Source organism: Castanea sativa, chromosome 7 (assembly GCF_040712315.1).
Source record: "Castanea sativa cultivar Marrone di Chiusa Pesio chromosome 7, ASM4071231v1".
Lineage (NCBI taxonomy): Eukaryota > Viridiplantae > Streptophyta > Magnoliopsida > Fagales > Fagaceae > Castanea > Castanea sativa.
Window position 1 is genome coordinate 30,255,532 of NC_134019.1, and position 69,787 is coordinate 30,325,318.

General features: G+C 37.9%; 5 protein-coding genes across 7 annotated transcripts; 1 reads left to right on the forward strand and 4 right to left on the reverse strand.

Annotated features, from left to right (window-relative positions):
- Window positions 1-25,720: 25,720 nt before the first annotated feature.
- Window positions 25,721-28,014, reverse strand: LOC142644294 (uncharacterized). The gene is made up of 4 exons (XM_075818937.1): window positions 27,907-28,014; window positions 27,423-27,655; window positions 26,352-27,140; window positions 25,721-26,012 (listed from the first exon to the last, which is right to left on the reverse strand). Exons 1-4 carry the CDS (start codon window positions 28,012-28,014, stop codon window positions 25,721-25,723), a joined length of 1,422 nt encoding a protein of 473 aa, XP_075675052.1.
- Window positions 28,015-29,742: 1,728 nt separating this feature from the next.
- Window positions 29,743-30,291, reverse strand: LOC142644295 (uncharacterized). The gene has a single exon (XM_075818938.1). The coding sequence runs from the start codon at window positions 30,289-30,291 to the stop codon at window positions 29,743-29,745; it is 549 nt and encodes a 182-aa protein (XP_075675053.1).
- A 2,449-nt stretch (window positions 30,292-32,740) lies between these two features.
- Window positions 32,741-40,261, reverse strand: LOC142642919 (putative E3 ubiquitin ligase SUD1). Of its 2 annotated transcripts, none has more exons than XM_075817366.1 (9): window positions 39,830-40,261; window positions 38,307-38,999; window positions 36,240-37,007; window positions 35,925-36,136; window positions 35,453-35,812; window positions 34,922-35,082; window positions 34,664-34,827; window positions 34,420-34,566; window positions 32,741-33,481 (listed from the first exon to the last, which is right to left on the reverse strand). In XM_075817366.1, exons 1-9 carry the CDS (start codon window positions 40,145-40,147, stop codon window positions 32,975-32,977), a joined length of 3,330 nt encoding a protein of 1,109 aa, XP_075673481.1. In that variant the 5' UTR covers window positions 40,148-40,261; the 3' UTR covers window positions 32,741-32,974. The 2 variants fall into 2 exon arrangements, with proteins under 2 accessions (XP_075673481.1, XP_075673482.1); XM_075817367.1 differs by having other exon boundaries at window positions 34,922-35,079; window positions 39,830-40,260.
- An 8,343-nt stretch (window positions 40,262-48,604) lies between these two features.
- LOC142643275 (filament-like plant protein 7) lies at window positions 48,605-54,386 on the forward strand. 2 transcript variants are annotated; one of them, XM_075817821.1, is made up of 6 exons: window positions 48,605-48,832; window positions 50,048-50,157; window positions 50,395-50,527; window positions 50,638-53,044; window positions 53,135-53,192; window positions 53,564-54,386. In XM_075817821.1, exons 2-6 carry the CDS (start codon window positions 50,059-50,061, stop codon window positions 54,065-54,067), a joined length of 3,201 nt encoding a protein of 1,066 aa, XP_075673936.1. In that variant the 5' UTR covers window positions 48,605-48,832; window positions 50,048-50,058; the 3' UTR covers window positions 54,068-54,386. The 2 variants fall into 2 exon arrangements, with proteins under 2 accessions (XP_075673936.1, XP_075673937.1); XM_075817822.1 differs by having other exon boundaries at window positions 48,720-48,832; window positions 49,992-50,157.
- Window positions 54,387-54,884: 498 nt separating this feature from the next.
- LOC142643569 (wax ester synthase/diacylglycerol acyltransferase 5-like) lies at window positions 54,885-60,738 on the reverse strand. The gene is made up of 6 exons (XM_075818253.1): window positions 59,696-60,738; window positions 56,202-56,274; window positions 56,029-56,096; window positions 55,660-55,878; window positions 55,434-55,571; window positions 54,885-55,312 (listed from the first exon to the last, which is right to left on the reverse strand). Exons 1-6 carry the CDS (start codon window positions 60,485-60,487, stop codon window positions 55,157-55,159), a joined length of 1,446 nt encoding a protein of 481 aa, XP_075674368.1. The 5' UTR covers window positions 60,488-60,738; the 3' UTR covers window positions 54,885-55,156.
- Between the last annotated feature and the right edge of the window lie 9,049 nt (window positions 60,739-69,787).

Here is a 69,787-nt window from a genome sequence, read left to right on the forward strand (position 1 = left end):
CAAATCATGGCCCAAAAGAAAAGAAAAGAATTGAAACCTAAATTCATTTTTGTCTAGATTCATGTTGGAAAATCTGGTTTTGTATCTCATACAAAACACATAGCGGAAGTAACAAATAAAAATCTATTTAATTCATAATTGATAACATACACTACGTAAATTTTAGAATTTAAGATCAAGAAAGCGTACCTTGGTGTGGACCGTGTGGTAAAATTCAAAATAAAAGATTAGAAGTACTTGAGAACACCTTTAATCTTCACTCCAATTCCACTTTACGCCCAAGAAGTGTGGTCTCTCAATCAGTTTCCAAGGGAGAATAATTGAGTGGTTTCACTCACACATACACACCATTTCACAATGATGTCTCTCTTTTTCTCATTCTCTTATAAAAAATTCTATATGATCAAGTCCATAATTCTCTCAGGATTAAGAGTTCATACAAATAGAAGTCGTGAGATTTATTACTCATTTGACAATCGTTAGGAGAATAATAAATCTTACAGCGGTCCAGTTCAATATGTCTTAACTCTTAAAACATATCAACATATCAACTAGAAGTCTCTACTTCCATGATCAAGATAAATCATCTTAGTTGATACATTATAATCTTCGCAGATGAAATGCCCAATTTCATTATCGACTACGAATTATAAATTCTGAGTTTATAAAGAACTTGTGACTTATATCTTCTGTGACTAAATCACATAAATCACATACTATGTATCTCATGGACTATATAATAATGTCCAAATATTCATGTTATCATTATTTTAGATAAAAATAAAACAACTTTATTAATCATAAAATTAAGTCATACATAATGTCATAGATAGCGTCATATAATAGGACTTAAGGGTACACATCCTAACAATTCAAGCCCTATGATGTGCAAATTCAAGCCCAAATGCCAAATCAATCCAAATCATAGGCTATTAATCATAAATAAATAAGTTACTTATTAATTATAAATCTATAAATCAATAAATCATAACTAATATTATAAATCAATAAATAAACTGTTAATTATAAACCTATAAATCAATAAATCATAGCTAAGATTATAAATCAATAAATCACCTAGCTAAGATAACCATTTAATCATAAATCAATAAATCGTAGCTAAAATCACCTGCTAAACATAAAAATAAAATAAATAGTATCATAAGTCCAAGAAATTAAAAAGCTAAAAAATAAATTCCACAAGTTTAGGATAATTACAAACCAACAAGTTAATTCAAGAAGTCTAAGAAATTAAAAAGCTACTAAATTAATACATCAAGTCTAACAGCTGTGACACAACTCCCATCCTCTTCATTAGGCTCCCAGTGTACAATCTTCTGGCATAGTTGGAGAACCTATAACAACAATGAAGTAAAAAATGGAATAAACTTTATCAAATTATAACTAGCAAATATAAAAATACAATTTTGATTTCATGTTATAAATACAAATTATATAATTGCTAAGAGAACCAATTTTCTGCTTGTTTAGTGTTAGTGACTTCTTCTTCACTTTCCTAAAATTAGTAAAATTTAAGAAGATATAATCAACTTCAGTTTCAAATCAATGTTTATGGGAACTAAAAACGTGGTTCAACACACTTCTAGCTCAGGTATATACTTCTTCTCCTGACTCAAAAGAAATTATTCCAAGGAAAAATTCTGTTTATATTAATCAACATGAAAGAATAATTAAAACATCAGTGCAATTCGCTTGCATTATATCATGTAATAGAGATGAACATATAAACATATAAAAAAATATAAAAATACAAACTTTATTTACAAAAGCCTCAAACCCTTGTATTTTTAAACACATAGTAAATTTTAACATAGGCATTATGGCATTTCTGAATAAATGGATGCTTACCATGTAAATGCATGTTAAATAAAACTTTCACATACAAAAGGAACTAGCTTGTATAAGATGTTCGTTTTTAGACCCCTTAACACAAGTTGTTTAACCTAGTTATTTAGACAAGTGATTACTTAGATAAATTATTCAGATCTAGGTTAACACAATAATATCATATCATGCAAATAATGTGAAAAAAAATAAAGAACACCACGATATGATGACCTAGGAAAACCTAACCGGTAAAAAACCTGGGGAGGATTTAACCTAGCTATCCTCAAGGTAAAAACAGATCCACTATGAAAGAATTGAAGTTTGTACTCTTTCCTTGATCAGCAGCAACCACAAGTTCTCCTACTTGTGACTTTGAGACTCCCCTCAAAAGTTTAAGATCTTCTTGAAAGTTTTTTATGCTACAACTGAAGCAACCATCAAGTTCTTGATGTGAATCTTAATCTTGATAGCTCTATGTGTGTGTATGAAGGTAAACACCTTTCAGATCTCACAAAAGATTTCAGACACAACTCAACAATGACTTTAGAGAGCTTTTGGGTACAAAACCCTAGATCTACATAAGAGGCATAAGATGCACTATAATCTCTCTCTAAAAAGCCTTATAAAAACGTGCTTAGGGTTTCCTTTATATATTAGGAGAAGTACATTTGAAACCCTAATCCTTAATGGGCTTGAATTGCTGTTGGGCCAAACTTAAAATTCTGCAAAAAATTCTTGATCCACGATTCTTAATCAATCGAGTCTATTCTTCGATCGATTGAGCCTTGCAAAAATAGAACATTAATTTTCTGCAATTAGTTGATTCCAAATTTATATTAAACCAAACTTTGAGCAAGTCTAAACCTAGACTAAATGTTTTGATCATGGTTTGCCAACATATACAAATTGAAGTTCTAATACATTAGTTCCTAAAGTTTTAGAATCTAACAAAAGATTATAAGGAATAATCCAAAGCATTAAAAATAATTACCCATGTTTATAATTTCATATATAAGACCCAGTTAATTCAATCAAATATGAAACAACTTCACAAGCTTTAGAACAAGGGAACAAAAAAAAAAATTGAAAAAAGAAGTCAGTTTTGGATGAAAAAGAACACAGACAGGAACAGAACATGGGCCTTGCTTTGTTATTTGTTTGATATTACCTAGCACTCGGCCTTCTGCAATTGACACCGCAATACATTTGGAACATCTTTGTCCAAGGCACATAGAAAATGCTGGTTCTGTGTTACTCTTCCTCGAAAAAAATGATTAATTTTTGTTCAAGTAAACAAAAATTGATTTTTATAATCTAACTTACCCATTTGCCTATAGTACAATGGGAAGAATAGTCTAAACACTGAAATTGAAGATAGTTGTTTTCTGTTCCTTTGTAATATGCCTTTGCAAAACCATTACAAAAAGAAGAATTAAGCACTTTGAATTAACAGAAAAAAACAAATGATTAAAGTAGAATTCATATACCTGGATTATTGTTTGGGTCACATACAAATTCTAGTTAAGAAATAGCTATTTTGGAGGTTCTTTAAGAAAAAATGAACGCTGGGTATTTTCCTTTAAAGCCATCAATATTCTCACCAGTGAACACAAATACCTTCAAATCTTTAGTCATTTCCATATACTCTCTAGAATGTAATGGAAAGAAGAAATCTTTCGTTGATGGGGAGTGAGGAATTCGGTGAAATGCTCGGGAACCGTATGTACTATCATCTATATATAAATAAAGCAAATTATTAATATTGTTATGCAAGATTAACCAAGATTTGGTAAAACAAAAATATTATACAAAAGAATTATAAAGATTCAAGAAACTATCTATATATAAAGATTGTTAAAACAAAAAGATTATACACAAAAATTATAAAAATTCAAGAAAAGCTAATACGTACAACTTTTTCTGGTGGACCGATAGCTTTACCGATCAAAACTCAAAAGTGTAACTACTCCCGACATGTTTAAGATGAATAAGACAATCCAAGTGCAATAATTCTGACGAATCCAAGAGAAAAACTTGGATAATGCAGAGGGTGAGGGTGGTGGTGTAGGGGTGGAGCCAAGAATTTATGTTTGTGGACTAAGTTGTGGCATTAATATATTTATCACGATAACTTCTCTCACCCTCACACATACACACACATATAAACATGCTTTTTTATTATCTATATACATATATATGTACACTTTTTTATTTGATAAGTTATATATATATACACACCCAACAAAAAAAAAACTTTAATATTTTCAATCAAAATTATGTTTAATGACGATCTTTCATAAAATAAATTTCATTTTTACCATTTTTCATAGTGAAATTTTTTAAAAATTCATTTTCAATACAAATTATCAAATTTTATACTAAAGTAAGTAAAAAAAATCTTTCAATTGAACAAATGAAATTTTCAAAAATATGAATGATTCAAAACTTAGAGGAATAAGTTAAGTTCCGAACGTATCTAAAGCTTATCTTAATTGCTCTAACCTATCATGTGGCAACTAATTAAAGAGACATTTCATGTAGTTTTAGTGATAAGATTTTTTTTAATGAGTCAATAACTTGTTAATCGTCACATAACAGATTGAAAAATATAGATTCAAACTTGTTTGATGCCAAACTTTATCAAATATTTAACAGATATAAGAGTACATTTTACAATAAAAAATAGAATTGCGAAAAATAAAGTTATATCTTTATAACTATTAGGCCAATACTTTTTTTTAAGAGCATCATTGGACTAATTTAAATATTTGGGGGCCAACTCATATTTTTGTAAACTAAATTGTAAAAATATTAAAATAATTATATATATTTAAAAAAATTTCAAAATTTTAGGGGCCATGTCCCTACCCTATTACATAGCTCCGCCTCTGTGGCGGTGGTGGTGATAGTGAGGTTGATGGTGATGATGAGATTGATGGTGATGGTCAGATGGTGAGGTTGATGGTGGTGTCTAGGGGTTGAGTTCTAGGATGAGTGTTCCGAAAATTTTAGCAATACTAGTCCACATGTTGTTTGAGGGTTTGATTGGTTTGTTTTCTTTTGGCGCTAAAACTATGTAACTGTAAAATGAATTTATATGTAGAGAATCCAGCTGGGATAAGTGCAACTTAGTTTCAGAGTACTATTTTTTTTTTTTTTTTTGAGAATGATAGAAGTATATATTATTAACTGAGGAAACAAACAGTATTACAGGGAGTTTTTTTTATCATTGGCTCGTGTCCACCTACAATCTAGTTCTAAGTCTATTACATAACTCCCTACCCCACGTAGTGGTCTCAAATACCATACTGACACTAGCTGTTAGGGGAAGACAGCCAAGCTACTTATGGTATGACTTCTATGGTGTTCTGGGATGATGCAAGACGCTGATAGTCCTCTAGAATTCCAGTGGTGTGATCCATGATGGACCTTGGCTACATCTACATTCCAGATTGCCCATGCCGTCGTGGCCCATCTCTCCAACTCTATCTTTGTTAGCTTACCCTTCAACGTTTGAAATAAATGGAAGAAGTCCTACACCTAGTTGCTACATTTATGCACCCTTCCTTTCGATATTGCCCACACATTCTTGCCATTGGACATTCCCATAGCAAGTGCGAGGTTGATTCAGGCTGTTGACAGCAGATGTCGCATCACGGATCCACCTTCACCCTTCGGTTGTGCAGATTCTCCTTAATGGGAAGAATGTTTGAACACGTTCTCCAAATAAAGTTCCTGACTTTCGGTGGTACCTTTAGAGCCCAAATTGTCTTCCACACCTTTCCATCGATCCAAGCATTTGAGTGTTCAGCCCCATCTTGATGCAACAAGCGAAGAGCAACTTGGTACGCATCTTTAACTGAGAACCTCCTTGCCCTGTTTTCCTTCCACTCTAATTCGTCCCTTCTGTGTAAAGCGTCCAAGGGTATGGCCAGAATCTCACTTCGGGTACTGGGTGCAAATAATTCATGCACCTTCTGTCTGTTCCCTGGCCCGTATCTTCATCAATGAGCTCACTGACAAGCATATTGGGCTGTTCTTCCCCAGTAAATACCGGCTTGTGTGCTAGGCAATTATCCACTGCCACTCTAATTTTCTTACCGTCCCCCACCTTCCATTTTGACCTACCCTTATAGGGTCCGTTTGGATACAGCTAAAAACTGAAAACTGAAAACTGAAAACACTATAGCAAAATAATTTTTAAATGTGTGAATAGTGTCGTGTGTCCCATTTTTAATTAAAAAAAAAAGCTGAAAAGTGCGTGTACAGTTCATGAACAATACCGCACAGTAATGAACAGTGTCTCGTCCCTCTTTAAAATTTGCGCACAGGGAAAAAAAGAAGAAGAAGAAGCTGGAAACGCTGAACGTGAAACGTGTTCAGCTATCCAAACCGCACCATAATTTCTCTTGCAGCCAGTAGGCTACGCCAAACATATGAAGGATTGTGTCCCAACTCTGCCTCCAAAAACAAGCAATTTGGGAAGTACCTTGCTTTGTAGACCCGGTAGAAGAGAGAGTGGGTGTGATGTATCAACCACCATGCCTGTTTTGCTAGCAATGCCATGTTGAAAGCTTGGATGTCTCTAAACCCCATTTTTCCCTTTACTCTTGGTGAGCATAATTTTTTCCAATTGATCTAATGTATCTTTTTCTCCTCCTTTGTTTGCCCCCACCAATATTTGGCCATAGTGGAGTTTATAGTTTCACATAAAGACTTCGAAATTTTAAAGATGCTCATGGAGTATGTTGGTATTGCTTGCGATACTGTCTTGATTAGGACTTCCCTTCCCGCCTTTGAAATAAACTTTTATTTCCATCCCATCATCTTCCTTGTGATTTTTTCTTGCAAGTCCTTGAAAGTATTCACTTTAGACTTTCCACTTGCCATCGATAATCCAAGATATTTTTCACAATCCTCCACTATTCTAGCCGCCATCAAATTCCTTTTGTTGTGCTTTACATCTACTCTTGTATTTTTGCTAAAGAACAATGACGTTTTTGCCTGTTTATAGCTTGCCCCGAAGCTGGCTGATATTGGTCCAAGATGGCTAATAACCTATGGCATTCCTCCATTGTTGCTTTGTAAAAGATGAGACTATCATCTACAAACAGAAGGTGGGATAGGCAGATTCCACCATTGCTGGATAGAACACCCTACAATGTTTTGCTTCTTCTGCCTTTCTAAGCATAGCAAACAAGCCTTCAGCACAAAACAAGAATAGATAGGGAGACAATGATCACCTTGTTTTATACCCCTTGTGGGGGTGACAAAACCCTGTGGCTCTCCATTAATGAGGACCAAGTAGGTAGCTGTGCATACTGTTTCCATTGCCAACTTCACCTATTTTTCATCCAACCCCAGTTTTAGCATCACCTTCCGAAGGAAAGCCCATTCTACTCAATCATAGGCTTTGCTGATATCCAGCTTTACTGCCATCTGCCCCCCTTTTCCTCCTCCTTTTATTTCGCATCCTGTGTAACACTTCAAAAGCTACAGTAGTGTTATCAATAATAAGCCGATTAGGAACAAAAGCACTTTGGGCATCAGATATCACATTTGGTAGAATAGTTTTTAGTCGGTTTGCAATAACCTTTGATACAATCTAGGGACCACATTTTCCAAACTAATAGGGTGGTAATCAGACATATTTTGTGCTTCTTGTTTTTTTGGAATCAAAACAATATGGGTAAAATTCATTTTCTGTAAACAGTAACCTGAATGGAGTACTGATAATACAGCTTCTATCACATCTGGGCCAACAATATCCCAATATTTTTGGAAAAAGAAAGGAGACATACCATCCGGTCCATGTGATTTTGAGGGGTGCATCTGAAATAAAGCGCATCTAACCTCCTCAGGTGTGTAAGGTTGAAGCAGCATGTGGTTCATATCTGGGGTGACCACTCTATCTACTGCATTAAGAACCCTGTCCATGTTTAAAGGATTTGTTGTAGTGAACAAGTCTTGGAAATACCTCTCTGCCACTGTGGCTATTCCCTCATCTGATTGCCTCCACACCCCATCTTCATCACTCTTAATTTTTACCTATTAAGTCCATACATGTCACCACTATAACTCCAAGAAACCGCCGTAATAAAAAAAAAATCTTCTGCTTAAAGCGCAGCGTTTTCCCTTTTCATTTTATTTGCTTACTTCAACAAGTTTCTCCTCCAGTACTTCGTTTTCCCAGGAATTTGCATTCTCGAGCAAATAGAGTGGAAAAAGCAAGAGCAAAACACGAAAATGTTACAACTAGTAACAATGAAAGAGAGAGAGCAAAAGAAATCCAAATCCACAGCGATAACAACAACAAAGTAAGTGCTTCATCACCAACAACAGCAACTAGCAGTGCTTCTCTTCATCGCCAATTGATTTTGGTTTTGATTTTGTTATATAATCTGTTTGCTTGTTGAGAAAGCAAAACGATTGAATTCTAAGAAAACAAATTCAATTTCAAAACAAATGTTTGAAATTGATGTAAGAAAAAAAATGTAATGAGCCCCCACTCTACTTTGCCTATTCAATTGTTTGTCTTAGGAGATAAGTGAATTTCATTTTCTAGATAGCAAAACCAAAATCAATTCACAATTTCAATTTTTTGGGGAATTTGTGGCTTAGATCATATACGGTGTGACAAGCTACAGCAATAGCATATGGGCCACTTAGTGCAGTGGTGTGTTCGATTCCTATAACTTCGAATGGGAGACAAAATCATGCATGTTATACTTGGAAGTATGGTTGAGCGTTTCATTGGTTGGGCATTGCCGTTGCTTAACAATGTTGTGGTGCTGATAGGACTATAGAACTGACATTGGAAAGCTTACGTAAGTTTCTTAATGTTGGAGATGTTGGTGGGATCAAGTGATATGCTTTACCTATTCTCAAAGCATGCCAAGTACTTCTTGAGGATGAGAGGACCTCCTTGGGTTTGTTACACTGGCTTTTGGGTGTGTTGACTTTGATTTCTTTGAAATTTAGTAGATGCTTTCAACCCCATTTTCTTGGCATTGTTGATCTTCTTCTTGGGTGGGCATTGGTACGGGACCTTTCAGAGTCAGATAGACGTGTTATTATGGACAGTTTCTTGCAGTTTCAGAAACATTAGGTGGGTAATTTGTAGTTCTTGTTGGGGCTCTTGTCAAAGTTCTTGGGTGATGTTAAGAATATATATATATATATATATATATAGAGAGAGAGAGAGAGAGAGAGAGAGAGAGAGAGACTGAATAGTCTGTGTATTGATGTGTATAACATTGTACAATATAAAAACTTATATAGGCTAAGTATGTGTGAAGTACAAGTAATATGAGTATACTATAAGCATAGTATACTAGGTTAAGCCTGATGGGCTAGGCTAAACTAGGCTATATACTAACATCCCCCCTCAAACTTGAGGTGGCAAAGAAGAAGCCAATTGGAGTTTGGATATTAGATCTCGAAGACGACTAGGCGGGTGAGTTTTGGTGAAGATATTAGCAAGTTGGTCAGTAGAGGAGATGGAGAATAACTGGAGATTGCCTTTCTTGAGATGCTGGTGAGTGATGTGATAATCGATCTTATTATGCTTGGTGCGTTCATGGAAGACATCATTATGAGCAATGTAGATAGCACTATGATTACCACAATAGAGGGGAGTGACAGTGGGCTATAGAGCATCCATATCAGCCAAAAGTCATCAAAGACAAACAAGCTCGCAGGTGGTGTCAGCAAGAGCACGATTTTCAGCCTCGGTACTAAAATAGGAAACCACATTTGCTTCTTGCTATGCCATGAGACAAGAGAAGTACTCAACAAGAAACAAAAACCTGTGATGGAGCATCGATCAGTCAGATCACTTGCCTAATCCACATCTGAATAAGCATGAAGCTCGAGAGAATACCGAGAGGAGTAGTGAAGACCATGATAAAGTGTGACCTTAACGTATCAGAGAATCCGAAGAACAACAACATAATGGACAGAACGAGAGGTGTCCATGAACTTACTAACCATACTCACGGCATGTGAAGTATCCAGACGAGTGACAGTGAGATAGATCAGACTATCAACCAGCTGACGATAACGAGTAGCGTCTGATATAGGTTCACCATCCAAAGGTGTGAGCTTGGCATTGTATTCCAAGGGAGTGGAAACAGTTTTGTTGTCTCTGATACCATGTTAAGAATATAAAGAGAGAGAGAGAGAGAGAGAGAGAGAGAGAGAGAGAGGATAGTCTGTGTTTTGATGTGTATAACACTGTATAATAGAGAGCCTTATGTAGGCTAAGTATGTATGAAGTACAAGTAATATGAGTATACTACAAGCATAGTATACTGGGCTAAGCCCGATGGGCTAGGCTAAACTAGGTTATATACTAACAAGGATGTATTGCTTCAGGATAGGAGTCCTGGAACACCGCAACAATTTCGAAGGTTGCTTGCGTTGCTTTCTTGTTTCTCAGTAGTTTTGTAGTCTGTTGATTCTGGTTTGCTGGAAATTAATCTCCTTCAAAAAATAACTGAACCATTAAGCAGAATGCTTCCAAGGTTATTGGGATGTTTGGCTATGGTAGGATGCAAATTTGGATGCGGTTGGAATGGATTGGGGATTCATGGAAGTGTTTGGCTCTCTTGGTAGAAATATTATGTGAATGATTTTCCACCTTTTATCCTCTTGCAGTTGACATCTAATTTCAAAGCCAAGACATGAATCATCCTAACCAATCAATGGGCCCAGGCAAGATCACCTCCTTTCAAGTTCACGGGGTTCTAAAAACTAATCTTTCAGTTATTATCTCTTCAAAAGCTTGGCCTCCTCGCACCATCTGTGCAAAAGGTACTGTAATTTGATGCTCCAGTATCTCAAATGTGGTTGCATCAAAATCACTTGGTTACTACAAGTTCTGCTGCCACTTATATTTTCTTACTTCAACATGGGAACCATGAAGTTGTTCAACAAGTAGTGGCCTTATTGAGTGAAGAGCTGGTGATGTTAAGGGGCACTCTGGGAAAAACTTTGGGTCATGGAGATGGGGTCAATACTATTTTAGAAACTATGTGGCCCTAGCTTCTATTATGGAACCTTGCTAATTTTATTTAGTGTGTTGCTTATTTTAGTTACAAAATCATATTGTGTGAACTACCTCTAGAACACCTTGTCTCCAACATTAGACCTCTACGAGATTCACTTAGTCTTAATCCTCTTTAGGTCTGTGGCACTTCTTTGGTTTACATTTATACATATATAACTGTATCTGTTGTCCTTATGTCAAATACATAGTTTATGTTGATCTGTATATGGGTTGAAATTTATATAATGAAAAACAAGAAGGGACAGGAAAAAGGTTTGAAAATTTTCTATTTGCTACCATGACCATGTGCCTTTGGCATGACTATTCTTAAAGAGGGAAGTCCACCTTTGTTGGTCCAAATGGTAAGACTCATCACACTTTGTATACTAACATAGAAAGGTGTAGATCTATGGTATATTTTATGGTTATTTATCAGATCTAAGCTCCTTTTGTATAGACCCTAGTAGATTTGTTTTTGGGTAAAATAATTAAAAAGGATGGTCCTAGTATCCAAGGGGTTTTTTTCTCTCTAAGTTTAAGTTTATACTTAAGTGAGACGTTAAGATATTTTGAAGAAGCATTCTAGTAGAGCAAAACATGGAAACTCTAAAAATGCTGGCAAAGTAACAAAGCCATAATGGATTTTAAGATGACATATTTGACATAGCTGTGCAAATAGTTTTTAATATTAATAACTGGAAAATTGTTCCATAGAGTTAGACAGTTTAAAAAATACTTTACCATAATCAAGTTTATAGAAGTTTAGATACAAGACATGGAAACTCTAAAAATGCTGGCAAAGTAACAAAGCCATAATGGATTTTAAGATGACATATTTGACATAGCTGTACAAATAGTTTTTAATATTAATAACTGGAAAATTGTTCCATAGAGTTAGACAGTTTAAAAAATACTTTACCATAATCAAATTTTTAGAAGTTTAGATACAAGATATGTGTTGTCACAAATGCAATCAGGGAGGAGTAGCCATTAAAAGCTTGGAGAATTGCTAGAATGAGGCTGAACCCAATTAGGGCCACATTAGATGAATAATCTAGCTTCTTTGTCAACTCCACTTCTCTATAAATAACTAAATCAACAAACATTTAACAATGTAATGCAATAAAAAAAAAGTTTATTTCTGATCATAAATAACTCCGCAAGCTTAAAACAAAAGCAATTACAAAGTAAGGGACCATAATATGCCTTTTCCCTCTAAGATGAAAGGTGCCCAGCCACTTAGAACAATCAAATCAGTGCTCTTGAATCTCATATGTGCCCCTCCAAAATCATTAACAGTCTCTTTCTGTCTTGCCAGGTTCATGATTTTCTACTCTTTCGAAGCATTGAAATGGAAAGGATGTGATCCATTACTTCATCGTTTTCAATTTTCCCTCCCCTAACATTATCCCCGATTGCTTGTACATTGTTTTGTTTCCAAAATCTCCTTCCCCGCTGTTAGAAATATTGAATGAATAATATTCTATTTCACAAGTGACAGAGTAATCATGAATGCCTTTATATAGGAGGCAAAATGTGTAGTATAAGTAAGTGTGTAGTACAAGTATGAGTGCTCTAAAAGTAAACAAGGTGGGCCTAAAGCCCACAACCCATTACACATTAACAGTCCTCCTCAAACTCAAGGTGGGTGAGAGACCAACTTGAGGTTGTCAACCAAAGCACGAAGACATCCCTTAGTATGTGACTTGGTGAAGATATTTGTAAGCTGATCTTTAAAGGAGACTGAGAACAGCTTGAAAGCACCATGGACAAGATGATAATGGATAAAATGACAATTGATCTCAATGTATTTAGTCCATTCAAGGAAGACATCATTGTGAGCAATATGAATGGCACTCTGGTTGTCATAATAAAGAGGAGTAGTAAAGGATGTAGACACACCTAAGTCCTTAAGAAGTCATCGTAGTCAAATGAGCTCAGATGTGGTATCAGTAAGGGCATGATATTCTGCTTTAGTACTAAAGCGGGCCACAAGGGTTTGTTTCTTGCTTCGCCAAGAAATCACAGAAGAACTAAGGAGAAAGCAATAACCAGTGGTGGACCTGCGATCAATGGAATCTTTTGTTCAATTAGCATCAGAGAGTGCATGGAGAAGAAGATGAGACTAAGTAGAGTAGAAAAGACCATGGAAGAGAGTGCCCTTCAGGTATCGAAAAATACGCAGAATAGCAGCATAGTGAGTCGATTGTAGAGTAGATAGATACTAGCTCACCTGGTGAACAACATAGGAAATGTTTCGACGAGTGACAATGAGATAAACTAGGCTTCCAACCAATCATTTATAAAGAGATTCATAGTGAGTTGATTGTGGAGCAGGCAGATACTGGCTCACCTGGTGAATAGCACAGGAAATGTCCAGACGAGTGACAATGAGATAAACTAAGCTTCCAACCAGTCGTTTATAAAGAGAGGGATTAGACAACAGTTTTCCCCCAAAAGAGTCAGATACACATTAAGTTCAACTGGAGTGTCAACAGTCTTGCTATCAGTGAGTCGATTGTGGAGCAAACAGATACTGGCTCACTTGGTGAATAGCATAGGAAATATCTGGATGAGTGACAGTGAGATAAACTAGGCTTCCAACTAGTTGTTTATAAAGAGAGAGATTAGACAACAGTTTCCCCCCCAAGGGAGTTAGATACACATTAAGTTCAACTGGACTGTCAACAGTCTTGCTATCAGTGAGTCCAGCTCGAGACAAAAGTTCAGAAACATACTTGGCTTGAGTAATATAAAGACCATCTGTGAAATGAGTGATTTCAAGACCCAAGAAGTAGTTGAGATGTCCAAGATCTTTCATCTCAAACTGCTAAATGAGAAAATCCTTGAGTTCTTGAATGCCACCGAGGTCATCACCAGTTACGATCATATTATCCACATATAGGAGAAGTAAAATGGTGCCTTTGTCAGTGCGACGAAGAAATAAGGTAGAATCATGAGGACTGGTAGTGTAACCCAAGTGAAAGATGGTGGAATTGAACTTGGCAAACCAAGCTCTTGGAGCTTGTTTAAGGCCATAAAGTGCACGTTGAAGGCGACAAACCTTGTTTGAGTCAACAGAGAAACCAGAAGGAGTCTGCATATAAACTTCTTTACTTAAATCCACATTAAGGAAGGCATTTTTGACATCCCTTTGAAAAATGTCCCATTTACTAGCAGCGGCAGCAGCTAAGAGAGCACGAACAAATGAGATACGAGTAGCTAGAGCAAAGGTCTCTTCATAATCAATCTCGTACTCATGTGAAAATCTTTTTCCCTTCTAAATTTTCTTGATAGTGTTAGCACAGAAATTTCAACCTTTGGGTTGAGTAATTAAAAAAAATAGAACTAAAATAGTTTTGAAGATTATCAAATATGGACTCTGGTTCTAAAAATAAATGCTAAAATTTATTTCTTTCCTTTACCATGATATGATAGCAAAAAAAAAAAAAAAAAAATTGCAATTGTGGTTCGTAAGAATAGCAGATTTGGTATTTGAAATTGTCAAGTAAGTTTTAGATTGGTGTGTTTCAAGCTTATATGTGGTTTAAATTTTTTTTTTTACTTAGGTTAGTTTGTTCCTGTCTTTTTTAATTCTTTAAGGGGTCATAACTTGGGCTTAATCACAAACATTAAGAAAGATCTCTTTGAATTCAACTTTGAATATGTTCCTTCATACCATTGCACGAATTACCCGACTTTTTATTTCATAAATTTGTAACCATTTTTTGGTTTTAAACTTTTTTGTTGTCAAATGTTCTATAGTCTCATGGTTTGATTCGTTGTGGTTCCTAGGAATGGCAGATTGGTGTTCAAGATTGTCAGCTTATAGATTTTATATGAAAAAAAATGAATTTAAGATATGAAATCTTGATTACATTACCGCAAGCCAAAATTGGTAGGTTTCAGATTTGAAATGTTTCAAGTTTATATGTGGTGTTAAGTTATTTACTTTAGGTTAGTTTATTTCTGTGAATCTCCTTATTTTTGTAGGTTCTTACTTTGAGCAAATTAGTAAATGCTTTAAATCTATTTACTTTTGCAAATTATTAAAGAGATTAGTAAGCGGCGGATAATTAAGCCAAAACCACATTGCTCCACACCTCAAAGTGTACTTACCCAACACAGTTCAAGCATAATTTTTATGTTTACATTTAAATTTATTTACCACTTCACTAGGATGAACTTTTCACTTTACATTATTGTGGGGGGTAAGAGTTATTAAATAAACTAATGGGCTTTGGGCTTGATCAATTAGTACCAGTTTGTTTTTGCCATTGGGCCCTTAAGCCCACGAGTCAGCCTATACTGCAGGGGTCCGAGGAGTCGTCTGGGAATGAGGGCCTCCTCGGACGGGTCCGCCAAAGAACCTGGGATATGTCAAGAAGGTTAACAGCTGAATCCTGGAAAGGACTGGTGGGTAAGAGGGTGATCCAAGCACCCTCCAAAATGCAAGGATATAAGATAAATATCTAAGAAAAAGGCTACGACCTCCACATTAAAAACTCTGTATCTACCTTACTAGCCGCATTAATGGGAAAATAACCCCTGAACAGTAGAATTCAACTCTCTGGCTATGGTTCAAAGACTTTAAGTAGGTGGCGGATGGGACAAGTATCTAAGGGAAAGATTTGTATGACACGTGGAGGAGCCAGTGTAGAAAAAGCATATAAGGAGGCAAGAGAGAGAGAGAAAAAGGGATCGGCATTCTTCTTCTGCTAAACAAAAATAGGAACTAAGGATTGTAAACTTTAACCTAGAAAGGGAATATTTATACAAACCATCCTCGGCTTACGTCCGAGGAGATCTGTTTGTTATATTCATTCATCATTTATACGAATTGTAACATTACAATCTGTTAGTCAAACTTCCAACATCCCGAACATAGATTTCAAACCCATACTCTACAAATTTTATTGTATAAGGCTCATTGGGCTTGAGCCCAATATTCGTTTTTGGGTTCGGGTACAATTGTGCACTTACAATTATATTTACATTTGAAATTTAAAGGTACTTCTAAAGTCTATGCAAGGTACGGAAAGGACTACATACTTTTTCTTAGTATCATGCATCTTGGAAATGTTTATTTTGTTAGTGAAAAAATGGGCTTACATGAGTAGTTGGGTAGTTTCAAGGTAAAGTTTAATATGACATATCAAGTCTTATGTCATTATGGAATCATTAGTCTTTCACTGTTGCATAAACCAAAGGTTTTGTCATCCACTATCATGCACATTAAATTAAGCAAGTTTTATTTAGATTGGGAGATGATCAGACATTCTTGAGGTTGGTTTGTATTTTTATAATTCAAATTGTCTTATCAAACTTAGTGCTAAATTTGATTTCTAAATCCCTTTGATTTTTTTTTTCCTGTTTAAACTTAGGTTCATGGGTTCAATTTCTTTAGCTGAAGAAGTGTTAAGACGAAGAATGTGAAACAGACAACAATCTTGCTTCTCCACCAATTTGCTTCCAAGGAAGGATGATCACACCATTCTCTTTAGTTGGATTTTTTTTTCAATTGTTAGAAATATTTCTCTCCATCATAGTAAGTGTTACAATTTTAGTTGTTTAGAATAGGCTTAAAAGAAAATCTATTTGTAAGACAACACATATTTTTATGTATAGCATATTGAGTGTTATATACATTTTTAATTTGAAATTCATACCAAGTGTTATTTTTCAAAATTTATAAATTCAATTGCATTAGCTACATACTTATTTAATTAAATTTATTTAAGTAAGACTTTTGAAACAAAATGTTTCTCCCAATATTTACCTAAAATTATTTGAATATATTTGCTTTCTCAGATTCTAATTATTTTTATGTACAAAAATTTATTTGTGGACTCTTACAAACTTTTCATTATTTTTATTTTTATTTTGTTGAAAATAGATGTACTGTTTTTTTTTCCCGAGAACCTTATGGAATTCTCATGCATTTGCACGGGTTTTAAAGTTAGTACATATATAAAAGCAGAGAACTCATGCGGGAGAGCATGAGATCCTGCCATGTGGCGCTCTATTAGACCAATTATTGCATTTGACTTTCCAAATCACCTTCACTTGAAAAATAAATTCCAACATCCTTTTAGAAATTGAAAAGATGCACATTACTTATTGCTTTAGCAAAATCCAATTCACCTCTTTCTCTTTCTTAACTCTTCAGTTCCCCTTTATATTTGATGCACACTAATGTATTTCTTGATAGGCCAAGAATGTATTGACCCATTGGATAAATTAACCAATTAATTAGCCAAGAAAATTAATTAAGTCAATTTTACATGCAATACACGTGGTAGCACAAAAAAAATCACTAAATAATTAAATGCAGCGGAAATTAAATTTGACATAGATGATTTGTTTACGAATGGGGAAAACCACCGAGGCAAAACCCCACCAGGTGAATTTAAGGTCACTACTCCCGAGAATCCATTATTATCAAAACAAGCGGTTACAAGTAAAGGAATCCCAATACCTTATATCAACCTACAATTGAACCCTTACCCCAATACACAATTGGACTTGCAATGTAGTGACAATATCTCCTTTCAATGCACTGCTCCCAGTAAGTGACTGACCAATCGATGCGCGGATCCTAGTACGTGGCTTACTCCTTTGCACAAATCCAAGTACGTGATTAACACACCAACTTGAATTAGATGTTGGCTGCAAAGTTCTTCAATTCATCCACACGATAAAGATCAAGAAGCTCCTTGGTTACAAAACCCTACGGTGTACAAACATAGCAGCTTCTTCAAGGGAAAGATGAACTAGGGTAAATTGTCTCCAGTTACAATTTGAGTAAATAATCACTTTGCATTAAGTTGCATCACCTTAGACGGCCCTTAAAATAATCTTTATATATGTCTAGGGTTGTGAGAAAAGAAACCATCCACAAATAACTTGGATATGCATGAAAAACAGATCTGAAAATTTGATTTTCATAAATCTCAATAAATAGGCTATTTGTCGAGATGCTGTCGAGCTTCGGGTAAAAAGCTTAAACCTTGATAGATTCAATCTGTCAAGCTTTAAAGTACAGCAATTTTTCACTTGTTTCTTGAACAAATTTACATGGCTTTAACTCTTAACTTGAACACAAAGTTGCTTGAAGATTTAAATCATCCTAGATCTACACAATTACAAGTAAAGTGTGTTTTGTCAAAGGATTAGCCAATTCTAAATGACATATGTACATATGTCCTAACATTTCTTTTTAAATCCATATATATATATATATATATATATATATATATATATATATATATATATGCAAAGACCTTATGCATGAGAGCATAAGGTTCTGCTATGTGGCGCTCTATTTGAGCTCTATTAGACCAATTATTGCATTTGGCCTTTCAAACCACCTTCACTTGAAAAATAAATTCCAACGTTCTTTTAGAAATTGAAAAGATGCACATTACTTATTGCTTTAGCAAAATCCAATTCACCTCTACCCTTTCTAGCTCCATTGACGCCAATTTGCTTCAACTGTTATATCTTCTTCTTAGAGCTATGCTTTAGATCCCAAATTGAATCATAAGGTAATTCTTCCACTAAAAGGTGGGTATATAATCTCTAAAAAAAAAAACCCTTTCTCTATCAGTCTCTTAAATTTTTGCTTTATCACTTTAATCTCTTTAATTTTACTTTATAAATTTGGTTTAGACGCAATTGCCTTTTAGTTATATGCACCCAAATTGTTTGATAAAATAGCTAAGTATTTGGCTATAGGCAACAGTTAATGCAAAAGCAGCAAACTGTTTTTCATATGCTCATATTATAAATTGCAGCAATACACAATAAATATGGTCTGTGCTAGAAGTAACGTTGTAAATAGCTTCAAATAAACACTATTTTGGTTTTGTTTTCTTTTCTATAATGTTTATGGTTTGCTTAACTTGATAATTTTGTCACTAAACCAAAACAAAATAAAATGAAATACAAAAGAATTTTGTAGCTATGAAATTTATCTTAAATGATGTCCATTTTGCAACATTTTGATTGTGTATGTGTGAGTGATATTAGAACAATTCAAAACATTTAAGAATATATATATATATATATGTATATATATATATATATATATATATATATATATATATATTATACAAGTCAATTCTTTCCATTTTTTATTTTTATTAGTATGACTATTATTTATTCCAACAGTGCTTATAGAGCATGAATTTTATTGAAAGGTATATAACAAAACCTGCCAATTGTTTGAAATACAAACTCTTTTGGTTTTTGATCTACACTTTGCCACTTCTTTTTATCATAAATCAAACATTAACTTTCTAAATACTGTATTTGTACATTTGCTTTCCTATAAATTATTTTCAAATTTAAGTAATTGGTTGAGTGACTATACTTAGTAATTAGTTTATTGTCATACGTGTAATGAAGATGAATTGTGGGTTAAGAACAAGTTTTTGGACTATGTTTTAGGATAATTACATCTAATTATATTTATTTAAAATAAGTGGAATTATATTTATGAAGATCAGAATTGCTGATACCTAAAACATCCTAAATTAACATTTTAAGGCTAATATAAGGAGGCTCGACTCCATATTTCAATGAATTCTATGAGAGAGTGTCGATGCCCTAATGAAGGACGAAGTCCTTACATCTTTCAATCGAATGTCCAAAACCTCCACAAAATTGGGTCGTTACTTTTGATAGTTGGAGAAAAACCCCGTTTTGCATAGCTAAAGAGATTTATTTTATTTTATTTTATTTTATTGAGAAGGCGCCAAAGAGATTGATAATGGGCTAAGTGCTTTGCTTAGACATGACTCACTATGTGACCTTAACACGGCTATATATAGTTAAAATATTATTGAGGATGTTTGATGAGATCAATGCCTTAGTTAGAAAATTCATATGAAAAGTGATAGATTCAAAGAGTCTGATGCGTATAACATATGCTTGCAGTTAATTGGGTTCATGATCAATTGATGGTAGGGAACAAAATATGCCTACTTGGTCTGAAGTTTCAGCTATAATTGTAGGTGATTTTAGTAATGAAAATATCCATCATTTTCTTGAACATAAAATTAATCACTCCATGGGCTTCCCTCAAAAAGAAATTTTTTTTAAACTGAGGAATTATCCTCCTCTAATCAATCAATCTAAACATCCTCAAATGTAGAGCATAGTCGAAACTTTACCACATATAGTAGTTCCATTCCAAGTTACAATTCAGTTTTCTTTTTAAGTAAATTACTTTCATTAAAAACACAAAAGGGAGGACAACCCTTGTACATGGGAAGTATACAAAGGAAGAGCCAAAATAAAAGTAGTTGCAACACAAGGACTTCCCAAAGGTCACCTGTTCTACTACTACTCCTATCCAAGCATGCCTAATTGCAAAGTTCTGATGGAATCCAATGCATTAGTGGTGGAATGGTTGTAGCCCAAAAAAACAAAAGAAAAAGGAAAAGAAAATACAACAAATTTAAAAAGCAGGAGGAACAAAACTAACTTAAGAAATGGTTCAAAGAGTAATATCTATGGCACTTTTAGGTTTTAACTTTTAACATAGAGTTACTTAAACTGTATTGTCCGTTCTCCATGATAATACAACAGTACAGTTATTGCTTATAATCTAGTAGCTCTAGTTTTCCTATTTTTATGTTCTTATCATAGCTATTATCCCTTCTGACCTTTTTGGTGCTACATGCTAAACTTTTCAGTTTCACCACTAGTCCCGTATCTTGGTAATGCAAAGGAATTAGAAGTCCCCTCTCTTGCACTTCTTTTTTGATTAAAGAGAAGAACTTTTCCCTTCATTTTTCTCATGTTTCTTTGCCAAAGGCGATCACTGATTCTAGTGAACCACTTCTATACAAAACCACTCAACCAAGAAACCGTCACAATCTAACTTACTCCATCTCTGGGGTCTTTTTCTTCTTTTCCTTCAAAAAAGAACCATGTGGCCCCTTCTAGTTCCAAAGAACCCCTTCTAGTTCCAAAGGACGACACATTTTCCTATTTCAACAAAAATGACTGTGCGCACCCCCAATACGGTTGTTGGGCCTAAGAGGTATTTGGACTCACAATCTATTTGTATCGTGGGCTTTTGGATTTCCTACAATGGGAGATACTACACTCGGCAGCCCATGTGCCCAAGTCCCCTATGCTCTCAAGATCACTCTCCGGCTTTTTCCCAAGGCGATCACTTCCTATCCTTAGTCTCTACTCTCCAGAATTGCCAACCTCCTCAATTGAATCTTCCTTGCCTATTTATAGCCAAAGTTAGTGGAATGACCATGATCATTTTCTTGGTGGGTGGAAGGAGAGATCCAATACTGTCTCCCCTAAGTGTATGCTTAATTGTGAGTGGGGGAAGGTGACAGTGGCATTGGAATTAGTTCCACCGTTAGACTTGATGCCCAGCAAGGGCATTCCCTGGGCAACGGCAGGAAGGTCCAGTACTATTTCACTTAAGTGGATGTTTGGTGATGGGTGGGAGAAGGTGACAGTGGCATTGGAACTCGCTCCGCCAATAGATTTTCTGCTCGACAGCGGCATCCCCTAGGTGATGCCATGCAATCCAAGTTCAACCTGCTCGAGGGACATGTTTATCGGAGGTGATGAGACTTCACCTTCGCCAACCATGTCATGAGTGTTTTTATCCTTAGGCTTTGGGTTTTGGACGAGCATCAGAACTTTCCTGAAATGAGCCTGTGCGTCTGATCAGTGAAAGGTTCTTACACATGTTATTACCTCCATGGGCCTCTGAGTAAGTGGGCTTGAAGGAGGGTGACGCCTATACAATAGCCCCCCTTTGATTCATGCTCTGCTTCCAGTGATGAATCAAGGATCCTGGTCAAGTCATGATGATGACTTCCCGTAAACGGACACCCTCTACACGCAGCCAGGGCAATCATCATAGTAGACTTCTTGAAAGTGGTGCCGTGTCAGGTTGTCACATCAGTAATTAAAATTCGATAGTTGGTGAATCGTTCGACGGTTCGCGAACCGTCTGACGGTTCGTAAACTGTGCCTACGTGTGTGGGGAGGTTACCCAAAAGGAATTTGGGAGGGTTTTCCCGCCCCTCACCTCATTAAATGCTACAAGCCCTATAAATAGCCCATTCTGGGATCCCATTTCACTCTTTGCATTCCTTTCACTCTCAATCTCCTCTTTGCCAAGCATTCCTCTCCTGCACAAAAACTCTTCTCAGTTCTTCACTCCCTAGAACCCAAAGTAAGTCTTCTTTACCTCTCTTTCTTTTTGGATTCTTCTCTGTTTCATACTTTAGGAATGGGGTATTCTCACCTTCTCACCCTTAAGGCTGCCTTGGCTAGTTTTAGAGAGACCTTTGGTATCCCAGGGGATGTCGACATTACGTACTGCAATGTGGGTGATATCGCCAGCGTTTTTTCCTTTGATGTCTATACTTGAGGGTGGGGTTAGATTTCCTGTAGACCCTCTCATCATAAGCACCCTAGGATTCTATGGTCTATGCCCCCACTAGCTTCCCCCTAATTTCTATAGAGTTGTTAGTTGTGTCAGCCGATTGAATCAGATGTTCGGGCTGCAACTAAACCACCACGACATCAATTTCATGTACAAATTGTGCGATAACTTTACAAGTGACTATTATTTAAAGACTAGAGATATGCGAGTCCGGTTTATCTCTTGTTTGCCCGACTCCAATAAAAACTCAGCTGGAGAGTTTGTTCGGGTGTGTGGCAACTGGCTCGCCGGTCAGCTACTTTGCCCGCTTTCGCCACGCGAAGTTGGTCAGTACCGAGAATCTTCACTTGTTCTAGTTTAGTGTCTTATTATTTTTTTGTGTATTTATTGATCGGTATGTTCTCGGGCTTGTTGCAGAATCGAAAAGGTTTTTACCGAACTTCTGAGTTATACACACGCGAAATCTCAATTTTGTTCTCAGGTCAAAGATTTTCGTGCATGATGACGGGCAACTTAGGGCATCTCATTTGATCCTCAGTGTTAACTCAGCGTATAATACTTGGCAAAATTTCAGCCAAGCGCTTTTGGTAGACAGTCCGCTCCAGTCGTACATAGACATCCGACACAAAAAATTTCTTCCCCCCACACTTACTACTGGCGAGGCTCGAGACCTTGGACCCCGCTATACCACCGCAGATGACATCGTGCCTGTAAGGGACGAGTCGGCCGAGCATGTGTCCTAGAATCAAAAGAGACATGAAGCCATCAAACAGCCAGAGAACGCTGCCTCAATAGTCGAAGAAGAAACTGCTGAACCAGTAGGTACCTCGGGCGCTAAATTCGACTACGTGGAAAAGATGGTGAAGCGTAGGGAGATGACTTTTGCTCGGTTCATACCCGGGGCCGAACCTGTGGCTCCACCTCAGTCCCCCCAAGGAACGGGTCAGGCTCTTCCCGTGGGCGAAACAAAGAAGAGGAAACGGGCTGCCGAGAAGAACGCTCCCGTTCCAGGTGACGCCCTACCGAAGACCCTGCCCCGCGCAAGGGGCAGGCCTAGGATCCAAGAGACGCCGGTTGTTACTCCACCAGTGGCCCAGGTCGGGACTAACGTGGCGTCTTCTTCTCAACCCGAGGTGGGCTGGTAGCACGCTTTTCTGTTGGGTGATAAGCCTTTACCAGCAACCGCAAGTGTTCAGTTATGGGACAAGGGCGAAGGGGGGCGAGTAGCTCAAAGTTTGGTGCAAGGCCTTTTGCTGCCCAAGGACGTTCATTATTTTTCGGACGATGATGACAAGACGCTTGTCAGACGGCTAAAATGGCATACCATTGCTGTAATTCCCTGTTTCCTTTATTGCATACATTGTAACAGGTTGCTTTCTTCCCAGTTTCACCATTCTGCTACTATTCTATTTTCAGGCCACGCAGTTGACTGGCCTAATGGACAGGAGGTTGAAAGATGCAACTGAGGCCAGTGAGCGAGAGAAGGCGCTGAAGGCCATTGCTAAGGTTACTGCTAGGGAGAAGGGGGAGGCTATCGCAGCATCAGAGAGGAAAGCAATAGACGCCGAGAAAGCCCGGCGAGCCGCCGAGAGCAAGCTGACCATCCTGGAGACGAAACTAGGCGAGACAGAGCTTAAGCTAGCGACGGCGGATAGCTTGAATCTAGCCCAAGCTGACCAAATTGCCGACTTGAAAGAGTCCCTCGAAGCCTGTGAGGATAAGTGGTACAACGCAGGCTTCTCGGAGGTTGAAAGCTCTCTGGAGCCGATCATCCAACAAGCACGGCAACATGGATTCGGGGAAGGATGGTTAGGCGCTCTTCAAGCGATGGGAGTAGCTACGAACTCCCCGTTGTGGAATCCAACACAGGTCCCCTACCTGGCCCCTCGCCCTCCTGTTCAGAGTCGAGCTAATGCCACGGATGAGGAAACTCTGAGTATGAGGGATCTCGTACGGGACATCGACGCCCATGTGGAAACGGTTAACCTGAAGGTTACAAGCAACGTCCGTGCTGGAGCTAAAGCCATTCAAGATCAGACCCCACCAATAATTCAGACAGCTAGAAGCGGAACTGAGCAGCCTGTTACTCCCCTCACACCAACCGACCTTGCTGTTTGAAAATTTGGCTCTCTGTTCTTTTTTTTTTTTTTTTTAGATTTTTGTTTGATGAGCCTAAATCACCGAGCTGTGGCGACGAAATAGTTTCCCTATCTTTTGGATAGTTTTAATTAATATTGTTTGGATATCACTTGTGTCTCCTTGCTGTTTGTTTGATAACTGCCGACTTTGCATATGATTAAGGTTAGGCTGCTCATCATACCTTGCTTTCTCACTTCCAGGGGCTGGGAGTAGAGTTTCCGCCCTTAGGAAGTACTGGCTTAGGTTTTCAGTAGCTCGGTGTTGCAAGTCAAACCGAGGGTGAGTCTTTGTCTTAAGGAAATTGTAGTTTAAGGTTTTCACCAGCTCGGTGATGAAATCGAACCCTGAGCAGGTTTCCGTCATTAGAAGATAGTAGCTTAAGGTTTCCACCTGCTCGGTGATAAGGATCGAACCAAGAACAAGTTTCTGTCCTTAGAAGATAATAGCTTAAGGTTTCCACCTGCTTGGTGATAGGAATCGAACCGAGGATAAGTTTTCGTCCTTAGAAGATAATAGCTTAAGGTTTCCACCTACTCGATAATAGGGATCAAACCAAGGACAAGTTTCCGTCCTTAGAAGTTAATAGCTTAAGGTTTCCACCTGCTCGGTGATAGGGATCGAACCGAGGACAGGTTTTCGTCCTTAAAAGATAATAGCTTAAGGTTTCCACCTGCTTGGTGATAGGAATCGAACCGAGGATAGGTTTCCGTCCTTAGAAGATAATAGCTTAAGATTTCCACCTGCTCGATGATAGGGATTGAACCGAGGACAGGTTTCTGTCCTTAGCGTGAATGAGTTGACTTTATGCTCGCGATTCTCTCTATATTTCTAGCCCAGTGATAATAACTTGATAGTAGTGGGGTTAAATGCACCTGCATGAATAAATACCGTCATATTAATATGTAATAATGCAGAATTACATCAAGTTTACATCTTTGGAAAGTAACCGGTCATTGATAAAACTTTTTTAAGTTGTGAACATTCCATGGCCGGTGAAGTGGTTTCTCCTCCAAATCCTCTAAGTAGTATGCCCCTGCACTTGCAATAGCAGTCACTCGATAGGGCTCTTCCCAAGACGGAGCTAGTTTCCCTGCATTAGTGTCTCGTGTATTCCCTACGACCTTACGAAGCACTAGATCTCCTGCGGCAAACTCCCTCTTCCTCACATTTCTATTGTACCTCTGAGCGAGTTTTTGCTAATATTCTACCAGTCGAATGGTGGCCGCTTCTCGGTGTTCCTCCAGCAAGTTTAGCTACTTTGACATTAGCTTCTCGTTCTCGTCCGGAGCAAATCCTGCTACTCGGGCGCTGCATAGGTTTACTTCGGCGAGGATGACAGCCTTTGCCCCGTAAGTTAGAGAGAATGGTGTTTCTCCCGTGGATCTCCTAGGAGTTGTCCGGTATGCCCATAGGACGCTTGGCAACTCCTCGGCCCATCTACCCTTAGCGCCCTCCAACCTCTTCTTCAATCCACTCACGATGGCCTTATTGGTAGCTTCTGCTTGGCCGTTGCTCTGCGGATATGCCGATGTGGAATACCGGTTCCTGATGCCGAGGTTGTTGCAGAACTCTCAGAAAGCTTTATTGCCGAACTGTAGACCATTGTCCGACACAAGAGACTCCAGCACGCCAAATCTTGTTATAATGTTTCTCCATACGAATCTTTTGACATCAACATCTCGGATGTTTGCCAGCTCTTCTGCTTCTGCCCACTTCATGAAGTAGTCTACCGCCACCAACACAAATCTCCGGTTACCCGTTGCCCGGGGGAATGGCCCGACTATGTCTATCCCCCACCGGGCAAATGGCCAGGGGCTGTTCACTGGGTTCAAGTTCCCCGCAGGTTAATAGATCATCGGTGTGTGTATCTGACACTGCTCACACCTCCGTGCATGCTCTGTTGCATTTTTCCTCATCTGCGGCCACCAAAACCCTTGCGTCATTGCTCGGTGAGCCAATGAGCGTCCCCCCACGTGACTACCGCACACACCCTCGTGTAGCTCAGCTAGTAGCTCTTCAGCTTGATTAGGATGAAAACACTGCAGGTATAGTCCTTCAAATGATCTTAGATATAACTTCTGATTGGCAAATAACCAATATTGAGTAGCAGTTCGTCGTACTCTGGCTGCCTCTTTTTCATCTTCTGAGGCTTGGTCTTCTGCAAGGAAATCAATGATAGGGTCCATCCAGCACTTCTCGGCTATGGTGACCTGTGCAACCGGTGCCCTAGCGGTAATACTTGGTTTGGCCACTAACTCCACCCTGATCAACCAAGGTACCATGTCAGCTATCAATGATGCTAGCGTTGCTAAGGAATCGACGTGCTGGTTCTGTCCCCGAGCTACCCGTTCAATCTTGAAATTTGAAAAATTACCCATGGTCTGCTTTACCAGCCGCAGATATTCAATCGTCCGAGGGTCTTTGGTCTCGAAGTTCCCTTGCACCTGATTTACTACTAGGAGAGAATCTGAGTAAACTTCCACCTCTTTGGCTCCCAAATCCATGACAACTCTTAGTCCAGCAAGCAGAGCCTCATACTCGGCCTCATTATTAAAAGCCCTAAAGCCTAATCTGAACGAGTGCTCTAGCTTTAGCCCTTTTGGGGTGATGACCACAATTCCAGCCCCCGCTCCTGCCGTGTTGGATGCGCCATCCACGAATACTTTCCATGGCCTGACCTCCACAAGGCAAACAATATCCGTACTTTTTGGCGAGAACTCGACAATAAAGTCTGCAAGTACTTATCCCTTCACCGAGTTCCTCGGCCTGTATCTGATGTCGAATGAGCCTAGCCGAGTCCCCCACTTAGCTATCCTCCCCGTAAAGTCAGATCTTCTTAACAATGACTGAAGAGGATACTCGGTCAGAACATGGACGATGTGAGCTTGAAAGTAATGGGGCAATTTTCGGGTGGAATGCATGAGTTCCAGCACCAGTTTCTCCAATGGTAAATACCTGGTCTTGGCGTCAATAAATGTCTTGCTTATGTAGTAAATTGGCAGCTGCACACCACTATCCTTCAGTAGCACAGCGCTGGCTGCATGCTCAAATACCGAGAGGTACATATACAGGTCTTCTCCTACCTCCGGGGCTGTCAACGTCAGTGCCTGTCCCAGATAGTCCTTAAGGTCTTGGAAGGCCTTATCACACTCCTTGTCCCATTGAAACCCCTTCCATTTCTTCAAAAGCTGATAAAATTGTTAGCACCTATCAGCGAACTTGGAAATAAATCAGTTGAGAGCAGCCAACATGCCAGTCAACTTTTGAACCTCCTTCGGATTGTCAGTGGTTTGAGACGTTTCACGGCTTCAATCTGATTGGGGTTAACTTCGATCCCCCGTTTGGTAATTAAATAACCCAAGAATTTGCCAGACCATACTCCGAAAGCGCACTTATCAGCATTGAAGCGCAGTTGGTGTCGTCAGAGTATCTCAAACACCTCTTTAAGGTTGTCAATATGTTGCCCTTCCTGCTTGCTTTTTATTATCATGTCATCAATGTACACCTCGACCGTACGCCCAATCTTATCCCTAAGCATCCTCGTCATCATTCGTTGATAAGTGGCTCCTGCGTTCTTCAACCCGAATGGCATCACGGTATAATGATAGTTGGCATCAGGTGTTATGAATGCAGTCTTCTCCTGATCCTCGGCGGCTAAGGTAATCTGGTGATAACCTTGGAAAGCATTAAGAAAGCTCATTCTCGGGTGCCCGTACGTAGTGTCCACCAATTGATCGATTTTTGGCATCGAAAACGGATCCTTCGGGCATGCTCGATTTAGATTAGTAAATTCAACACAAACCCTCCACTTACCATTCTTTTTCTTCACCACCACTGTGTTTGCAAGCCATTCCGGAAAGAACGCTTCTTTTATGGCCCCTGCTTCTTTCAGATTCCCAACCTCCTATCTGACCGCTTCAACATGCTCTTTAGCGGACCTTCTTGATTTCTGTTTCTTAGGAGGGCATAAAGGATCCATATTTAGCTTGTGGACTATAAACTCGGGGTTGACCCCGGGCACCTCATATGGACTCCATGCGAATATATCCACGTTTTGTACAAGGGAAAGCAGTAACTCCACCCTTTCCCTGTTGCTCAAGCTTGCCCCTATCAGTTCCTTTCACCTTCCAGCATGATTTTCACTTTAACTAGATCCTCGGCAACGTTGGTCCCCTCCACTTGGGGCTGCTGTAATTGCTATAGGGGAGCCTCCTTGGTTGACTCCATTTGCTCGATTTGTTTGTTGGCTATAGCTATTAAGCACTGTCTGGCCGTTTGCTGATCAACCCTTATCACTGCAATTCCTTCTTCAGTTCGAAATTTGACCTTTACATACAATATGGACGGCACGACTCCCATGTCATGAATCCACAGCCTTTCGAGGATCGCTGTGTATGGCGAAAATGAGGTGACCACTATAAACGTTACAATTACTTCCTTACCTCCCATGCTGACTGGGAGTGAAATCTGCCATTCTGGAATCACCATATGCCCATCAAATCCCATCAACGCGTATCATACATGGATAAGTCCTCCTTTTTCATTCTGAGCCCCCTGTACAAGTCAAGGTACATTACATCTGCGCCACTCCCTTGATCTATCATTATTCTTTTTACCATGAAACCTCTTACCCGGGCCGTGACCACCAAAGCATCGTGGTGCGGTTGAGTGGTGACCTCCATATCATCATCATGAAACACTATAGGTAGTTTAGTGTGTCTCAACCTCTTCCCCGGGGGACGTTCTTTTATGCAACTCTTTGCTGATACCACAGCCAATACCCCCCTCGTCGTGGGTGCTTGAAGGTTCTTCGGCACTGCATGGATGACCTCTATTACCCCCAAAGGGGGTGGCGGGGGGGGCGGGGGGGTTTCTGCGCAGCCGATCTGCTTACCCGATCTCCTGATTCCTCGTTTCCACCAGAAACTCTTTCAAATGTCCTGCCTTCACCAACTGTTCCAGGTGATCTTTCAATACTCTACACTGCTCGGTGGTGTCCTTTGTCTTTGTAATAGGTGCAATACAAATTCTGATTTCTCCTTGATAGGTCGCCCTCCATCCTGTTCGGCCGCTTAAAATACGGCTCAGTTTTTATCTGATCAATGATCTTGTGCATGGGCTCCTTGAAGGCCGTATTAACTCCTCCAATCACCGATCCGAACTCTTGAACCCTCAGATCCTTCTTGGGTTTGGGATGGAAGCCAATATTCCAGGGATAATTGATGATCGGGGCTTTCCCCTTGGTCTGCAACCGATCGTCTTCTAAGTGCTTGTACTACTCGATACGCTTCATCAACTGCCTCATATCCTCGGGAGGCCTTCTCGTCAATGATTCTCTCAGCCCGGACTCTTCAGGTAATCCCATCCGGAAGGTGCTCGATGCGATCTTTTCATTGCCCCCGCAGATCTCGTTATACAGTTCCCAGTACCGATTGGCATAGTTGCAAATGGTTTCCCCAGCCCCAATTTTCATTGATAGTAATGCGTCTACGGGCTGCGGAACCCAGCTGCAAGTCATGAATCGTACTCCAAACTCCTGGATCAGTTCCGAAAAACTATAGATCGAACCTTTCTTTAATTCGTTGAACCACCTCAAAACAGTGGGGCCGAGGCTCGAAGGGAAGACCTTACACATCAATGTATCGTTATGGGCGTGTAAAGATATCATTTGAATATAGTGGCTTACATGTTCCACCAAGTCTGTCTTTCCGGTGTAGGAATTGAATGGCGGCTGTGTGAATCTGCTCGGCATAGGCGCGCTTTCAATGTCTCTCGAGAATGGAGACTGGGCAGCTTGGCGTAACGCTCGGCTCATTGCATCCATGGACACATTTCGAGGTCGCCCTTCATCCGAGGAAGTCGATTCACAGTCCGCATATTCTCATGAACAATCGCGGTGTTGACCGGGACTCAGATTGATGGGATCCTGCCGCACAGTGATTCCCTACACTTGCCGACCTTTCTCTTCGTTCCTCATGGTCCCTTCTCCTGCGTCTGCCCCGCACTTGCAACTCCAAATCCCTCACCGTCTTGCGTAGGCGCTAGAGTTCTTGATCCCTCTACTCAAGCGCCTAATCTCTCCTGTCGAGGCGACTGCATCCCGAAGCGTCAGACATTGTCCGGAGGGTTTGGTATGATCCTTCTCCGGGTCCAGATTCCTCTGCTTCCTCCTGTCGTCTGTCCTCTTGCCTTTTTTGCCTCCTTTCTCGCCATGTAGGCCCCCGCGATGACCCTCCAGAGCCACTCTCTACATGACTTCTCAGCCTATTTCTAGACATTCTCCCGTGCAAGCTGATAGTACCACAGCAACGTAGGAGATTCCCACAGACGGCGTTAATTGTGCGCAACCCAATACGGTTGTTGGGCCTAAGAGGTATTTGGGCTCACAATCTATTTGTATCGCGGGCTTTTGGATTTCCTACAATGGGAGATACCATGCTCGGCAGCCCATGTACCCAAGTCCCCTATGCTCTCAAAATCACTCTCCCCCTTTTTCCCAAGGTGATCACTTCATTTCCTTAGTCTCTACTCCCTAGAATTGCCAACCCCTTCAACTGAATCTTCCTTTCCTATTTATAGCCAAAGTTAGTGGAATGGCCATGATCATTTTCCTGGTGGGTGGAAGGAGAGGTCCAATACTGTCTCCCCTAAGTGGATGCTTAATTGTGAGTGGGGGAAGGTGATAGTGGCATTGGAACTGGCTCCACTGTTAGACTTGGTGCCCGGCAGGGGCATTCCTTAGGCAACAGCAGGAAAGTCCAATACCATTTCACTTAAGTGGATGTTTGGTGATGGGTGGGAAAAGGTGACAGTGGCATCGGAACTAGCTCCACCAGTAGATTTTCTGCTCAGCTGCGGCATCCCCTAGGTGATGCCATGCAATCCGAGTTCAACCTGCTCGGGGGACATGTTTATCGGAGGCGATGAGACTTCACCTTCGTCGGCCATGTCATGAGTGTTTTTATCCTTAGGCTTTGGGTTTTGGACAAGCATTAGAACTTGCCTGAAATGAGCCCGTGCATCGAATCAGTGTAAGGTTCTTACACATGTTATTACCTCCATTGGCCTCTGGGTAAGTGGGCTTGAAGGAGGGTGACGCCCGTACAATGACTATATTTAATATTTTAAAACATCTTAAAATGGAATAAATGACCAATAATTTAGAATAAGAGAATATTTTTAATTTATTATTTTATTTATAATTTGATAGTTTCTTTGCCAAAGGCGATCACTGATTCTAGTGAACCACTTCTGTTCAAAACCACTTAACCAAGAAACCGTCACAATCTAGCTTACTCCATCTTTCGGGGTCTTTTTCTTCTTCTCCTTCAAAAAAGAACCATGTGGCCCCTTCTAGTTCCAAAGGATGACACATTTTCCTATTTCAACAAAAATGACTATATTTAATATTTTAAAACATTTTAAAATGGAATAAATGACCAATAATTTAGAATAAGAGTATTTATAATTTACTATTTTATTTATAATTTGATAGTTGAAAGGTATATAAATTTTTGATGTCAGATATTAGGAGTGTCACTATCAAACAATTAAGTTACAAAACTCAGATTAAAGTAGCAATAAAATGCGTTGACTGCATAAAAGATACTGTTGCATCATCACTGTTTTTCTTATAATCATTTCATTATTCCAAATTTAACTCAAAACCAAATCTCCCTCCTCCACTTTGTAGCAATTATCAAGAAAGAGTGAGAGAATATACAGTACAATATCTTGAGTAGTTTAACGAGTATAACCTCTTATTATTGATATTGAATAAGCAGGTGGGCTCAAAGGACTTGGTTCTTTACGTTTCAGCCTAATTTTCCGTTGGGAGTAAAACTAGTTCATCCCATTGGTAAGAAAGTCATTCTCAGCCTATCATTTTCTCAAAAGATCGAGTTTGGAAAGGAAACTGGGGAGTATCTCTCTTCTCCAAAGACAAAACAACACAATATACTCCCAAACTCAAAAGAAATTTACTATATCGTTATCACCAGAATTCACAGTTTCTTTAAGAAGAATTTGTTCTAGCCCTGATACTTTTTAAGTCCATATGCACTAATGATAAAATATATGCTTGCCTATAGAAGAAATTGTTCTAGTCCTTTAAAAACAAAACAACACAAAACAACCCATGTGCTTTCAATTGTTTACAACGCACATCAGCTGGCCAGACTAAGCTATGAACACAGATATAGGGACGTAGGCATGTATGTCCATAAAAATGTACATAGAAAGGCAAATATACATGAAAATATGAAAAATGCAAATTTTTATGAACAAACTATATTTTATTTGTTTCCTACAAATAACTAAGTTAACGAGTAACATATACACAAGCCAAACAATAGCCCTAGACATTTTCTTTTGGTAAAAGAAACAATAAACCTAAACTTGACAATGCATAAGGGTGCATGCATCCTGTCAACATAATGGAGTACAAGTCTGATGCTTCATAAAAGCCTCAACAAATGTCAAAACTGACCAAATACATGCCTTATTTGTTAAGCATCATGTTGGATAGCACGCCTCAGTCGCAACCCCACATCAACTTCTCGGTCATGTTGAATTAAACCAGTGCCCCGCAGATTAGAATCTTGCATTTCATCAGAAGTCCCTACCTCACTTTGCCTCTCTACAATGTCTTCCCCAAAGTTATGAAGCCTACGGCCAATCAGATAGCGATCATCACGTATGGAATTGTGAAGGTTTGTGAACCAGACATGGAATCTCTTGGCACAGAAGCACAACACACTGATGCAGAGACATCCCAGCCAGGCAAATCGATAGACTGCTGAGTTTACTATTAATGGATATCCAAGCACCGGAAACACCCCTCTGGCTAAAACATAAGGGACACATAAGGCTGTCAAAAGCTTCATTATTATCGGGAAGACAATCTCACGCAAAACCCAAAGACCTTGAAGCCTGGAGAAACCATCTTCTCTCACCCTCTCAAATTTAATTCGCCAACTTTCATCCACCATTGGCATCATATGATCCAACATAACCTGTTCAAGCACCATACAAACACCCAAGGAAAAAAAAGACTAAGTCAACTGTTAATTAAATAAACAACCTCCCGGTCCACCCATTCATGATATAAATGCAACTCTTGCTCACTTTTTTTTTGGAGGGGGGGGGGGGGGGGATTGGAAGGTGGTACTAATCACTCTATCACTAAGTTATAAATACCAAACTGTTTCAGACAAAATATAGTTTAGTGTATACCAAACCACGTCTCACTATAAATTTCAGTGTTTCAGTCTGTTTCAGCCATTTCAGAAATTTTCAGGTTTTTTGACCAGATGTACAATTTCAGACCAATACCAATTGTTAGCCTATTTCTAATTTGTTTTTCAAACTAAAGGTTATTTTGGAAAATTTGGTATGCCCTAATTGAAATGAGATTTTAATTTTATACCAGAATGCACCAATACCCAAATATTTTGCTTCAGTAGACAATCCAAATTGCCATGAAAATGATATTTATAAGATTGTCCATATAAACAAGCTCCCTTTAAAATATGTAATAGAAATTTTGAAAAGTTAAGAAAATGTTTGAAATCACTCAAAGCACTGAAAATTTGGAAGACCATGATTTAACATCTCTCGCTCAGATCTTTCTAAATAGAACTGCTAAACAAAAAATTAGCATCAGTCTAATACCAGGTCTGGAAAAGTTGATGGCTTTAAAATATTACAAAATTTCCCTTTGATTGCATTCCCAGTTTTAAAAGCAATTTAGAAGTCCAGTAAAAAGCTTTTTTTTTTTTTTTTTATAAGTCCAGTAAAAAGTTACATTCACTTGATAACTGGCAGCATACTTCAAGAGGTAGAAGAACTTGCAAACAGATTCCATAGCAAGCCCATCAATTTATTTAGTAAAGTAAATCATTTATCTTGATGATACCAAGTTGAAATGCACATAACGTGATACAAGACTCACCAGTCTAGTCCAGATCTTAAGAAAAATGAGCCCCAATGCCCAGTCCTGATACAGGAGAAAAACTGGACTTTCATCCACAGGCACCCGCATTGGCACAATCACCAAAAGCTCAAATAGCAGCCCAATCAATACTGGGATTACAAAAATCTGGAACACAAGCATCAGAGCATTTTAAGCATATAGCTAACAATCAGAACTAAAGAAAAAACCCAGCTTTAGCAAAATAAACCTAGATGATTCTTACCCATATTGACAAAAGCGCACAACTCTTAGTAACGATGCCACACCATTTCCAAATTTGGCCCAACAAAACTTTAGCCCTCTTTGTTCTAATATGCTCAATGCAGTATCTAGCACCAGCTACGGCAGTCCAAATTAAGTAACTTCCAATGATGAAAGCATATAGATCTAAGAAAAGAAAGAAAATGACAACAAATTAACATTCTCATCGCAGAATATGAAGAGCAATCAGTAGGAAAAATATTCAGTCAAACCATTATACCATTGCACTTGATGCCATGAGTTATTGGGAGAAGAGGAATAACATTGAAGATTGCCCTTCCAATTGAGATTGGTACAACTATTAAGGTAGAGTTGAAGATGAGCAGAGTCATCCAAGCCACCACCAACAACAAGACAATGCGAAGTACAAAGCCATACCTGCTAAAAGACAATTTGAGCAAATGTTAGGTGGAAGCTAGAACAGTCTAGAACCAATAACAAAAACACATAATTCAAATATAACAAAAACACATAATTCAAATATAAAGAAGTAACTTTTTCTTTTTAATAAGTAAAAATGCAAAGAAGAAACTAAGTCTAGGTGACAACTCCATAATATGAAGAATCGAGGGAGAACGCAAACCTATAGTAATGCATTCAGGCAGTAAGGTAGAAACTTGCTAAAAAGATGGTATTATTAAAAAGAAAATACACCATAGCTAAAAGCCTAATACCATTCAACAGACTTCCACCTGAGACATTATTTAGACCCACTAGTGATAATTAAAATTCCAATGTACACATAACTTACTCTGAATCAGATTGTTCATCAGCATCTTCCTCTGAAACATTTGAGTTCGCTGATGCAAGAATGCCTCTGTTTGGATCATCAGCACCTGCAACCACTAGGGCCCGATCATGTCCACCTATTTGTAATGCCTGAGGTCTATCTTGCCTTCCTAAGTCCCCATTTGTATTTTCCTGACCAGCATTGTCATCAGGGCTGGGTAACAAGAAATCCATTAAACCAAGTGCCCAGCCAACTGCTGTAAACCAATATCTGAGAAGGGATTTAATTGTTGTCCGCAATTTAAAATGCTCAATGGCAAATGGGATGCAAATTTGGAAGAGTAGCATGTCAGTTGGAATTTCAGTAAATGGGTCAGACACCCTGCAATAGAAGAAAAACATCCAGAAGTAAGCTAACAGACAATATCAACATGAAAAATGTATTGGTTAATTGCTAACAACAGGTGCCACAGAAACATTAGGGGCCAACATACGATATATCAAGTGGAAAAATGGAGGGAGCCATCCGCATAGCAAGTTTGACTGGTAAGAACACCAGCATCACAATCAAACTCCCATAGACAGCAACTGATAACAGAACCCTGCGAGCATGCTTGTGCACAGGATCATCAATCAAATCACGGAAAGGATTGTAGTTTGGATCAGCAGGATCTCGAAGAAAGTACAACACTCCATTACGCAAAACCTGATAATAGCAAGCAAATAATAATCCATCAGATCATTAACATATCAGGAAAAATGGTAGAGAAATCATTGTAATGATATGATATGAAGGCAAAGAAGAATACCCCTCTAAGAAGGCTGACGAATATGCTTATCTGTAACATATAAACGATTCCTACAACCCAATGAACCAATGAGCTCGCTAAAGGAGAAGCTGAGAAGAATTGAACTCTTTGAGCCATTGACTTTCCAAACATCCTTATAGTACATACATCTAACCACCATCCACACATCAAAGGAAACACCCCAAGTTCAATGACAAGAAGGAAAGCAACCTTTATCATGGTCATCAAATGCTTCATTGCTGCCAAAAACTGCCTGAAGAGAGATGGAATTGCTTCTGCTATAGAAGCAATACCATAAAACCTCCCCAAAGTCAAAGGCTCACCCTTAGTGTACCGGATAAACGCAACAATGGCAAGGTAGAAGAAAACTAGAGAAAAAATAAACACGTATCCAATGGCAAGAGTTGTAACATCCGAAAGCCGTAATGCTCCAATAGCTGCCCCTTTCAAGAGATCTGCTGAAAGTGGTGAACTAATATTGTTTGATACTTCATTTAGACCACTAAAGTTGCCCTTCAACATTTCCGCAACCTGGCCAACCATACCATTTTCTTGGCTTTCAGATGACAAATTTGTAACAGCAGTTAACGCATTCTTCAAAGTAGTATTTGCTAAGGAGAGGGCAGTGTCAGTAAGTGGTATGACTGTTGACAAAACTGGACCACTAGCGGTGGAGAAAAGCCAAGATACATAATAGAGTATTATCCGGCCTAACGAAAAAGGCACAAAAATCACAACACCAAGGAATATCATATTGCTTGCCAGAACCTGCAGAAGGCATAGGACCACTCATAAACCAACCAAAAACAGGAGAGAAAATTGACTTTTAGTTTTTTTTTTGGTAATGGACTAAAAGACACAGTAAGTTAAAACACATAAATTCACAGCATAATTATGTCAGTCAAATATAATGATGAAAGCAATATATATAGTGGTAGAATATATGATAGGATCTCATATGTAAGGGCAGTATGGAGTCCACTAACTTAATAGTTGCCCTACTTTCCCACTAATGTGTAAGATATGACTCAATTGTAAATGTATAAGGGGCAGCAATCCCACTTCTATGCACCTGGGGGCTTGCTCCTCTCCATTCCTTTCCAATATAATCAACCACCATATAATTGCATGTGAAACCATATTAAAGATTCAGTCTCACCAGTATGCATGATGGGATGATTGTATATTGTAAACTCAAATAATGCAGTATCCATAGCATACTTCCTCTTGTAATTATATCCTATTTAAAGCCACTCCACACATAGATACATTATGTGATACATTTACCAAGTTATGCAGCATCAAACATATTGATAGTAACATACCAGTGTGTTTACTGGGTTATATTGGGTATTAGACATGCAAGACATTACCCCCCCCTTCATATAAATACATACGTGTGCGCGCGCATGTGCATGTGCATGTGCATGTGCATTGGCATGTGCGTGCGCATGTCTATTGTAGAAGAGTCTCTAATTAAACTGTCTTCCCCTATTGTATCACTTGTATCCGTACAGCAAAGCAGGGTGGGGTAGGGCAGTGATAAAGTGAGCAGAATTCCATAACTTTAAAAAGGAGCAGTAATGAATGGAAACTTCAATTGAATTACAGACGCTGTGTCTTTATAGCAATTGTGGAGCAATCTTACATATTTGTAAACCCATCAGACCACTACCTACAATCCCTCATTGGTAGATCGACTAAGAGCCCTAGTCCCCTACCCAATTAAGTTCAAAAATCTAACAACATACTCGATGATCCATGTAAGATTAAGACAGCTCCTAAATTGAATGGCTTACTTATTTCATGTTTAATTCTTAAAAAGAATATTAAACAGAAAAGTTAATGTTGTAACTCACACTAACCAACAACAAGGGCACAGTCCTTTAATATGACTGCCAGCACATACTAAAAAGAAACTTTGCCAGCATATAAAACTATTAGCCAAATATAAAGTCAAAGGGTAAGTGAGCCGCAAAAGCATGATAGATTGGAAACTAAATGGCAAAATAGGTATTGTAACAAGAATTGATCAGAAGAAGAACAAAAGAGAAACAATAAACTTACAGTGAATGCATTTTCTACTAAATGAAAAACAGGGCCCTGCATGCCAACAAGCTCATCAAAAGGCACGTCCTCTGCACCATCAGCATCATCCAAACCATCAAACATCTGTTCAACATGAGCCTCAAGACGAGCTGCCCGCATCTCCCACTGAGCAGCAACATTTCCTGCATTCCTCCTTATCAATTGACCAGCTCCTGCAATCCCTTGTGCTCCACCCACATCTTCACCAATTCCGTCACCTGCATTATTCCTATTAGCTTGTCCAGGAGGTCTTCTTGCAGCACGAGCACCATTTCTGTCCCCTTCATCTTCTCTCTCAGCATCCTGACCTCCAAGTTCCCGTAAATGCCTGAAGTAATCCCTCAAAGAGGTGGCACCCAGAAAAATAAACACAATGCTAGCAGAAAGTAGGAACCCATGCAGACAATCAGTAAGGATAACCGTAGTGGATAAATGACTTAGAAATAATCTCTGCGCTTCACCAAAACTCCTTACAAAAGCCAACCGCCATATCCAGAAGGTAATGAAAGGTATTATGAGGAGCCACACAGAAAGGACAAAGCTAAGGCGCAAAAAGAATTGCAGAACATGACAGGCTTTCATTGCCATCCCAACAATAAACTCCTGAAAAGGAAGCCTTGTTGGAGCATTCTCAGCATAAACAGGGGAGAAGGAAAATGCATGTTTGCAGACCTGTAACACATTAATCAAAATACACATACACAGGATTAGAAACCATGCTAACCATAATCATTTTGGATCCATATGCTTAGTATTTTGCCTAAAAGCATTGTTATAGGCTTATAGCTATAATATTCATGATAAAACCAAAAACACATGACATTAAAGTAGCAGAAGAAGAAGGAGACTCTTTCACAATTAGACTCCCAAAGTTGCTAAAGTCCAATTCCCTTTTTAATGTTCAACAATCCACATTCCCTTAAGAGGAAAACAAGATTCCAACCATTTCAAAAAATTGAAAATCCCATTCTAATTGGTGTGAATTACAATACCCAATACTTCCTTGCTACACTCTAACTACATTAGAGACCCTTTCACAACCAAGATATAACAAATTACTCTTCAGCTCTACTAAATTTCCATAAAGAACAATTAGCAAACGTTCAAAATTGTGTCTTTCTCTATTCATCATTTTCAAATTTACCCTTTTTTTTTTAATGAGGTAGAACCTCACTAAGGAACGGCCCTTTGGACCCACCTCACGAGAGTAAACCAGAGATTCATGACCCCACCCGCCAAAAATTACCCTACAATTTTCCACAAAACAAATTAAAAAATTACAATTTCACCTATCCAAATCTCCTAAGATCATCAAAACCCTAATTCACAAAATTATCAAATTCACCAAGATTAAATGATTAAAATTCAATAATAAAATAATTACAAAAGAAACCCTAAAACCCTAATTAGACCTTCTCTTATCGATCTTTCAACATTTCTATCAATCAAACCGCCAATTCAAAACCGATCAGAGAGAGAGAGAGAGAGAGAGAGAAACGAACCTCGCACTGGCGAGCGTTGCTATGATTGAGCCACTGCAAAAGGCATTCCTGATGAACATACTTGATGCTTCCGCTACAAGCACACGGGTACCGGAGCGGGTTATCGGAGTCACCCGGGTTCCGGCAGATCCGGCACACGTCCTCCTCCTCCTCCTCCTCCTCTTCCTCATACCTCGCCTCCACGCTCCCCTTCAAGCCTCGAGGCGACAACGACGAATTCGAAGCCGAATACGACGCCGCTTTCACGCTGCTGCCCGAAACGTCGCCGTTCTCGTAATCGCCGTCTATGCTCGGCGCCGCCTCCGGAGCGATCTCCATGTTTGGACGTGTTTTCGGATCGTCGAGTCGAGTTGACTCAGTGAGTTCAGAAACGGGTGCCCAACTCGGTTTTGGGTATTTGAACAAATTAAAATAGCTTCTTCTTCTCTGAAGGCTATTATCTGGAAAGAAAGAAGATGGAGAAATTGGGGGGTTTTTATTTGTGTTCCGATTTTGCCCCCGGTGGATTGTGATATAATGACGGTTTTATCCCTGTGATTTTGGGTTAATTACCGTTTTCGGCTGCCGGCCCACGCGTATGTCGGATGACGTGGACGCGGGTGATTAGTCTGTTGCAGTGTTGTTCGAACTTTTTTTTTTTTTTGGGTAAAGTGTTGTTTGAACTTCGGATGTTCATGGACAATCACTATTCTTTTGTGATGCTTTTAACATTTTTTTTCACAAAACGTGGTAACTATTTGTTAGTGTCTACAAAGCACAACTAACTCATCAATATAATATACTATTCTCATGGGTTGTGACTTGTGAATAATATTGGCTTGGATTTGAACGGGCTATTTATGTCAAAATTAATTATTATCTTAACTTAATAATAAAAGACAATTATTATGGATTAGATTTATATCTCTCTAGATTAATGGTTAAATTTGGATTGGAAAATGAATATGATATTACGCTCTGTTTGTTTCAGTAATGACGTTTTCTAGAAAACGAGTCATTTTTCAAGAAACATTTTCTTTAAAACTATCTCATTTTCTAATGTTTGGTAACAACTTTAAATGAGTTGAAAAACAACCTCCTAACTTCCCTTATTTAGTTTGCTGTGAGATATAGTTGTTTTCTAAAAAAATTTAATAGAAAACAATCTCTAAAAATAAGCCATACTTTTAATGTTGACCAAATATAGTTTTCCTTTGACTCATCTTTTTTTATACTACCAAATACTAAAAAATATGAAAAACTATCTTTACACAAAGTTTTCCATCGAAACAAATGGAGCGTTAGAGCAAATTATCTTCTTGCACTTACCAAAAGTTTAACGATGACATGCAAGTCCCTTTCAATATTTCCTTTTTATCACGTCCCGAGTTCTATCTTACAAGAAATTGGACTTTTTAGACTTTTTTTCCTCCTTTTTTTTTTAGAATTATACCTAATTGGGCATCCAAGAGTTTTCAAATAGCTAAGGTCTATTAAGCCAACAACCAAACAATGATCAATCACATGTAATTGATGTCGTACATCTTATATGGGTAGACAACCTAGAGGATGGTTCTAAATCAATTTTTATATGTAGATAGAAAGGTTAGATTCATGGTAACCCATAGGTTAAGACAATATACTTTCTAACTTGTGATGTAAGGAGCGTCACGTTGGTTTAAATGATAAAGTTTGCCCTTTAATATATCTACTCAAGAGGGCAAAGTGATACTAGGCGGCTAGGTGGTAGACTGGCAGGCTCACTTATGGATATTCAAATCTAAGGGAGGACTGCAATTCTTAATTGCTACTAACGGGTTTTCGAGTCATCACACACACACATATATGTGCTGAGAATAAAAACTTTTTATTAACAGAAACAAGATACAAACTGAGCATTCTCCTTAATTACATCCAAAACAAATGTAGGAGTTGAATTAGAATCAAAGAAGCCAAAAAATCTATTTGAAAGTGACCAATGGCTAAGAACATGAGCAGCCTAGTTAGCCTTTCTAGGAACCCAGTTAAAAAAAGAAGAAGGAACTAAACTAGCTAAATACTTAGTTTCCTGCAAAATATTACTAACTCTCCATGGAATAGAATCGGTGGAGGAAGTCAGACCTTGGATGCAAACCTGACAATCACTTTCAAAACTTACATTGATAAGTTTGTTGCAGTAGAAATAGCCCATCTAAGTGCCTCAACCTCAACTTGGGCAGGGATGTTGGTGTTCACTTTGATGGAACAAACACCAAATTCCCTCTCCAATCTCTGGCAATCATGGCAATAGCTAAGTTAAATTTTCCCTCAGCTGCATCACAATTTATCTTTGTTCTCTCCCTTGTTGGATTATTCCAGTAAGTGACCATCACACATAAAATGATAAACATAGAAATGGATGCATGAACATACAAAAGATGATATTTTGTAGACAACATATAACAAATTACGTCCAACATGATATAGCTTGGTCAATAAATCTTTATCGAAGCTTAAATTTCAATATCCCTAGAGAAGGCATCAATGTGAGAACCACAACCCCAACATCTCTCTTGGTCTCTCCCCTGTTAAAACTCTTTTTTTTGCTTTCTCTTTCTCACTCCCACAATAGATCAAGAAGGTTCATGCTAGAACTTGAGCTCTTCTTTGGTCCTTCAAGTCAATGAAGGTAGATTTGACCTCACAATACGATCACCAAAATCAAGTTGGAAACAAGCTCACAAGAGGAGAAAAAAGTGATGGTTGGACCGTTGGAGCCTAGAGAAGATGAGCTCATGAGAGAAGAAAAAGGTGATGATGGTTGTGATTTTTGAAAGGGCTGATTTGTGTATCTTTGTGAATTTTGTTCTTCTAAAAAATATATGAAAAAACACACACACTCTTTGTCTTTGGTTTTTTGTGCAAATTTTTTGTTTATGCAAAGTGGGATGTTGATTTATCTATAATTGAGGAAAAAGAAAAAATTGAATTAGTAAAGGAAGGGGGAGAAAAAAGGGGGGAAAATTAGCATATACAATATTTTTCACAACAAATTTCGCCATTGTTGAGTTATTAAGCTATTATTATTCTCATAAGAATCAATTATTGACATCATTTTATTGTCTAATTTTTACAACTCGCAACCTTAACGGTTGTGAAAAAAATTATGACTCTAGATTAATTGAAAAAAAAATGATATACGTGGAGAGAGAAAATTTTAAAAAAAATGATACTTAAATGAAATGGAGAAAGAGTAAAGAGTTTGACGTATGTGTATCTAAATGAGATTAAATTCTAAAAGAATATGGCATAATAAAAACTAAGTTTTATATCCTTCGATCCCTAAATGTCACATCATCTCATTGCATATTAAAAAATATGCATAATCACACTCAATCAATTATAATATCTATCTGAAAATCCAACAAAGTTTATTGAAATGTTATTAGGTGTGATAGGATATATTAAATTAAAAGTAAAAATTGATGTAATAATCTCTTATTGAACAATGTAAAATATGAGTTTTAAATCTCGTTCTCACAAAATTTGGACTTTATAGAAATATAAATAGTAAAGTAGCTAGAAAAAACAGCTTTTAGTTAGAATTTAGCTAATAAAATGTTAGGAATGATGTGAATTCTCTAACATGCTTTCTTTAAGAGTCAAGTTATTTTGCTTATATAAATTTGGCTTCTCTACCTTGGCCCAGAAATAAGAACAACACAGAGTACACTTCCCCTGAAAATATGATTCATTTGAAACTCTTTTATTGGGGAGAAATGAGGTGGTTTATAAAGACCATCAATCTCATTAATGCATATAGAATAATGATTAGCAAATGCCCTAAGAGGGATGGCCTAGCGGTAAGGAGCCCGTGCGCATGCGCAATGATCACTCGTTCGAACCCTGACAAGTACTAAGGATGGGAGGTGAGAGCACTCATGTGTTGCACCTTATGCTAGCTCTCTTAGGGTGCTAGGATGATGTCTGTGGCACCCCAATCATAGTAGCTATGGCTCAATCCAATATTTCCTAACGGGGGTACCCTTATGGTCACACCCAAGGAAGTGAGTCACACATGGTCGCCTCCGCCCCTTTTTATTCATCCAAAAAAAAATATATATATATTAGCAAATAGCAATGTGCTAGGGGTGTCCAACTCAACCGGTGGCTCAACCCACTCGGTAAATTCGACCGAACCCAGGCCGACCGCCAGCCAATCCGACTACTCCAGCGGTCTGTGGCGGGTTTTCTTCTCCTAAATCCAATTTGATCGGTTCGGTCTCAGATCTTCTCTCCAAAACCAGAAGAAACTCGAACTGATCGAGATATATAGCATTTTTCGTCAAGATCTTTTAGATCCGACAAGATTTCAGCTAGATCCATGAAATCTCCACTGGATTTGGTGAGATCTCATCATCTACGCTCAAATCCAGCTAAAATGTAGTGGGTTTTGCTCAAATAAGGCTTAGATCCGTTAAAAATATGATGGGTTTTTCTTAAATCGGGCAAAACTCCAATAGTTTTTCTCAAATCCAGCGAAACTCTGATGGTATTTGCTCAAATTCGACGACGATTTGGTGTATTTTTTGTCAAATCTCATGAGTTTTGCAAAAATGAGATGACGATTTGATGTTGTTTTGCTTAGATCTAGTAATTTTTGCACAACTCCAACGAAGATCCGGTAAAAATACAGATCGCCGTCAAAATGGAATCTCCGACAGCATAATCGTTGGATTTGACCGATCCGACCACCGATCAAACAACTCCAAAACAACCTGACCTGTTGGATTTTGCAGTTGACAGAGGGTTTTCTCATCGAAAATCTGATATCAACAGGTCATTTCGGGTCGGACACAAACTCATCCCAGGCCGACCCGTGGACACCCCTGTAATGTACCATGTCCATGTGCTGAGGAAATAAAAAAAGTTTTGAAACCACACAACTCAACAAAGTTCTACCAACCCAGCTGACTTTTTTTTTTTGGTTTCATGAAGACAGACTAGACAGTAGACGGTGGCCTTGAAAGGTGTATTAGCCGTAAGCAATTATGTCATTACTTTTGCTTTTTGGATCAATCAATCCCTTTGATTCCCTAATGAAATGATTATAAAGGTCACTGCTACTGTTCAATTCAATTATCTCTTGCCCGTTGAAGAAGGCAAGGCTTGTTTTTCGTAGTCAGTAATTCTAGCTGAAAACAATAAAGCCACAAATGATCAGGTAAAAAAATAAAATACATATTACCATCCTCATTTTTTTTCACTTTTTCCAAAGTAGTCTTACTTTTTCCAAAGTAATAAAATACATATTACTTTGGCCTACTTTGGCGTGGGGAGAAAATTCCAAAAGAGAACTCTGAATTTTTATTTATTTTTTATAGAAAAGAGAAACTTTGAAAATTGAACACGTTGAAAGTTGCCGTTTGAGTACAACACAAAACTTCCCCATGCTCTCTTTCTATCTCTAGTGATGCCACCAGTTAAACCAGAAAATTTGACCGTTACATCACATGACATTTAGGGAACTAGCTAAATTAAGCAATAGACACAATTACATCGTCAATTCTAAGTGCAACGTAGAGTAAATTTGAACACTAGCTGTGGTTTTGATAAGAAAAATCTCAATGAATGGTTAGAAGGTCACCACCAACTTGAATAATTTTTTACGAAATATTAAAGTTACTATTACAAGAAATATCTCAGGTTCATAAGCAACTACTTACAAAACTTATTAAGCTATTCAAGTGCAGGTCCAACCCAATTGAACTACTTTTTCAAGTGAATCTTTTAGATGTGCATGAATCTCCAATCTGTGATTGACTTCATACAATCAATTTTTTTGATCATTGGAAGTGTTGGTGCATATGTTTTTTGCAAGAAACACTTGATTTTTAACTAAGCATAAGCAACCCGGTACAAAATCCTAGGTGCACAAGTTTGCAATAGTTGCTCCAAGTGTACAATGTTCTTCCTTATGATAACCACTATAAAAATAGGTCTATTAGAGGATTCTCATCAGGTGTGTTAAATGCCAAATATTTGGCATTTGGCACACCAAACACCTAAAATCAACCCTCATCAAGTATTCCAAATCTCAAAAAATTTGACACAGCTACAATACCGTCTCAAATATGACACGGTACGGACATCAATGCCAAAAATATTTTGGCTTATTTAATTCATTTTTCTCTCTCCTCCTATCAGATATCTCTCTCTCCATCTGCAACACATCTCTCTCTCTCTCTGTTTGACATTCTCATCGCTCTCTCGCCACGCCGATCACGCCATCACTGAACTTGCCACGCTGATCTCGCCACACCGATCTCACCACGCCAAGAGATAGAGATTGCCCAGGCTCGCCACTGATCACTGACCCACTTTGCGACGAAGAGGAACTCCAGTGTTGAGGACACAGTGGTCGGAAGTGAAAACTTCCATCAGCGACAGCGACAGCGACAGCGACAGAGGCGGTTGTCCTAATCTGATTATCGCTCTTGAAAGGTAACAAACACTGAAGGAGGAGAGAAAAAAAATGTCTTAGTGTATGTCTAGCTTAAACCCACCCAAAATATCTTGGCGTATGTCCGATTCAATTTATGATTTTAGTGTAAATTGTAATTAATTTTATAATTGATTTGGTGGATTTGGGATGTGGGTTTGTTTGATTTGGTTGATGTGAGTTTGTTCTGGTGGTGGGTTTGTGCCGGTGGTGGATGTGGGTTTGTTTGGTTTGGTGGATGTGGGTTTGTGCTGATCTCTCTGGTTGTGTTTTTTTTTTTTTAGGTGGTGTTGGTGGATGTGGGTTTGTGCCAGTGGTGGTTGTCGATGTTGTTGGTGGCCGTTGTTGCGACAGTGGTGGTTATGCCGTTGTTGTTTTTGTTGATGACAACGATAGGGAAGAGTTAATATATTATTTTAATGTGTAGTAAATATTATTTTAATGTATAAAATTGAAGGATAAAATATTTGATAAGTGAGATATTGTAAAATGATGTAGTAAAATAATAAAATAGGCTTTTGGTGTGTCAAAATGACATTTTTTTTTTTAGAACAGCTGATGAGAATGCTCTTATACCCTAGAGAACCATGATGCACAAATCCTAAATCAGCCAAATCATCATGCGCCACAAATAAAAGAATTCAAAAATATCATGGCTTAATTGATTGAGTGGAGTCAAGATTTTTTTTCCTCTATCTTGAGCAATTTCTTATGTTTTTAATGTAGTTCTTTGATACTAAAAACTAAAGACTCAATTGTGTTAAAAATGCATTTTGAGTCAAATTTTTCAACATACACTTGTTTGACCCTAATATATACTAAATTTGACGTAGGATGGAATCTTTAAATTAATTTATATAATTTGTTATTTTTGGTATTTTTATGTAATTTTCGTTATTTTAGGTTTAGGACATTTATTTCCTTGTTTTTAGGTGTTTTTAATGCTTTTTAGATCAAATTTGATTCATGTTATGATTAGGTATTAATTAGGAGTTATTTTAGAATTTTTTTTTTTTGGTCAAGTTTTATGGATTTCAGACCCTTTTTTTTTGTGAATTCAAGGATCCTCTTATGGATTCGAGATTTATTACACAAAAACTAACTATTTAATTTATGTTCATTAAAGAGAATATTGTGTATACTTTTTTCAGACCTCTCAAGACATCAAAATTTTAAAAAACTTTGTTCAAAATATTCAAATTGTTGAGACACGTTAAACTCCACACTTTTAAATGACAAGTTGTTAAGACAGATTAAACTCCACACTCTTAAATGACAGGTTTTAAAATTCAGACTTTCATAGTATACATTTCATGTGTGAGCCTGAGATTTGATGGCTTTTTTTGTTGTTGTATATTTATGAAAGTTTGGGTCTATCCATCTCATTTAAAAGGATAGACTTTAATGTGCCCTACGGACAAAACCTTGAAATTTTTTCTTTTTGGTGCTTTCTCCTTAATTTATCCAAAGATTCCATACCGACACAAAAGAAAAGAGAAAAGTAGAAAACAAAAAAGCCGTTTAGCAAAAACAAAAGGCCAAAACAAGTAAAAAGAACTCGACTCCATACCTAAGTCAGAAATTATGATACTTCAAAAGGAAAAAAAAAAAAGTCAAGATTATTTTTTAAGTTAACCAATTTCATATTTTATTTTTACAATTATTTTATGTGATAAATTTGTCAATTTCACGTAAATTTTATATATATATATTTTTTATCATTCACAATTAATTATATTATTTAATTAAAAAAAGGAAAAATATGTGTGGAATGGATATTTGTACTTGCACTAAAAACTTTGTTATTTTTCTGCTAAGAAAAAAGAAAAGAAAATGGTTTGAAGAAGGATCATCTTTTGTTTTGGTAACAGAAGAAGACATCATCATAACTTAGATTTCATTTCTACATTTATGGTGGTCCTATATGTGGGACACTCCATTCATCTGCGTGGTTTGCACCCATTCCATATCCACTCTTGGATTCACCAAAACCCCACACCAGTTTGATCGTGTCCAACACGACCCTTTACTCTCACATTACACGCAACAACAACAACAAAGCAGGCAGAGCATGACATTGACCGCCTCTCTTTCGCCCCCACCTCATCAAAACCAACACACTCACACTGTCACTCTCACTCTTCTTCATCGCTTTGTCCCTATATGTGACTCTTCCACTTTTGCTATGGCTCTTTTTCTTTCTCTACATTTAGTATTTTGTTTGTGGGGGATGACTCTCTGACTCACTGTTTCTCTCTCTCTCCAATCTCCGTATTGAATTATTAATACGCATTTGGGTAGTGTCGGTGGAGAGCAAGCATCCTATGATGTTTTTCTTCTTCTCACAGTTTTGCAATATATAATACTTTTTCTTTCACTTCCACTTTCATTTCCACTTCCACTTTTAAACGTTGAATTTTTGGTTCATTCATGGTTACAACTCATGTCTCTTTCTCTCTCCCTCACTTTGGGTTATGATACCAACAACAGTTGTTGATCCTTGAACTGATCATAAGCAAGACTTTGGTGCCAAACTTGCCAAGGTGAGAGCTTTTACAGCTTGAAGCCTTGAACTCACATGCACTACCCCTTCTGGTGTCATATTTTATTTTCAATTTTTTGGGTTTAATTCTTTTGCCTTTGTGGAATCTGTAGTGTTTATATGTTGCATGTTAACCATGATTTTCAGTTATAGTGATTTTGGGTTCCTCTGTGAGGTTATATTCATGTGGTTCTAGTTAGCATGATTCTTTATTTCATTCTATTATTACTACCTGGCCATGAATTTCGTTTTTACAATACTGTAGTTGTAACAGTCACACTCAGAGAATATTTCTTTCGGACAGTCATTCAGAATAATTATTTGTTTCTGTGCGTAAGACTCTGTTCATCGTTTGTAAGGCTTGGTTAGAAACTTGGAATTACTTGTCTTCCTTTTGGAACACAATTTGGGTTTTCATAACCAAGAGTATTAAATTCATTAAGTTAAGCAAATAATGCCATGATTTCCTATTTCTGACATATCTTCTGCTTCAATTTCTAAATTCTGTATGTAAATGTGTGTTCTGCACAATTGATGAGGAAAGTACCAAATGTAGAAGTTTGGTAAAATCACATTATTTTATCTTTCTTCAAGTTGAGAGACTAAGACAATTGTCTATATAGAGCATGACTTCACTTATAACTCCCAATAGAGGAACAACTGGTAATGAGTTCAGAGCTCGTTGCAGTAAGCCAGCTCTGCATTTATTCCATTAGAAATCGGGCACTACTGTAGCCAACTGCTTTAGACCTTCCATTAAATTGACATGCTATAGACCTTAGCAAAATGGTTCCAATTCGTTTCAGATCTCTGTGTGGTTCCTCATATTTATCATTATAAGCTAGAACTCGCTAGTTTGTATTTTCCCATGTGCCCTTGAGGAAAGTGCAATCAATTGCAATGATTGTCTCTAGAGTTTGTTGCTTTAGAAACAAGAAAATATTGTACTAAATTCAACTTGAACTAGGCATTTCTTAATTTCAATTACTGTTCCCAATAGGGGAGGTCAAATCAGATGGTAAAGTAATCATTGTTACAAACTACAGTAATATGGCAAACATTGTAATTGACAGAGCTTATTGATTCAACTAACAAAATCTTTGTCACTTACTTATACGCATTTTTTTTATTTTTCTTTTTATATTAAATGATAATTGCAGAGGAATTATTCTTCTTTTCACATCTAAGTTGAGATTTTCCCTTTTCTCTTGAAAAGTAACTGAAATCATGGATCATAAGTCATGGCTTTGGAGGAAAAGATCTTCTGAGAAGACAATTGTTGCAGCTGAAAAAGTTGCCAAACCTCTAAAAAAAACTGAAGTAGAGGTAACAGAATTTCTCTTTATTATCAAGCTAGTTTTCTATATGCAACTTTGTTTCATATGCCCCCCTTTTTCTCTTGGAAGATGCTATATGGTGAAGTTGTGATCTTGGACATGCCTTCTCTTTCTGTGTTTTTTTCCCTCCCCATTGTGAGAGTTAAGCTTGCATCTTCGTGTGAGCACCTTGTGTTGACAGAAATGTTGTGTGTAATTAATGTATTACAATTTTTCATTGTATTAGACACGTACACTTCCAACAGAGAATGAAGTAGGACCTGAGAGATCTGCCAAAAATCTCAATGATAAGTTAGCTTCAGTCCTCCTTGATCATCCTGCTAAAGATGAAGTAAAAAGGGCCCAAGAAGCTGATACAGGTACTTCGCTGTTGTCCATACCCCTCCTCTTTTTCCATCCTTCATGATGTTTTCTTTTCAGGCTCTGTTTGAATTTTTGCTGATTCAGTAAACAATTAATCTTCTGTTAGGCTGTGATAAAGTAAAAGCAGAATGTCTTAAACAAGAACTAGATGAGGCTTTGAGGCAGGGAGCAGCTGCAAATGAGCAACTAACTCGTTCAGAGGCTGCATTGAAGGAATGTGTTCAGAAATTAAAATCTGTTCAAGAAGAACAGGATCAAAGAATACACGATGCCATTACAAAAACATCAATAGAATATGAGAAGGCTCAGAAGAAATTGGAGGAGCAGTTGGAGGAGACTAGTAAACAGCTCACGAACTTAGCTTTTGAGAATGGTCAACTGAGCAAGGCCCTTCTGGCCAAAGAGAAAATTATTGACGACCAACAAAAACACAAGTCTCAGGCAGATGCAGAATTTAATGTGCTAATGGCTAGAGTGGATTCTGTAGAAAAGGAAAATGCTTATTTGAAGTATGAGTTTCACGTTCTTGAGAAGGAGCTTGAGATTCGGAATGAGGAGATGGAATACAACCGTCGATCTGCTGATGCAGCACACAAGCAACATTTGGAATGTGTGAAGAAATCCGCAAAGTTAGAAGCAGAATGCCAAAGACTCCGTCTCCTCATGCGAAAACGGCTGCCAGGTCCTGCTGCTTTGGCAAATATGAAGAGTGAAGTTGACATGCTGGGAAGGGATCACGCAAATATGAGAAGAAGAAACCAGAACCCTACTAGAGATCTGGTTGTCAGAAATGCCACAGAAACCGCTTCTGAAATCCCTAATAAGAACATGAGTTTCATGATTGAGAAATTACGTAATATGGAAGAAGAAAACAAGGCTCTAAAAGAAATCGTGACCAAGAAGAACACTGAACTCCATTCCTCAAGGTTCATGTATGTTCGAACAGCTTCCAGATTATCACAGGCTGAGGCTCAGCTTATCGAACTTTCTAAAGGTCAAAAATCTTTGGAGCTGACAAGGTGTACTCCTAAATCAAATGAACATTCTCTGCTGTCAGGTTCTGATATTGGAAGTGACGATGGAATTAGTTCTTCGGGATCTTGGGCTAATGCTCTAATTTCAGAACTGGAACATTTCCGAACTGCAAAACTCAAAAGTACACCAGAACACCAAGCCATTGAAGTTTCGGACATGAGTTTAATGGATGATTTTGTTGAGATGGAGAAATTGGCAATAGTTTCCATGAATACCCCTAGAAAAGAAAGTCACCCCAATTTTACTGGTACTGATCTAATTCCAGTTTCAGGTCATTCTGACTTCAGCAATAAGATGCAATCAAAAAATGTAGCAACAGAAAAAACTTTCGACTGGCTTCAGATTGTTTTGAATGCAATGCTAGAGCAAAAGCGTATTTCAAAGAGAAGTCTAAATGAACTTTTTGAGGACATCAAAATTGCTTTGGGTTATATAAATCGTCCAACTTCAAGTGCAGCTGATTCAGCTGCAATCTCAAATCCTGGAGAATCCGACCCTCTCCACATTAGTGGTTATATAACTTGGAAATCTCTGAACGCATCCCCACTTGCAGATTCATTGACCAGAGCTTTAGCTATTGACACCTCAGTGGAAGAAAAAGGCAACCAAAATAACTTATCTAATTTGAGTGAGTCAATCGGTGAAATCATCAAACTGATTGAAGGAATCAAGCCAACACCTTTTGTCAGTAATAATACTCCAGACCATGGGTCTAAGAGGGATCAGGATTCCAAACCATTCCATTCACCAACATCATCAGACTACTTTGTCCGTGTTTTCCAATGGAAACGTTCAGAGCTAAGTGCTGTTCTACGACAATTTGTTTGTACTTGTACTGATCTATTAAACGGAAAAGCTGATCTTGGAAAATTTTCCACGGAACTGTTGTTTGCTTTAGAATGGATTATTAATAACCATGTGACTCCTAAAGGTACTTCAAGTGCAAGAAATAAGATCAAGAAGCATTTTGGTTGGATGGATTCCCAAACTGAAAATGAACCTGGAGTTCATACATCCGAAGAGCAGTCATCATGTTTGCCATTGGTAGCTTCTTCCCCTGAGCAGGATGTTTTGCTCCAAATGGAGGAGGTTCAGTGTAAACTGCAAGAAGAAAACAGCAGACTAAAAGATGAATTGAAGACTATGGAAGCCTCAAAGAAAGATATGGAAGCACTGTTACAGTCTGCAACAGATAAGAGTGAGGCCTTAACAATACAACTTCAAGAAGCAAAACAAAGCATTGGAAACTTACAAGCGGAACTGGAAACTTTAAAAGAATCAAGAGGGATGATTGAAGATCAGATTGAAAACCAAAAATCGATAAACGAAGAACTTGATACTCAGCTCTCTGTTGCCAAAGCTAAATTGAATGAAGTCTTCCAGAAGTTCTCGTCTTTGGAAGTCGAATTGGATGATAAAAATAACTGCTGTGAAGAATTAGAGGCCACATGTCTTGAGCTTCAACTCCAACTAGAAAGGTAATTAAGCACTGATTTCAGTGTTCTTCTTTGCAAACTAAACAATATATATTGATAGTAGAATTTTGATTTCTGAAATGTAACTTGCAGCGTTGCAAAGGAAACTCCACAGCACAGTATGAATCAAGAGGGAAAGCAATCACAGAATGTAAGTTATTGTCATCTTGATGTGCCTTCTGTTTAGAAACAGATCCATGTACTGGCTATATGAAACTGCTTCTGTATACAAACTGAAAGCAGTTATAATTTTGATGCATTGAACTAATTAGTATTAAAAACTGATCATATTTATTCAGTATTCTGTGTTTGGTAAATAACAGAGAGATTAATATTAATGTTAGATTATATATCTAGCAAAGAATTATTATATAGAAATATATAATAGATTAATCATCCCTTTTACATGGTGGTTTTGTTCTACATTGAATTCAATTTCTTGTAAAATATAAACATTCAAATGCAGTTGTAAGAGTAAATTGCTATACTATATCATATGAAAGTGGTTTATCTAACTTTCAGGGATGGGAGATGACAACAGCTTCCATAAAGTTGGCAGAGTGCCAAGAAACCATACTGCACCTGGGTAAACAGCTGAAGGCTCTAGCTTCACCTAGGGAAGCAGTATTGTTTGACAAGGTTTTCTGTAATACCAGCGCAGCGGCTCCTACCACTGATAATAAGAATATGAACAAGCGTTCTTCCTTGCGTGATCGAATGCTAGCTGAGGATGGTACTAAGGCTGAGATTCTGAAGTCTTCTAAGAGTAAAGAAACTATAAGCACTGCAGACACACAGAAAGAACTCCATAACTCCAATAGTAATAATGCTTTATGCGCTCTTAATGGCCTGGTACGTACTCCAGAAGCGTATCTTAGTTCAAAGCACAAAGGAGTTAATGATGCAGTTGGTGCTCTAGCTGTTGTCGCAAGTAAGAAACAGGGAGGATTTGGTTTGCTAAGGAAACTTTTGCTGAGAAGGAAGAAAGGAGGCAGCAAGAAATCCCGAGCCCTCGTTAAGGCATGAGTACAGAAAGGTGAAGAGCCCAAGCTGAAAAATCTGCCTTGGCAACAACACATGCCCAGTAAAGGAATCAAATCTGCAGTGTTCATAGTTTTTGTTGATTACTAATTGTATTTGAATTTTTCACCTTGATGAATGGAGAAAGTGGAAAGTTTGGGGTTTTTTTTTTTTTTTTAACAGTTAGAGAAAGAGAGAGAGAGATTTCTGCTGTTGTAAGTGTTGCTGATGTACATATCTCTGGGTTTGGGGACATTGGAGAGACTATAAATACATATCAGCACATTGGAGTTGAGAATAATAGCACTGACCCAAGTTTTAATCATTTATGAAGTATTCTTGTCATGATTGCCAAGCCCAGCAGTTAAAGAAGATAGAAGGCAAGAGCTGTAATAGCAAAGAAATAGTCCTATGCTTTTTCTTGTTTTATGCTTAATAATGATGTTTGATTCTCTATATGAAATTAATATTGATTTGATTAGTATTAATTTATTGATATGCGTTTAATACATCCTTGCATGGATAAGTTGAGGCTAATGAGTGATTCTATTATTAATTAAAATTACAACAACGCGTCTATTAAATTAGATTGTATTGTTCTTTACTTTAAAATTTATTTTATTATTATTATGTTATGATTTTATATTGTAAATACCGTTTATTTTATCATTATTATATTATAATTTTATATTGTAAATAGCGTTTGTTTTATTTGTAAATATTTTTTATTTATAAATATCTACTAAAAGGTATCAATATGGAGAGAGAGAGAGAGAGAGAGAGAGAGAGAGAGAGTTCACTCTTATTACATGACCACTTGATATTTAACAAAGTGAACTCTAATTAGCCTTGCAAGCCATTGTTACTCGAAGGCTTTGCTTGTTTTCTGAAATATCATTCCAGACAGAATACATTTACAATGTTCCAATAAAATCATGTAAATTTATTTTTGAGCTCCTAAAGCAATTGATTCTATAAATCAAATTATCCATCTATGCTTTTAAAAATAATTTTGTATGGCAATTTAGCTCAAATAATCTTCCGTGTATGGTGAGGTCATGAGAAACTATTAAACATACAACAAACAAGTTACTCCTAGCTTTTATTGGTCGCTTGAGCTGCTTCTTTCATTTCAAGCAAGGCCTCTTCAAAGCACTTAGCAAGAAATTCTGGGTCAGGAATGATATCTTTGGCCACCAAAATTTGCATGTCAGCCCTTCCTACATAGCTCAGCATGTGCATTGTGAGTGCCTGCATTACAAAACCAGCAAGATCAATGTTACTCTTGCTCACAAACAATTATCATTTAAATTCAAATACTCCTATAAATCTTAGGAGTGCAATCAGAATAAAGTTGGGTTAGAGGTTGTACATGGGGTAAGCTTGATGAATTCACCCTCATGTAAGTTACGGGGTTGTCTCCAACTGCGATCTCTTCTTGTGGGCCAACCACATTTGAGATTGTAAAGCTAGTATTACAAACAATCCGGTAATTAAGCAAGCCAGCAACCTACAATATGAAGCAGAAAAATGTTAATATGAAATAAGCTATTTTAAACAGCTTTTCCAAATTCAATATTGCTTAATTTAGTCTTTACCATCGATCCCAAGTAGGTCATTACAAGATACCCAATTTTGTATGAGAAATGAGACTCTACAGAGTGTTTCTTCCTATCAATCATCACTTTAGCTCTCTTCAGATACTGTAGAGGATCAGGATCAGCACCACTGGTATGGTAATAAACAGGCAAGAGAATCATGCCAAATTTGTTACCCCAAGGTGATACTGAATTGTCTTTCATCAGAGTTGATAGATCCTGATCAGTAACAAACATTTCCATTCAACCTCAAAAAGTTTAAAATTTCAATAATATACAAGATTCTAAAAATAGAGCATAAAAAAATTAAAAGACAAGCGAAGAATAGGCTAGCATGAGCAACTAAAAAAAAATGAAGGGCATACAGACCTGCAATCCTGCTTGCCCTCTTAAATTAACCATGGCTACCCCTGTTATTCGAAGCCCCTGCTGCAGAGCTAACAGTGACAAATAGACTTAATTTAGTGTGATGGTTGTCATTGATGTTTGATTGATACGTAGATGTAGAAGTAAACATTAGTTGTCATGTAAATGATTCTTACCATTTGATCCTCGGTGATCTAGGTATCTCGATAACCCTGATGATATTACCCCAAAAAGAACGTCGTTAATGGTCTGCATGATGGCATGACATCCACAAATCATAACATAAGCATCAAAGCATGAGTCCTCAAGATTTACATATAGCACTTTCATAATGGCAAACATACAATGCCGTCCAACAAGTGGAGAAAGGGGAGAAGTTGGTGTCTCAATAAACCAGGCAAAAAGTTTTGAATCCAGTCTTTTCAAATTGGGGTTGGGGGGAGTTAGGCTGCATTATTAAGATAGATCCCTTGAGCCCACCCTCCCTTTTACTCGAAATGAAAAGGAAAAAAAAAAAACCAACTTCAAAAACCAAGAAATTAGAGAGGAACAAAAAACAAGTCGAATGCATTCATTATGCTGTCGAACAATTACATCTTCAGTCATGCTAACAGGTAACAACGCCCACCACCCCATTAGAGGAAACTAATTGAAAGGAGACAAAATCAAATATGGCCCGGGTAAACAAAGTTGCAGCCTATTCAACCCCTTAACATGTCCTCGTGTCACAGGTTTAGGACAATGTTGATGCTGGGGATATGGCCATTCCAGAGTAAGTGGATGTCACTATTGACATTTTCATTGAGTCTCATGCCTCAACTATCCTTTTTTAAATTATGTCCTCAAATGTAACTATATGCAGAGTTGAAGTAGAGGCTGCAACATGGATGGCAGACCAGGAAATTTACTTGAGTATGACAAACCATTTTATTCCAGCCCAGGTCAACCTAAAGCACTTTTATGCTCCCCTTCACAAATCAGAAACCTGTCATTGAAACAAGCAATCCTGCTATTCTATACAGTTGAATTTCTACATTCACTTTTATCCTGCATCTAAGCAAATCACTATGCCATAATTTCAAGTCAGCTACTTGCCTACTTGGTCAAGTTTCAAGAAAAGTGAAAATTTTGAAAATTTTTGGCCTTATGCACATAACAGACAAGTAGACTAACTCTGAAGAAAGAAAACAAAGTTAGAGAGAGTAGAAACCTCTCATATCATGTTAAAAGCAAGTTGACTATGGGAAGTGCTGTAGAAGGCACCCCCTTATGACTGTGAAAGTGAACTGACAAAAACCCATTCAACACATGGTAACGGGTGGATGGGGGTCTGAAAACAACCATTTAATAGGATCAAGTGCCCCAGCTGATGAGTCATGTAGGAAATAACAAAGTTTCAGATTTTAGCTTGAATAGCAATCTTTAGTTACAAAATCATGGGAGACTCGCTCAGAATTGGGGGATTTACATGAGAAGGGAAAAGATCTATGCTTAAAAAGTTCATTCAAAACCTTTCATATTCGCCAGATTTTGGTTGGATTTGGACAAGAAAAAGTGGAGCAAACTGGGGGTTTTATCCCTCCAATTACTTTGCCTTTTCTTCCTCATTGCTCTCCCAAACAAGGGATTTACTCTACTTCTTCCCCCTTTCTTCTCCTTTCCCTTCAACCTAGTAACATGTAAGTTTTACACCATTTCTACAATGTTAATGAGCTACACTTTTTTTTTAGATGAAGGATTTTTTTTTCCGTGTGACTTGTTTCATTTTTTTTTTTTAATAGAAGTAAAAAATCTTTATTAAAACTGAGTACCACTTCATTCAAAGATGATGAAATGGCCTAAAAATATATGTACAAACAACTAAAAACAGAAATTATGTACAAGATAAGAGAGAGACTATGAACGAGGAGAGGGAATCACTACTCACTAGAAGTGAGTCCCCAAGCACAAGACCAATCAAACAAGGCCAAAAGTTGGTCCTGTAAGTGCTCCATCTCATCGAACGTGTGTTTATTACGCTCCCACCAAATAATCAATGTCACACAATGTGGTACCAAGTTCTAGATAGCCAAAAAATGCTTCCCAACCAATTCCTTCATCCGCCCACCAAATCAACTACCCTCTAAGGAAAACCCAATAGAATTGCTCCAATTTGAAAGCTTTATCATTTTCTTTACAGAATTTAACAGAATGAAAGTTACAATCAAAATCCTTCTCCCCGCAACATGCTGAAATTTCAATCCAACTTAACTTGTCCATTACTGGTACAACCCTATTATGGGGTGGACCATATATTTATGTTGACATCTGTTATTCTCCACTCTCAAGTATGTGAAGTTATACGGTAATGTGTGATATTGAGAAAGAGTTCATCACTTACTCCATGACACTAACTGCTGCATGCAGTTTTAGTGTTGGCGTATGAATATATTCTCTTATTTCATCCCTTTCCATATATATATATATATATGTGTGTGTGTGTGTTTCTCAACAAAAAAAAAATGTGAAGCTATAGATTCTCCACCGAAAAAAAAAAAGTATGTAAAGCTATTTATTAAAGGAAAATTACACTTTTCCATTCACCATAATTACACTTCACATCTTAAATGGTCAAAGCGGACAATCTAACCCCCAATTATAAAAATACGTTACACTTAACCCCTACTATCTGTCTTGCTGTTAATTTTAATGGAATTTAGTATTGAAAGAACAATTTACCCCTCTTTCCAAAACAGACAATTGAGAGAATTTAGTATTGAAAGACCAATTTACCCCTCTCCAAAACAGACAGTTGAGGACTTGAGGGGTAAATTTGTCTTTTAATGTTAAATTTCGTTAGACTTAACATCAAAACACACGGTAGAGAGGGCATTGAAACAGTATTAAACTTTGAGGTGTTAATGCGTTCATTTCGATAGTTCAAAGAGTTAAAGTGAAATTAGAGTAATAGTTTACAATGAAAAAGTGTAATTTAACTTTTTATTAATATTAAAAAAAATTGTATGTGAAGCTTTTTAAAATCCAAAGACAGCAATACCTTCCTTTTTAAAACTTCACCATCTAAAAGTCTAAAACTACCATTAAAAGCAATACAACGCATTTAATCAATGGTCACCGACTCTTTTTTTCTTTTTCTTTCGTTCTTTTTCTTCTTCTTTTTTTATTTATAAAAACGTGAGGACATATTCATTGAAGGTCCCTGTTAACGAACATGTAATAACAAACTAATAGACTTTAATAGTCACTCAGCCACAATAATTGTCAAGGTCCTATACGAAATTTTTTTTTTTTTTTTTGGAGAGTTCAATGGTGTTCTCGCTGATGATAACCTTTTGCCATCAAACTAAAATATTAATCAATTTTTGATATGGATGATAATTGAATAATAAATTCATTATTTATCCATAAAAAACTTTACTGCTCAAATCAACGCACACCAACCCAACTTTATTTTAGCCACACAAAAAAGAAGACGGCTCACTGCTTTACTTTATTTATTTTTAAGAAACAAACGCACACAAAACAGCACACTATTTTACTAATAATTATGGAAATAGAAAACTTTATCATGAGTAAAAATAAAAGAAAAATAGGTAGACAAAACAACAGATAAATTTTCTTTTTTCATTTCTTTTTTAAAATTAAAACAAAAACAAAAACAAAAACGTACCGCATTAGGAACAGCTTTCTTGACAACCTTCATGTCCTGAATCGAGAACCTTGCAGTGGCGAGTTTTCTTGGCCAGAGCTCCACCCCTTCTCCGCCGCTTATGACGGTTTCCCGGTCACGAACCCACAAAGCTCTTAGCACAAACTCTACCACAAAAATCAAACTAAGCAAACCCATCTTCACAAACCCCCACAAAGCACTCAAATAGTACAAGTACAACTTCCACCAACTCCCACTACAACCACTGCTACTACTATTCCCCTTCTTGTTCTCAAAAGAAGGTATCCTAGGCAAAGCTTCTTCACCGTCGATTCTCCTACAACAAGCCAACAACATGGACATCAACGAAACCCCATCACCCAAAGCGTGGTGAATGCGAAAGACAAGGCAGTTGTGAGCAAGCAAGAGGTGGATTTCCCACAAGGGTTTATCGTAGCTGAGTCCTGAGCTTGTAGACATGTCCGCTAAGAAGTGGTTCACAGCTGATTCATGGTCTTTTTCATCGAGTAAGTCGCCTTCTTTGATGGGGTTGTGGTGGATAATGAGGTGGTCATCGAGGTCGATATGGGTGCGGCGCCAGTGTTCTCTGCCATTGGAGTCACGGATCATGAGGCTACAGAACCTTGGGTGCTTGAGCATCACTGAGTTAAGCACCTCGGTTTTGATAGACTCTGGGTCTATGGGGTTCTTTAACCCTATAGCACAGTTGATTACTTGGTTCATTTCAGGTCGGAGGAAGAGCCTTCCTGCTGGTGTCAGAGGCTCGTCTGTTTCTTTTTCCATTGAACCCATTAGAGAGCAGAGAGAGAGAGAGAGAGAGAAGTGAGGCAGAAAGAGCTAGAATATGAGGTCAATTATTATATATTTCCAGCGAAGAATTCAAGCATATAGTAATTCCATACTTCTGAATCTGATTTTGACATATGAATTATGAGGTCTGGATCGTTTGCCTATTTGCTACGCCTACGCCCAGTGGATTTATGTATGTAAGAGATGAGATCCATTAGATTACAAGGAAACAAACAAAGCTTAATTGTTGCATACGGAAATGCTTGACCAGTCCCGATCTATATCTATATACATTTAGTATTTTAGATCACCAAAAAAAGAAAAAAAATATATATATATATATTTTTAAAAGTACTTCGGCATTGTTTTTTTTTTTTTTTGGTCTCGATAAAATTGGAAAGTTTGGATCCACCATTATTGTTTGGGAACTTTAGCTCAATGAATGAAAGACATGAAACAGTGGCCAGGAATTTGTCTTTGACTAAATTTTTTTTCTTTGTATATACTATATTCATATTATATACAATAGTTTAAAACAGTACTATAAAGTTTCCTCAAAAAAAAAAAAAAAACTACTATAAAGACAACTCAATACACAAATTTAGTACTTTATTACTTTTTGTGTATTACTTGGAGAACATTAATGGGATGTTGAAGTTTTAACATTAGAACAAAAAATATATATAGAATTTTCTTACTTATCATCATTCTTTTAAAAGAATGAATCACTTATAAACCAAGATATTCAAATTAATAGTAGGGTCCAGTTAGTATTTGATGATTGTATAAGAGATTTGGAGTTCAATCCTTACCTATATCAAAAACTGATTGGTACCTTAGTTTGATAATAAAGAACTATTATTAGAAGCGGACGCCATATATTGAAACTCTCTAAAAAAAAAAAAAAAGATATTCAAATTAATTACAACATATTAAGTATAACCAATAATGATTGACATAAAGAATTACAAATAGGTTGAAGATTATTGAAAATTAGACAACCAATTATTAAATGCATAAAAAATTAACATAATAAAATAAACCCATCAAACATTACGTTATTTCTTCATATGATATATCATATATTTTATCAGTTTAATAATAATTTATTATATTTATATGTTATATGAAATTATATCTTATTAATTTAATAACAAATAAAAATAGGAAAATAGTGATAAAGGGAAAATAAAAATTTGAAGGAGAGTGCACAGTACACGTTATTTTGGTATTATGATGTGATTGAGGTGTGTGGTTTTTAACTTGTACACATCTACTCACTCTCTAGGGGCTAGAGCAAATTGTAAAGCTTACGGCACCTCTCCCAAGTAGGAGGTTTTTCTCTCTCTGTTGAGTAAGAGTACCTGTCTCCCTTAGTTCTCAACTAGGGGACTCCTTTGGCTATATTACTCTCTGTGAGATGGTCAAGAAATAACTTTTAGAATGGAGCAAGCTCTGCTAGATGGACCACAGAATCTGCAGCTCACTAAGGAGGAGGAGGAATGTATCCAAATCACATCCCAGAGCCGAGCCAGGCTTTTAGAAGAGTGCCATCTAAGCCTCTTTGGGAAGCTTCAGTCAAGTAGGCAGCAAAACTTACGAGCCCTGAAAAGCACATCGAGAGTTGCTTGGAAGATGGGATCAGATATGCGAATAGTGGAGGTGGGCAATGGGATTCTACAATTCAAGTTCAACTCAGAGTACCAAATGGAATGGGTGGAGAAGAATGGACCATGGAATTTTGACAATAATTTGTTGCTGTTGTGTCGATGGAGAAAAGGACTATCAGCAGCTAACATTATCTTCACGCACTCACCCTTCTAGGTTCAGGTGTGGGGGCTGCCTTTTGAGCTTATGTCTGAAGAAACATGAAAGGGCATTGGAAATAGTATGGGTAACTATGTTGAAATAGATAGAAGAACATGGCAAACAGACCAAGAGAAATTTATGCGAATCCGTGTTGAGTTGCAAATCGACAAGCCGCTTCGAAGGGGGGGGGGGGGGACATCAGGAACATGGAAAATGATATAGTATGGGTTAACTTTAAGTATGAGAGGCTACCATTGTGTGCTATGTCTGTGGAAGAATGGGGCATGATAATCGGCACTGTACACAAGCTAAAATAGGGCAGGAAACCGAGTATCAGTATAGGGAGTGGCTTAAGGCCAATGGAAATTATAGTGGGACTCAGCAGAAGGTAAAAACCAAAAAGGATGATAGTGCGGTGTCCACTGATGGAAGCGAAGAAATAAGAACGCAGTCTCCAATGGCGATGATGGGAGACACGGCGACTGACAGCGGCGGTGGTATCCGAAAATCCCACAGTAATCAAGAAAGTGGAAAAGCTGATACCTGGGGTCCTTTAGGTGATGATGGGGTCAGCATGTCAAGCGGCTAGCCACCCTATTAGATGGGACAAGGCTGAAGGGTGTCTGCTTAATCTAGGGATAGGAGCTGCGGCATGTGAGCAAAGGAAAACATCAAACCTTGCCAAAGTAAAGGTAAGGATAAAATTTGTGTAGACGAAACCTCAGTGATGGGCCTGCAAAAGGAGGAAAAAAAAGGGGAAGAAACTGAAGTGACAAGCCCGTTAAAGCCTAAACAGGTTACAAGTGAAGAGATGGTAGTGGGCTTTCTAGATGTGGGCCAAAATAAAGAAAAAAATGGCCAACGGAAGGGGGAGTTTAAAGAAGCTGGCTAGGGAAAAAAGCCCAGCTGAAGGTGGTGCGGCACTAGTCCAAAAAGAAGAAGAAGTTGGGGCAAAAAGGAGTAGAAAAATAGAAAAGCAAGAAGCAGAGGAGGTAAGGAAAACCAAGAAAAGCCGTGAGGAAACTTCCAATGGTGATGTTCTCATGAACGATGAAACGGCAGTGGTTGCTAGGCAACACCGCCGAAAGCCATGATTGCTCTAAGTTGGAACTGCCGGGGGCTTGGGAACCCCCAATCAGGTGGTGCATTGCGTGAAATGGTGCGACGTTGGTGTTGGGGTTTATGCCCTAAAACCCAATTTATTGGCATGTATTTAATAATTAAATTGTTTAATTATATGAGACTATCTATAAATGAACTAAGACATTATCATAGTCCATGAGATGCATTGTATGTGATTTATGTGAAAAGTCACAGAAGATATAAATCACAAGTTCTTTGTAAACTCATAAGTTTAGTTCGTAGTCGGTGATGAAATTGGGCGTTTCATCTGCGAAGACTATAACATATCAACTAAGTGATTTGTCTTGATCATGGAAGTGGAGACTTCTAGTTGGTATGTTGATATGTTTTAAGAGTTAAGACATATTGAACTGGACCACTGTGAGATTTATTATTCTCCTAACGACTGTCAAATGAATAATAAATCTCACGACTTCTATTTACGTCAACTCTAAATCCTGAGAGAATAATGGACCTGATCATGAGATGTAGGTTGCTTTGATATATCATGAGTGAGATCTATTAGTTACGGTCAAAACCTCAGTATGTTGGGCATCCGCATTTAGTGTTGATGGAACATATATTCTCAAGATGGAATTCATAATCTCTTAATGGAGATACAAAATATTCCCTTGAGATAAGTTTAATGAATTTAGTTATTCAGAGTGTTGGGCCCAACCACTTTAGTAAGGAGTTACTAAAGTATATATTTATGAAATTGGATTTCATAAATATATGACGAATAACATAAAAGATTAAACCGGGTACTCAAGGATTAAGATGTAGTAATCTTAAAAGTGGCAGTCTATATTCATGACTTTGGATTACTACGAATATTTTAATGAAGGGGTTGTATGCATGATAAAGTCTTGGGATATAATTTATTAATAAGGCCTAGAGTGCAATTATATTTATATAGTGGTATTAAATATAATTAATGGTAACTTTGGGCTTGTCAAGAGTTGACGGAAAAGCTCAAGGCCCATTGGAGCTAGTGTCTTATTGGTCCCTTTTGGTCCCACTCCAAGCCACACACTAAAGCCCAATTGGAAAGGCCCGATATAGGCCCAATTAGATAATCAGTTAGTTATAAAGGGAGAAACATACAGAATTTTTATTAGAAGATACTAGAAAAGAAAAAGAAACGGTGTGTGAGAGAGTGTGAGACACACTTTCATTCTTCCTTTGAAAACTGATTGAGAGACCACACATCTTGGGCGTAAAGTGGAATTGGAGTGAAGATTAGAAGTGTTCCCAAGTGCTTCTAATTTTTGTTTTGAATTTCTCCACACCAAGGTACGCTATCTTGTTCTTAAATTCTGAAATTTACATTGTGCACGTTATCAATCATGAATGAAATAGATCCTTGTTCATTGCTTCCGCTGTGGGTTTTGCATGAGATGAAAAACCAGAATTTTTCCTTCAGTTGGGATCCCACAATCGTCTTCTTATCGCAGACGAAGAAAAAAAACACAAGTATGCAGAGAATAAAAGCAAAAATTGGTTTTGAAAATGGGTTTTATGTCAAAGGAAAAGGAAAAGGAGGGGGTTTAGCTATGCTATGGAGAAGAGAGACTGATTTGGAAATAAAGAGTTTTTCACAGCACCATATTGATGCGGTAGTTATAAAGGAGGGGAATGATTTCAAGTGGAGGATAACTGGGTTCTATGGGCACTCGAAAAAACATCTCCAAAAGGAATCCTAGAATTTTCTTGATACTTTAAACAATCAATATCATCTATCATGGTTATGTTTGGGAGACTTTAATGAGATTCTGTCAAGGGCGGAAAAGAAAGGTGGTGCTCCAAGATCGTGGCAATAAATGGCAGCGTTCAAAAATGTAGTTGACCGATGTGAATTTATGGACATGGGGTATTGTGGCTCAAACTACACCTGGTGCAGCCAAAAGAAGGAAGAGACAGAATTTATATGAGGCTGGATCATGCTCTCGCAACTGTGGAGTGGCTGCAACATTTCCATAATATTAAGGTACACCACATGTTTAATACAACATTAGATCATTGTCTACTCTTACTTGCTGAAACCAGTATAACCAGTCAACGAAGGAAGCAGAGATTTCATTTTGAGACGATGTGGATGAGAAGGGCAGATTGCAAGAATGTTATTGAGGAGGCTTGGAATGATGGCTCAAGTAGGAGCACACCAAATGGGCTAGCTGATGGACTCCAACAATGTGCCTCGGCACTAACAGTTTAGAGAAAATCCACCTTTGGGCAAATTCCGAAAAGAATCAAGGAAAAAAAAGAAGGCTCTGGGGAGATTAATTAAGAATGATGTTAAAGGGTAGAATTGGGTGGAGATCAACAAGCTAAGGAAGGAAATTAATGAATTGTTGGATGAAGAAGAGTTGTGGTGGCAGCAAAGATCAAAGGTACAGTGGTTGGGAGAGGGAGACCGAAATACTAAATATTTTCACCATCGTGCCTCAGAAAGAAGGAGGAAGAACACCATTAATGGTTTGTGGAATGAGGAAGGATTATGGTTTAACAACAAGAAAAGCATTGCTGCCATAACCATAGCGTATTTTGAAGATATATACACAGCCACCCATCCTACCAATGTTGATGAAGTGACAAACTTTATTCCAACCAGGGTCACTAAGGAGATGAATGATGATTTAATTCATGAGTTTACCATGGAAAAGGTTAGAGTAGCACTTCAGCAGATGCACCCCATAAAAGCCCCCAGCCCGGACGGTATGTCAGCTATTTTTTATCAAAAGTATTGGGACATTGTTGGTTTTGATATTGCAAATATGGTTCTTAATGTGCTTAACTCCAATGCTCCTTTTGCTGAAATAAATAGAACTAACATTACTCTTGTGCCAAAACTTAAGAACCCAACTAAAATGAAAGATTTTCGTCCTATAAGCCTTAGTAATGTGGCGTACAAATTGATTTCCAAAGTTCTTGCAAACCGCCTCAAGGCAGTTCTCCCTCAAATTATATCAGAAAATCAAAGCGTCTTCTTGACAGAGCGTCTAATAATTGATAACACACTGGTGGCTTTCGAGCTAATGCATTATCTTGATCACAAGAAGAATGGGAAGGATGGTTATATGGCGGTTAAATTAGATATGAGCAAAACCTATAATGGAGTGGAGTGGACCTTCATAAAAAAAAGTGATGAAGAGGTTGGGTTTCCACAAGAGATGGGTTAATTGGATTCTAAGGTGTATAACTACTGTCTCCTATTCTGTTCTAATTAATGGTGAGACTCATGGTTGCATCATCCCGTCAAGGGGTTTAAGACAGGGAGACCTATTATCTTCCTACCTTTTCCCGTTGTGTACAGAGGCGTTTTCAACTCTGATCGTGGATGCCAATAACAATCAGGGGCTCAGTGGCATATCCATATGCAGAGGGGGAGTCCGAGAATCACCCATTTATTCTTCGCGGACAATAGTCTTTTATTTTGTAAGGCAAAAAAGCGTGAGAGTCAGAAGCTGGTGGAGATCCTTGAGCGGTATGAGTTGGCATCCGGGCAGAAAATTAATACGGATAAGTCTTTAGTGTTTTTTAACCAAAATACAACACTTGACACAAGGAATGAGGTTGTGGGCATTCTTGGCCCTATGCAAGACACAAGGCATGGTAAATACCTCGCCCTCCCTTCCATAATTGGGAAGTCAAAGAACCAAGTCTTTGCAGAAATAAAAAGAAAAAGTGGGGAAAAAACTCTCAGTGTGGAAGGAAAAAATGCTCTCGATGGGTGGCAAAGAGATTTTAATCAAAGCAGTGGCTCAAGCTATCCCAACATACACGATGAGTTGTTTCTTACTTCCAAAGGGTTTGTGTGAAGACTTGGAAAGGATGATAAGAAACTTTTGGTGGGGACAAAAGGACCAATAAACAAAGACATCATGGGTAGGATGGAAGAAAATGTGTAAATCTAAATTACATGGAGGTATGGGCTTTCGCAATCTTAAGGCTTTCAACTTAGCTATGCCAGCAAAGCAAGGATGGTGCCTCCTAGCCAACCCAAGATCCTTAGTGGCTTCACTCTACAGAGCTAAGTATTATCCCACAGGTGATGTCCTTGCAGCAAAACTTGGATGCAACCCCTTGTATGCTTGGCGAAGTATCTACAATAGCTTGGAAGTAATAAGGAAAGGCACTAGATGGAGGGTAGATAATGGGAAAACGATACACATACCTAGATTGATTGGAGCCTCCAATGCTTCATCATCTCTGCCAAATTGATAGGGCCAAATGTTAGATTTTTATCTTATGTATTCTGCCTTGCTTTGTTGTACTTCAATTTCTGGAGTGTTTCTTAATGAAATCAAGTCAAGTTTCAAAAAAAAAAAAAATTGTAAAGCTTACGACTTGTGAGAATCATAAAAAAAAGGAAGAAGTCTATCTACCCAAATGCAGATCTATTGGTAGTGCAATCTACTGGGGTGGTCTTAGAAGGAAGTTAAAGAATGCATGTTGTTACTTGGTACCAAGATTGTTGCAAAACATAGCCTTCTTCCACCGTTAACTCCAAACTAAGCCTGAAAACTTTTTAACTAAAATGAGCAGATTTTTATTTATTTTGATGTTTTAAAAGAGGAAGAAGCATAATTAAAAACTTTTTTATTTTTTGTTTTAAAGTTTATTTTTTATTTTTTGAGATGGTTGTTAAGATAATTATGTTTTATTATAAGTTTTTTGATGTCCAATTAATTTAATTCATACTTTATTATCGTTAATAGAGATGTAACCTTGTTTAAAAATTGGGAGGGGGGCCAAAGCTATATGCACTTCAATAAAAATTTTAAAATTTTGAAATAATTTGTAAGTGCACAATTGCACCTGGACCCAAAGAAATTTATGGGCTCAGGCCCAATGAGCCTTAAACAATAAAATTTGTAGAGTGTGGGCTTGAAATCTAGATTAAAGGTACTGAGAACTTGATAACAGGCTTTGGTGTGCAAACATTTATAAATAACGAATGATAATTGCCGACGGACCTCCTCGGACGTGAGCCGAGGATTACTTCTGTATTATTTCTCTTTCTTTCTTAAAGATTACAATTCTTAATTTCTTTCTTAGTTACAGACTGATCCCCTTTTCTTTAACCTTCACTCCCCTTAAATACTTCATTTTTTGATGCTTTATCCACGTGTTGCTCAAACCCCCTCCCCCTAGATATTTCTTCCTTTAGTGCCTTTGAATAGTGACCAAAAGTTTCATCCCTACTGTTCAGGGGTCACTTCCCCATTAATGCGGCCAAGGAGGCAGGTGCAGAGTCTTTAATGTGGAGGTGACAGCCTTGGCTCATGATACTTTTCTAACATCGGTGTATCTAGTAGGTTCAGGGCTTCCCCCTTTTAACCAACAGTCTTTCCAGAGTTCTGCCTTGACCTTCGTAGTGAATTCCCGAGTTCTCTTGGGTCTGTCCGAGGAGAAACTCGCCCTCGGCTGCATCCTCGGACCCTCGACATGTGGGCCAATTCGCAGTACTAACAAATTCTTAGTTCAAAAACAGATCGGCCCTCCTTATTAGAGCCCAAAGGCCCAAATGCCCACTTGGGTCCTTTTACTGCCCACAATAGCCCCTCAAAACTCTATTTTTCAGCATCCGAGGAGAAAAATAGGGTTTTGATTCAACGAGAACTTACCCCACACATTTTGTAAATAACCGCGCGTGTGGAGATCGCTTCGTGTTCCAGAAGATGCCACTTGGAGGTTTTATTTTCAAAAACGCGCGCATTTATTACCGTAAATTACACCTTGTCCCCCACGTTCAACAGTGAGATGAGCATCCAACGGCCCTTGTTACCCCCCGAAAATTTGGTGGGACGAATACAATTTCGAGGCCGCTTCCTGCACGTCGTGACGCTTTGGAAACCTACGCCTTCATTTATTTCTTCAGAGACTAATCCCATCAAAACATCAGTAATCACATTTTCTCTACAGAAATCCGTGGAAACTCGCACAACTTCAAACTTGTAAGTTCCTATTCTTTTTCTTTACTCCATTCTCCTTGGATCTTGTCCTCGGCTCCCATTTTAACCGTTCTCCCTCTTAAAACTTAGTCTTTCGTCTCTTCCTAATGGGTAGATTTAAGTGTTTAGTTGACACCGCTGCTGGGATGGAAGGTTTTAGAGCCAAATACCACATTCCCAACGACGTAGGTTTAAGATATTGTCCGGCGGAAGCCGTAGCTGGGTCTAGGAAAACGGAAGAGGTTATCATCCCCATGATTGCCTTCATAGAAGGTGGGATGACCCTTCCTATGAGAACCGTGACCAGGGAATACCTCCGCAACCACCGGTTGTATCTTGACCAGTGTGCTCCCAATGTCTTTAGAGTCTTAGGAAGCGTTGATGCTCTAAATGAGCAGATGGGTCTGAACCTTAC

Coding starts and splice junctions, on each gene's coding strand:
- LOC142644294 (XM_075818937.1), bottom strand. CDS start 28,014: ATGACGAGGATGCTTAGGGATAAGATTGGGCGTACGGTCGAGGTGTAC. Junction 27,141..27,422: donor TTTATTGACGCCAAGACCAG/GTATTTACCATT, acceptor TGTGGAGGTCAG/GCCATGGAAAGTATTCGTGG. Junction 26,013..26,351: donor GCAACAGAGCATGCACGGAG/GTGTGAGCAGTG, acceptor CCTCGGCATCAG/GAACCGGTATTCCACATCGG.
- LOC142644295 (XM_075818938.1), bottom strand. CDS start 30,291: ATGGATGCAATGAGCCGAGCGTTACGCCAAGCTGCCCAGTCTCCATTC.
- LOC142642919 (XM_075817366.1), bottom strand. CDS start 40,147: ATGGAGATCGCTCCGGAGGCGGCGCCGAGCATAGACGGCGATTACGAG. Junction 36,137..36,239: donor TCGTCAGCCTTCTTAGAGGG/GTATTCTTCTTT, acceptor TGCTATTATCAG/GTTTTGCGTAATGGAGTGTT. Junction 34,828..34,921: donor TCATGGCATCAAGTGCAATG/GTATAATGGTTT, acceptor TTCTTTTCTTAG/ATCTATATGCTTTCATCATT.
- LOC142643275 (XM_075817821.1), top strand. CDS start 50,059: ATGGATCATAAGTCATGGCTTTGGAGGAAAAGATCTTCTGAGAAGACA. Junction 50,158..50,394: donor TAAAAAAAACTGAAGTAGAG/GTAACAGAATTT, acceptor TCATTGTATTAG/ACACGTACACTTCCAACAGA. Junction 53,045..53,134: donor CTTCAACTCCAACTAGAAAG/GTAATTAAGCAC, acceptor TGTAACTTGCAG/CGTTGCAAAGGAAACTCCAC.
- LOC142643569 (XM_075818253.1), bottom strand. CDS start 60,487: ATGGGTTCAATGGAAAAAGAAACAGACGAGCCTCTGACACCAGCAGGA. Junction 56,275..59,695: donor AGAAAGCTGTTCCTAATGCG/GTACGTTTTTGT, acceptor GCCATCATGCAG/ACCATTAACGACGTTCTTTT. Junction 55,313..55,433: donor ATTCATCAAGCTTACCCCAT/GTACAACCTCTA, acceptor TTTGTAATGCAG/GCACTCACAATGCACATGCT.